The sequence below is a fragment of the Sapajus apella genome, unplaced genomic scaffold (genome assembly GCF_009761245.1).
Source record: "Sapajus apella isolate SASKATOON/1434 unplaced genomic scaffold, GSC_monkey_1.0 scaffold2, whole genome shotgun sequence".
NCBI lineage: Eukaryota > Metazoa > Chordata > Mammalia > Primates > Cebidae > Sapajus > Sapajus apella.
This window is the reverse complement of record NW_022436942.1, coordinates 7,274,659-7,338,187: the sequence shown is the minus strand read 5'-3', so window position 1 is coordinate 7,338,187 and position 63,529 is coordinate 7,274,659. Positions and strand designations below refer to the sequence as shown.

General features: G+C 37.1%; 1 protein-coding gene and 1 long non-coding RNA gene across 3 annotated transcripts; both read right to left on the bottom strand.

Annotated features, from left to right (window-relative positions):
* Positions 1–13,441: 13,441 nt before the first annotated feature.
* On the bottom strand, positions 13,442–27,882 carry LOC116556660. The gene is made up of 3 exons (XR_004271114.1): positions 27,868–27,882; positions 16,479–16,484; positions 13,442–13,684 (listed from the first exon to the last, which is right to left on the bottom strand). It is a non-coding gene; the product is annotated as an uncharacterized LOC116556660 (long non-coding RNA).
* A 16,494-nt stretch (positions 27,883–44,376) lies between these two features.
* On the bottom strand, positions 44,377–54,897 carry KCNJ8 (potassium inwardly rectifying channel subfamily J member 8). Of its 2 annotated transcripts, XM_032287634.1 has the most exons (4): positions 54,879–54,897; positions 53,936–54,073; positions 52,641–53,082; positions 44,377–46,043 (listed from the first exon to the last, which is right to left on the bottom strand). In XM_032287634.1, the coding sequence occupies exons 3-4, from the start codon at positions 53,012–53,014 to the stop codon at positions 45,143–45,145; spliced, it is 1,275 nt and encodes a 424-aa protein (XP_032143525.1). In that variant the 5' UTR covers positions 53,015–53,082; positions 53,936–54,073; positions 54,879–54,897; the 3' UTR covers positions 44,377–45,142. The 2 variants fall into 2 exon arrangements, with proteins under 2 accessions (XP_032143525.1, XP_032143516.1); XM_032287625.1 differs by lacking the exon at positions 54,879–54,897 and having other exon boundaries at positions 53,936–54,206.
* Between the last annotated feature and the right edge of the window lie 8,632 nt (positions 54,898–63,529).

The window sequence follows — 63,529 nt, the reverse complement described above, 5'->3', positions numbered from 1 at the left end:
GACCTCGTGATCCACCCGCCTCGGCCTCCCAAAGTGCTGGGATTACAGGCTTGAGCCACCGCGCCCGGCATAATTTTTAATTTTTAAGATGTATTTTCTTATATACTAGTTTTTCTATGTGTTTTCTTATCATATACTAGCTTTCTATATGTGGGTATTCTTGGGGTCTTGGTTTTACTCCTTTGGTCTATTCATTCATGTTCAAGTTTCACAGTTTTGATTATTGCGCCTTTATAGAAAATTTTAACAACTAGTAAGACAAATTCCTCATGTTACTATTTTGTTTTTTACAAAAATCTATTTGTCTTGCTCATTTTATCTTACAGAAGTTTAGCATTATTTGCCAAGTTAAATATATCTGCTTGGGATTTTGCATAGAATTGCACTAAATCTTAATATTCTCTGAGATGCAACAACAAAAATCTTGATCGTATTCAGTATATTCTTCTCAATTGGACTAACATTCCTCCCATGCTGGAAGATAAATAACTTCCAGACTCTGAACTAGTCTAATGGTGCAAAAGGTAGGATATTCAGCTGATGGTAACTTACTTCTACAAAGAACATTTTAAGAAGAGATTTCCAAAATAGCTCTCACAGTTTCTATTTTATTTATCTATTACCTTTCTTTAAAATACTGACATGCATTTTTTTGTCATTAGTAAACCTCAAGCAAATATTTTAATTCTGATGGCCCTTTAAAAGCCATGTTTATTAAAACATTAAATATCTTAAATTCCATATTTGAGTAAAATTTAAAAATTTATCACTGGAAAATTGTTCTAAAATCTCTTTGGAAGACGATTACATAAACAACAAAAAATAGTTTTCACTCATCTAAACCTCCTTATCTGTCTATTGTTTTTGGGTCCCGTTCAGTTTTTTTGTTGTCTGAAATGCATGTCCTTGTTTCTGGTGGGAATTCTTGCTAAGTGATATGTGTCTTTCTCTTCCTTTGGGATTTGAACTATCCCAGAACCATCTTTTCTCTTTTTTTTTTCCCATAAATTCTGCCTCTCAGATGACAGTGTCTGTGTTTGGCTTCACAAACATCTGAGTGAAAGTCGTTTATTTTCATTTAGAAATGCATATTGTAAATTGAGCGCACTTTTGTTTTTAGAAAAGTACAAGGTGATAATTCAAGGTCTATACAGACAGAGGATTTTTACTCTCAGCATAAATAAAAGAAGTGTAGCTTTATTTTCCAAGACTATCTGTGGGAAACAGCATCTTTAGATGATAAATAAATTCAATTAATTTGATTAACTCTATTTATTAGTTTGGCTTTCTGTCAGCAGTTTTGAAGAGCAGATTATCTGTTGTTAAGAATGATGATCATTTTCTTAATTCTTATTTTATGCTCTTATCCAAATAATGATCTAGTAATGAATCACAAACGTTTAAATGAATGTGGCTGCAAATGCTAGGAAAGTGTTGAGTGCAGAAACACTTTGCGTTTGGGGAACTCACTGCAGTCTTTGAACATTTCCTGCAATTTCTGTGATGCTAGAAAAAGGAGAGGCCTTGCTGCAGTCCCATAACGACTTCTTTCAGGAACACTAGGGTGCTTTTAAGATGCAATTTGGGCACACCACAGAAGAGATCAAAAAACTTCAGGAAGGCAATAGTTTTATTTAATTTCAATATAAATGGTAAAATTGAAAATTTTTATATGGCTGGAAAAAATACATAAGTAAATTATAGATACTGATACTTTAGCACGAACATATCCTCAAAACACTCGGAGTAGATATAGACAATCACCAGTAAGATGGGCTGCTGAGAGTCATAACGTTTTTCATCTATTTTTGAGTTAACAAATTTAGAGTTTCATGGCAGTGAGATTCTGATGGTATTTGGGGCAGTCTTCCACTGGAAACAACTATACAAGGATTCATGTGGGTTCAAGGCATGATGTATATTCGAGAGCCCGAGCACATGTGTATCTTCCACGCTGTGTGAAATGACCATTTTCCTTGTGCAGAAGTAAAACAACTTCCCTCAGAAAAATGAATTGTGCTCTTCAATATTTACTTTAATTTTACTTTATTTTAAAACATTAAGCATAGATTTGATTATTGCATGGCTTGAATATGGTTTATCCCAACAAAAATTCATTGAAATGTGGTCCCATTTGGTGATGTTGGGCCTGATAAGAGGTGTTTGGGTCATGCGGGTGGATCTCTCACAAATGTCTTGGTGTCGCTCTCCTGCCTCTCCTGGTAGTGAGTTCTCACTGTTTTGAGAATGGAAGAGTTCCCTTCAAAGTGGGTTGTTATAAAGTGAGCTTCCTCCTTCTGTTTGATTCCTCTTTGCGCATGTCTGCTTCCCCTTTGACTTTCTCTGCCATGTTTTGACCTAGCTCCTGGCTTTCACCAGAAGCTGAACAGACAATGCTGGTTCCGTGCTTCTCACACTCACCAGCGTGCAGAACCATGAGTTAAGTAGACCTCTTTGCTTTGTAAATTATCCAGCAGCCTCAGATACTCTGTTATAGCAACACAAAATGGACTAATACAGTTATCCAATTTGATTCAGTTTCAATTCCATTTTTAATTTTTAATAAAATGCAATTCAAAGGTACCAGACAATAATGATAATGTGCCTAACCTTAAAACATGCACAAGATTGACTTTATTTTTTCATAAAGAGAACCTGAAAAGGTCTACTAGCTGGATGTTTCTTTCTTCAACTAAAAATACACAATGACTTCTTGAACAATAAAAAATGTTATCATTTGGTACTGCTCAACCAATGCAGAATGTCACAGAAAAAAGTAACATGCTTATTATGTCTAAGAACCCTTCCACTGTTTCTAACTGTAAAGCAGTTAGAAGACTAAAAGAGAAAAATAAGACTGAAAGAGAAATAGATTTATGCAACTTTAATATTTATTAAAAATGTTAATTCACTATATAGTATGCCTGTTAATTGACCATCTACTATCAGTAAAAATCTTTTCCATCAAGTGTTTACATTCTACAGACTAGGTTCAGGAAAGAAACAGGGGCTATATAATGCAAGTTGTAACAAACTATAACTCACAGACCAAATTTGGCCCATGCCCATTTGCGTACATATAGTTTATTAGTACACAGCCTTGCCAGTTTTTTTTTTGTATATTATCTTGGATTGTTTTTGCACTATAATGAAAGAGTTTCATAGTTGTTACAGAGTAGGTTCAACAATAAATAGAATATTCAGGGAAATAATATAACTGTAAGAGTTATCTATTACGAGAAACGTTTCAGTAAAGACAATCAGGGAAATGAGGCAGTAGCTAGAGAAAGATATGGCATCAAAGGGCTTTTTTCTTTAAATTACAGTATGTTTGTATGCTAATGAAAAAGGGCCCTATTACAGTATGTTTGTATGCTAATGAAAAAGATGTCTAGAGAAAGAGCGAGATATTACCTTAAGTAAGTGAGAGGGGTAGAATCAGTGTATAGTGGAAGCAGTGGTGTTAAATAAGAACACAGAGGATTTATCCACAGAGCATGAGGGAAAATGGAGTATATAAAGTCAGATAAAGATGGCATGATAAGTTTGTGGTAGACCCATACAAATGTTGTCTACAAACTGATTCATATTTTTCAGTAGAATACTATTCTAAGTCATCAACTCAGAGTGAAGAATCACCACTCTGAAAATGGGTGAGTGAATGAATTAGGGAAATGAGTCCAATTGCCTAGCAGCACTAAGGGCCCACTTGAGGTTAATGGTTATAAAAATGAGCCCAGTGAGCATGGTTGAGTGCATTTCTTTTTTCAGCTCTGTGCTCCTCCTTTGTGCATGTGAGAACTACATAGAGAATGCCACCTAGCTAGGTTCAGAGTTTTTCCAGAGGACTATGATGGAGGGGACAATGGCCTAAGAGGTTGAGAGTGTCTATAAGGGAGTGTTTATACTGATGAATTCTATAATCTAATCTGGATAAGAAGTAGGTAAGAATATGACTTGGGTAAGACACAGTAAAGAGGTGATAATAGGAGGAGGTCCAAGTCAAGTAACTGTTAGAGTAAGGGACAAGAGCAAATGATCAAGAAAGACACTATGTGGTGGCTGGAGAGAGGCCTGATTGCACTTGAGGCTGGGAATGGTGCAGTTGTTGGTAACATAGAGACAGATGTGTTTTGGGAGTTTACTTTGGGAGAGTGAAGGATAACCACAGTTCTGAAGAGGAGTCAAGAATCTGAAAGGATAAAATGTTGAAAGCATTATATACCTGGATGTGGAAATCACCAAGAATTATGGCAGTAATTGCTCTGGAGTTACCATTACAAACACCTTCAAAAAATGGGAGGAACGTTTTGGAGGCCCTCAGATGTCTGGAATAAGCAGGGATAGTGAGAAATATAGTCTGATAGCAGAAGCTGGGGAGTTCTGGAGATTCAGTCCACGAGAAGTCTAAACAATTGCTAGGACAGTGATTCCCAAATTTTACTGTACATTAGAATAATCTGGGGAGTTTTAAAACACCTGGAATCCCAGTTCACAGCCCATACCAACTAAATCAGAATGTCTGGGGGTAGAAACAGTATTTGAATAGTGTAAGATCCCTAGATGATTTCAATATCAGCAAAGTTTGGGAACCACTGCCCCAGCATCTGCCTTATACATTTTGGCGAACCATTTGGTGAGAATTAAAGTAGGACAAATTAATCTTGGCTGAAGGAGAGATTTATTCTGAAACCAGCTCTCTGTAAATGGGGAGCAGGAAATGAAAACAACATCAAGAACAATAACAAAAACAGCTGTTGGAAATCAACCGGAAATGGTGAAGTTATTATGATAAGAAAGTTGACAATTTGAGAATTTGTGGGGGTGCTTTAGTTTAGATGATAACTTTAATAGGCATGTGGCCTTGCTCCAGGTCCTTAGCTTTATCTTTAGTCTCTTTATTTTAAAAAAGGGATAAATATATATACCTTTCATCTATTGACAGAATGTGAATGTTCACAGAGTACCGTTAGTAAATATAAATTCTTCCATTGAAAACATTTTTGTACCTTCCCCACAAATGTTTATATAATGTTCCTTTGTTACATAATTTTTATATATTTGTATATAATTTTTATGTTATATCTAATTTATATAAATAAAAATGATCATAAGACAACAAGTGATGTGCCTGGTGAGTAACAGTTTGTCAGGCTGAAGTCAGGTTTGTTCACTGCTCTTCTTTTAAAACCATTGTATGATAAAACGTGACCATATCAAGCTCCTCGTCTTCTCTTGCCTTGTGAGAGGATTATAAATAATATCTTGGAGAAGGGAGAGGGTCGTTGCTCACCTTCTAGTTTCATTCTGGGAAGGCTGTACTGTTCCATTGTTAAAATCACAGTGTGGAGTGAGTCAGACACAGTACTAAATTTTAATTGTATTGATTTTCATTTAACCTTTCTGGATCTCTTGTTGGAGCTGTTGACATAATATATGTGCCAGTTGCATAAATTAGTAAGTGGCTCATAGTGTGTGTGTGCGTGTGTGTGTGTGTGTGTGTTCAAAGAATTGCTGCTGTCACTATTTATTTATAGTCATTTTAATTGAAGCCATTACAAGTTAGTAATACTATTAGGAGAATAAAGGTAGTGTGTGAAAAAATAAACATTTCTAATATTTAAAAAATTTGGTATTTGATGATTTTTGAAAGTTTTTCTTACATTTTGTTTGCTCAGGACATAAAGATTTCAAGGGCACATATTTAATTTTCTCTGATAAAGTGTCTGGCAGGAAGTTGAAAAAAGTGGAAACGATGAATTTCTTCGTAAGTGCTCAAAGTTAAGACACGAATATCACTATGACAGAGACCTGTCTATGAAAATGGCATTTTAAAATGAGATAATGACCTATCGTCCCTTCTTACAATTTGCTGAATGTGAATTTGGTGAACAGTAATCGCAGAGATCCAGTTATGCTGGATTCCAAAAGCAGCCTTCTATAGTGATGAGCCAATGGCAACATACCGCAGTGCTCACAGGAAATCCACTGCTTTACGGGTGAAACAAGCCCTCCCAAAGTATCTTTAATAGCATGGTATTATTTCACACAAAGCTGTTAAACTGTCTACATGAGAAAGAGGCCTTCACTCTAAAGGTCTACTTGGTTCCTTTCACTTTTATTTTTTTCTGGCTATTAGGTAATAAGCATATATAAATCCCGTTTGAAAATTTCAAGTCTTATAAAGGTCTAGAAAATTTCAGGTCAGTTAACCCAGCTAAGCAGACTCTTGGCATGATTTTCTAATATTTAACACATTTCCCTGGGTTATAAATTAAACAGCCCTTTACAGGAATTTATACAGCTTATTTTGGGGGTGGTCTTTGTCAAATTCAGCCTGAGAAGTGATATCTTCTTAGCGAAAAGGATGATTTAATGCCTTCTTTTATTTTTTTCCTTAAATGACCAAAGCCTTATATTTTACAAAATTACTTATTATATATCAATACTAGCATATTCTTTGTGGGTTAATGCATTGTCACCGTCGGAAAAGGATAATGCTTGCTTGTGAAGGTCTTGTTCTGCTGAGTGTATAAAAGACCAAGAGCAGGAAGGGCTATTTTCCTTTAAACCTAATGAATAGTAGGAGTTTCTAACATGGCTTTGAAAGAAGACAAACTCAGCAAGATGGTCTTCACTTTGATTACAGTGTATAAACCTTTTAAAAGTCTTATGTTAAAGAATCATGAAGGAAAGAAAAGTTTAAACTAAATATTTGCTTTTTTAAAGAACAAAGAATTACATATATTTATTTTTTGTAGTATTCCAAGTCCTATTATTTTTAACTTAGGTATTAATGGTGTGATATTTGGCAAGTTACCTTAACTATTTGAGACGATAATCTTTTTTGGAGTTAACTAGGAAGACTGAATGAAATAATGTGGATAAAATGCCTAGAACTTAATAGTCACTCAGAAAGTATTTATTCCTCATCACTAAACATAGGCCTTGTAGGGATTCACCATGACTAAAAACTTAGGTCTTCTTCACTGTAATGGGTTTTCCCTCTATATTCCTGATTATCTAATGGTGGGAACTTCTTCTAATCTTTTCTGTGTGCTGCATAATAGATTAAACATAAAAAAATTAAACATGTAAAAATACTTAATGTTAACCCTATGCCACTAGGATACACACTGGGCTTCACCCTGGCTTTTTTTTTTTTTTTTTTTTTTGAGACAGAGTTTCCCCCTATTGCCCAGGCTGGAGTGCAGTGGCACAATCTTGGCTCACTGCAACCTCCACCTCCTGGGTTCAAGCAATTATTCTGCCTCAGCCTCCCAAGTAGCTGGGACTACAGGCACATGTCACCAGGCCTGGCTAGTTTTTTTTGTATTTTTAGTAGAGACAGGATTTCACTATATTAGCCAGGCTGGTCTCAAGCTCCTGACCTCATGATCCACCCGCCTCAGCTTCCCAAAGTGCTGGGATTATAGGCGTGAGCCATGGCACCCAGCCTGACCCTGGCTTCTAATCAGAACCATTGGAAGGGATTTTTAAAAAAATATAGACTTCAAAGTATATTTTTAAAGGTCCAAAAGTGGTTTTGTTGCTGAAAGAAATGGTTTTAAACGTAAACAACCTAACAGATCAAAAAGCATAAGTAATAAATCAAGGCTATTATACCCACAGAAAAAAATTTATTATGCTTGCAAAAACCAAATGGAGGCCAGGTGCGGTGGCTCATGCTTGTAATCCTAGCACTTTGGGAGGTGAGATGTGTGGATCACCTGAGGTCAGGAGTTCAAGAACAGCCTGACTGATGTGGCGAAATTGCATCTCAATTAAAAATACAAAAATTAGCCAGACATGATGGCATGCACCTGCAGTCCCAGTTACAAGGGAGGCTGAGACCAGAGAATCATTTGAAATTATCCTAATCTAAATGTGTCATTTAGACATGCAACAACAGGAGTCAATGATCATAAATATATATGCACCCAATATAGGAGCACCCAGATACGTAAGACAAGTTCTTAATGCATTCCAGCCTGGGCAATAGAGCAGCCTTTTGTAGTGATGAGCCAATGGCAACATACCGCAGTGCTCACAGGAAATCCACTGCTTTACGGGTGAAACAAGCCCTCCCAAAGTATCTTTAATGGCATGGTCTTATTTCACACAAAGCTGTTAAACTGGAGGTTGCAGTGAGCCAAGATCGTGCCACTCCACTCCAGCCTGGATGACAAAGCAAGACTCCATCTCAAGAAATTCACCAAATGAAATGTTTTAGATGTACATTTGTGCCTTCTCTGAAATCCTTTGCATGCATGAAGTTATTTGCAGGAATCCTGGCTTTAGCAGACCATTTTACACACAGACACAGATTGACTCAGAGTCCTTCTACACTGCCTACACAGTAGAGTAGGGAGGGGTTGAGTTTTAAAATCCCCAAATGTAAGATATTAGACTTGCTGAATATTAAAAATAGCATATTTGTGTAAAAACCACATGTATTGAAAATAACTCAGTTGTTGATGAATATTTAAAAATATGTGAAGTTTTACTTATACTTTTAAAATCTGACAGTTATAAGAGTTAGTGCTCTTACAGTAAACAAATGACACATTTAGATTAGGATAATTTCAAGATGGTTAATAATGGATCTATTTACATGGGTATGGGCGAGGTGTGGAGGAACCACAAAGGATGGTGTGGTCATGTGGTTAGTGTCAGCAGAGCTGTTACCATCCTTTCTCCCAAAAGAACGAGGGGAAGAAGTAGTTACTAGAGTAGAGATGAAGAGCTGCCTGTACACAGCCATCTTGAAAGAATTAGTGACCTTAGGCCAAGGGACACAGACAATTCAAGGTGACCACAAAGAGAGGGACTGTCTCCCTCCAGTCTCCTATAATAGCTCTCCATTGCCCAAACCTAAGAAGTCAGAGAACAAGGAGGTGGACTAGGGCCAAGAAGGGGGAGCAGAGAGAAGATATCCAGTGGAATAGTGGAGGTGCAGAAGCAGAGGTCTTGAAAAGATTAATATCTCTTGATAACACTGTTGATTTATTCATCAAACATATACTGAGTATCTATTATTTGTCAGGCTCTATTACTTGTCATTGAGAAGACAAAGATTAATAGCATCAAGTCCCTGGAATAAAGGAGCTCACAGATTATGTAATGAGAGTCACAAGCACGTGCAAGAGGAAAAATTTTATGTAAGTGGAAGGTTAAACTTCCAAACAAATGACAAAAGTTTTGAAGAAGGATTTTAGCAACTGCTTTCAAAAGAGTATTTTCCTGCAGAGATTCCCTAAAGATAACAGGAAATCCACTTCCAGGAAGAACGTCGCATCTGACGGGTATACAGGGAGAAAATACAATATCAGGATGTTACATCAAGACCTGAGAGCAAGGAGTGAAATTGACAAAGGTTCAGTTAAGGAAATTTCTACACACAAAAAAATTCAATCACATGTATTTCTTTAAAAAGCTCTTTATCACAAATTTGTCATGTCTTTTACAGATTTATAAAAATTTTGTAAAGATTATGTTGGGAATTAATCATAAAAAAGTGTTCTTCATCAAGCAGCCATCTTGCTTCTCCTTCCTTTCCCCTTATTGTCTTCTTTTCTTCTTTCTCCTTCCAGATTTTCCTCAGAAACTTCCACTATTTCCTTCTATCATTGTTAATCTAGTAAAAACACTTTAGCAAATACGTTTGCTTCAGAAAGTTTAATGGTTCTCAAATGTTAGCATTATCACAGTCACCTAGAGGAATTGTCAAAACAGATTTCTGGGGGCTGAGAATTTGTATTCTTAAGTTTTCAGATAACACTGATGCTGCAAGTCTGGGGGCCACACTTTGAGTACCATGGTTGTAAATTACAGCACAACACATCTCTGATGACTACTTATTTTAAAATGATTTCATTCCTTTGTTGATGTCAGGAAAGCAGGTACAGATGAATGGTTTCAGAAACCCCCAGTAACTTTGAGAAAGAATGTTTCTTTTCATGAGACTGAATTTAATCCTCTACCCTGGCCATTTTGAAAATGTTTCATCAGGACATAGCCCTTTTTTGATTAGGACTTACATTAAACCAAATAATAACATATTCATTGATTTAATTAGTTAAATGAGAATCAAGAGAAGAGAGTGATAACCTAGAGATTATTACATGATTTTTTTTTTTTTTTTTTAAATGAAAGAAAGAAAGAGAAAAGAGAAAGAGGGAGAGAGAACAGGAGTCTTGCTCTATTGCCCAGGCTGGAATGCAATTTAAAAATAGGTATTAAAAACCTCTTTTATGCCGATAATTGTACTTAACGGTGGAGACAGGAAGGAATAAGGGAAGAAAATAACAAACAGCCAACCAATATTCCATTTAAATCTGTGAAATGTTATGCAAATGTTGAAGAGTGATTTACTTCCATTTATGTGGTCACTTTCAAAATATGTGTAATGTGATACTGAAAAAAAATGTATGTTCTGTGGACCTGGGGTGAAGAATTCTATAAATATTCACTGAGTTTACTTGTTCCAGGTCTGAGTTCAAATCATAAATGTCCCTGTTAATTTTCTATCTCGTTGATCCGTTGAATATTAACAATGTGGTGTCAAAGTCTCCCACTATTATCGTGCGGGAGTCCAAGACTCGTTATAAGTCATTAAGAACTTGTCTTATGTATCTGGGTACTCCTATATTGGGTGCATATATGTTTATGATCATTGACTCCTGTTGTTGCATTGATCCTTTTACCATTATGTAATGTCCTTCTTTGTTTCTTTTAGTCTTTGTTACTATTAAAGTCTATTTTGTCAGAGACAAAAGTTACAACTCTTTTTTTTTTGTTGTTTGTTTTTTTGCTCTCCATTTGGTCAGTGAGTCTTCATCGAACCTTTTGTTTTGAGTCTTTGTGTGTCCTTGCTTATGAGATGGATCTGGATGCAGCATGCCGATGGGTTTTGACTTTTTATTCAATTTGGGTGTCTGTGTCTTTGACTGGGGAATTTAATCCATTTAAATTTAGGACTAATATTGATATTTGTGAGTTTAGTATTGTCATTTAATGCTAGCTGGTTATTTTGCCCATTAGTTGATATAGATTCTTCATTATGGAGATACCCTTTACCTTTTGGTAAGTTTTTGGGATGACTGATACTGGTTGTTCCTTTCTGCGTGTAGTGCTTCTTTCAGAAGCTCATGTAAAGCAGGCCTGGTGGTGATGAAATCTCTGAGTGCTTGCTTGTTTGAGAAAAATTTTATATTTCCTTCATTTATGAAGCTTAGTTTGGCTGGATATGAGATTCTGTGTTGAAAATTCTTTTCTTTGAGGATATTGAATATTGACCCCCACTGTCTTCTAGTTTGTAGGGTTTCTGCTGAGAGATCTGCTGTGAGTCTGATAGGCTTCCCTTTATGGGTAACCTGATCTTTCTCTCTAGCTGCCCTTAGAATTTTCTCCTTTATTTCAACCCTGGTGAATCTTACGATTATGTGTCTTGGGGTTGATCTTCTTGAGGAATATCTTTGAGGTGTTCTGTGTATTACCTGGAGTTGAGTATTGTCCTGCCTTACTAGGTTAGGAAAGTTTTTCTGAATAGTATCCTGAAGGATATTTTCTAGCTTCGATTCATTCTCTTCATCTATCAAACGTAAATTAGGTCTTTTCACATAGTCCCATATATCTTGGAGACATTGCTCATTCCTTTCTACTTTTTCTTCTCTAATCCTGTCTTCTCGTTTCATTTCATTAAGTTGGTCTTTGACCTCTGATATCCTTTCTTCTGCTTGATCAATTCGAGTGTTAAAACCTGTGCATACTTCGCAGGGTTCTCATATTGTATTCTTCAGTTCCATTAATTCACTTATATTCCTCTCTACATTGTCTATTCTCATTAGGATTTCGTCAAATCTTTTTTCAAGGTTCTTAGTTTCTTTACATTGGGCTAGAACATGTTCTTTTAACTTACAGAAGTTTCTTATTATCCACCTTCTGAAGTCTAATTCTGTTATTGGAACACACTCGTTCTCCATCAGGCCTTGTTCGCTTGTTGATGAGGAACTGTCATCCCCTGTAGAGGGAGAGGCATTCTGATTTTGAGTATTCTCAGTCTTTTTACGCTGGTTTCTTCCCGTCATTGTAAATTTATCCACCTGTTGTCTTTGTAATTACCAACTTTCAAATTAGGTCTCTGAGTGGACGTCCAGCTTGTTGATTCCCAGCACCAAAATCTGAGCAACCCACTGCCCGGCTAAAACAGCGGCGTTAAGATTCTTGGTGCTTTTCTGCCCGGGAATCTCAGTCTGGCTTCCCTCTTGAGTCCCTCTTTCAATCAGCTGAATAGGCGTCTCTGCCTTCCCGGAACTCCAAACGTCGACCAAAGCGGGACCGAGTCCCATTTGCTCTGCACCGAGAACCGCCACGCTGGCCACAAGAGTCGTGCTGGTGACCCGTGGGGCTCCTCTGCTGGGAATCTCCTGGTCCGTGAGCAACAAAAATTCGTCTGAAAGTGGTGTCCTCTCGTTCTCTGTGCTTTCACTGGGAGCTACAATCCTGAGCTGCTGGTAATCAACCGTCTTGGATCTCTCTCCTCTATTACATAATTTTTAAATATTAGTCTGCCACTTGATAGTACTAATATTTGATATAACTCTTATGTGTATTTTACCATTTAGAAAAATATCTTGAAAGCAGGTGTTTAAAAGCAAGCTAGTAAAAGCCACCAAAAAGGCCTCTCAGTGTTCAGGTTACTCTTGGATTTATTGTATATTATTTCACAAGGACTTAAAAATTCCTAGCATATGCCGCATACTTTCTTGTCCTGGAAAGCATAAAAAATTTAGTGTAAGAAAGAAACATATATATAAAAGAAAGGGAACAAAGGGTAGAAGGGGAAAACATTGCACTTTTTGTGAAGTATGGAAATAGCTGGCAGCAGAGTACCAAGCTCAATATTTTTTATTTTGTGCAATATTTGAGTCTTTGGTTGATGGCAAGTGTTTGGGACGTAAGGGTGGAACAGATGGAGGAGCATGGACCCCAAGATAAGGTGAGTTCTAAGAGCCTGTGTCAGGTACCACTAAGACTATCTGGAAGTAACAGAGTATCCAGTCAACAATAGCTTAAATAAGTAAAGACTTCCGGCAAACCCCATTTTATTGCATTGTGCTTTATTGAGCTTCATAGATATTGTTTTTGTTTTTGTTTTCAAATTGGAGTTTGTGACAACCCTGCATCAAGCAAGTTGATTGGTGCCATATTCCCCAAAAGCAGGTGCTCACTTTATCTCTGTGCCATATTTTGGCAATTCTCACAATATTTCAAACTTGTTCATTATTAGTATATTTGTTATGGTGGTCTGCGATCAGTTATATTTTATGTCACTATTCTAATTGCCTTGCAGTGTCACAAACTTCACCCATATAAGACAGTGACTCTTGTTAGGGGCTAGCGCAGCTGGTACTTTAATTTCAAGTCAATGCTTATTGGTTATTCTGAAAATTCCATAAGAATTATGCTAAATGGACTCCACTTGTGCTCTATAAAAAGAACAACAAAACCTGAATGACAGCCCATCTATTTATAGCATGGTTTACTGAATATTTCAAGCCCACTATTGAGACATACTGCTCTGAGAAAAATATTGTTGCGGATCACCCAAAAGCTCTGATGAAGATGTACAAAGAGAAGAATGCTGTTTTAATTCCTGCTAACACAACATCCATTCTGACGTCTATGGATCCAGGAATCATTCTGGCTTTCTGGCTTCTGGTTGTATTACTTAAGAAATGCACTTTGTTAGGTTATCACTGCCATAAATAGTGACTTCTTGGATGGAGCTGGGCAAAGTAAAGGAAAAAAATCTTCTGAAAAATATCTGCCATTCTAGATGCCATTAAGAACATTCATGCTTCATGGGAACAAGTTAAAGTTTCAACATTAATATGAATTTGGAAGAAGTTGATTCCAACCCTAATGGATGACTTGGAGAGGTTCAAGACTTCAGTGGAGGAAGTCACTATAGGTGACTTAGGTGGAAATAGCAAAAGAACTAGAAATAGCAGTGGAGCCTGAAGATGTGATAAATTGGTACAATCTCATGACAAAATTTGAACAGACGAGGAGTTGTTTCATATGGATGAGCAAAGAAAGTGGTTTCTTGAGATTACATCAACTCTTGATAAAAACAATGTGAACATTGTTGAAATGACAACAAAGGATTTAGAAAATTGAGTAAACTGAGTTGAAAAGCAGCGGTGGGGTTTGAGAGGATTGATTCTAATTTTGAAAGCAGTTCTAGGCTGATTTCAGTGATTCATGTCTAATCCAAGCACTTTGGGAGGCTGGGGCAGGATGATCGCTTAAGGCCAGCGTTGGAGATTAACCTGGGCAACATAGTGAGATCCTGCTGCTATTAAAAAATATAAACAAATAAATACATAAGACAGGCATGATGGTATGTGCCTGTAGTAACTCCTAGCTACTTGAGAGATTGAGGCAAAAGGAGATCCAGGTTACAGAGAGCTATGATTGCACCACTGTGCTCCAGCCTGGGCAATAGAGCAAGACTCTGTCACTGAAAAAAGAAAAAGGAAGTTCTATTATGGGTAAATGGCATCAAACAGCATCCCATGCTATATAGAAATCTTTCATGAAAGTAAGAGTCAATCAATATGGCAAACTTCATTGCTGTCTTATTTTGTGAAATTGCCACAGCCGCCCTAATCTTCAGCAACCACCACCCTGATCAGTCAGCAGCCATCAACATCAAGGTAAGACCCTCAAGCCAAAAGATTATGACTTGCTGGAGGCTTAGATGACATAAGTAATAAAGTAATTTAAAACTAAAGTATATGCACTATTTAGACATAATGCTATGGCACACTTAGTAGACTATGGTATAGTGTAAACATAACTTTTATATGTACTAGGAAACCAAAAAAAATGTGTGACTATATTGCAGTATTCAGTCCATTGCAGTGGTCTGGAAGGGAACGTGTGCTATCTTCAAGGTATGCCTATACTTTCTTTTCGTAATAAGTGGTCTGGGGGTAGGTGGTCTGCTGTGGATTTAGCAGTTCAAATTCACTGCCAAGATCTCTGTTATTTTCCTCATGGCTTTAAGGCGGCTCCTGCAGTTCTGTCAGCTTCTTGTCGACATTTGAGAAAGGAATAAAGGAGGGAATATTCTGGTCCAACTTGTCCCCATTTATTAGGAAAACACAACCTTTCCCAGATTCTCTTTCAGTCACTTATTTAAATATTATTAGTCGTGTGTCACATAGCCAGTTCTAGCTGGAAGGGATGATAAGAAAAGTATTTAGCTAGGTACATTCCCATCTCAAACAAAATCAGGCTTTTTTTTTTTTTCTTTTCTTTTTTTTTTCCCCAAGAGGGAAGGGAAACATGTAAGAGTGTCTGTCTCAGGGGGCCCTTGGGAAGCTGTTTTATATTGTCAGGCTGACACTGCCAGCCTCTGTTTGATCCTGCTCTCCTGTTAGGGTTAATACTTGGGAATGTGGATAATATAACAAAAATCTCAAATTCTAGTGTTCTGCAGTTCCACAGTTTAATCCTGCTTTGGGAACTTAACAGGCTATGTGACCCTGAACAAATTATTTGACCTATCTGAGCTTTAATTTTCATAAAACAGGGATAACAAGATTGCCTTCTTTTCCAGGTTATTGGTGGTTTTAAAAGAGGCACTGTATGTGCCACTTTTCCTTCAGGGCCCAACATAGAGTGAACGTTCAATAAATTAGAGACTTAGAGTTTTTGTTGCTGAGGTCTGTCCCAGGGAAGTGAAGAAATGGATATTTACAGAATGGCTGCAGGAAAGGATCACGGTGAGATGCAGGAATAAATGACTGGCTAACCCACAGCTAATTATAGTCTCTCAAGTTATCGTAGTTGTATATATTAGCAAATTCTTTCCAGTCTAGTTTTAACCTGGGCACTGTTCACCCTACTCAATTTTAAATACTTCAGTGTTTATGTGAGCCAATGTAAATGAACCATAACTCATGAAATGTACGTAGAGAAGATGTACTTTTGTAACGTGCACCATAAACTGTTGGGACTTTCTCTGAATTGCATTCTCTTTCTTGTAAAATAGAGAAGGTGTGTTTCTACATAATTATAAACAATTTTCTTCTTATTCTAATTCAATAAACTTAATTGACTGCTTTATGACTTTTGCTTGGTAATATGAAAAGTAAGTGCTGTATTTGTCCTTATAGTTGTCCAGTGTAGAATAACTGATTTATGCCAATTACTATTATAAAAGGGCAGTGTCATTACTGTGGACTCTGTAGGGCTGGTCATGTAGAGACGTGAGTTGTGTTACCTGCACCTGAGGCCGAAACGAAGTTCCTGGCAGGAGGGCACTGCATGAAAGCCCATGGGCTGGGTGAGACCTCAGGAGCTGCCTCTTAGAGTTGGTGGGAGTGGGGAGTTCATTGCTGAGCCAAGGATTTAGTAACTGAAGAGAACAAAGTCAATGTTATGTTGAGTGGGCAGGACAGGACCAAAGGCTCAGATGTCCCGTCCTAAGTAAATGCCACAGTGGCTTTGGGTGGTCATGGTGGCATCTGGTATTGCAGAACCAGATCACCTCTCTGGCAGATGCATCTGCTCCTCTGTTGTTTGTTGAGTGTCCCATCACCAAAAGAAGAAAATAATGACTCTCCTCTTGTCATTCACCAAAACTCATCTTGCTTAGCCCAACACAGTTTCCCTTTTCATTGAAGAAATATTGGAGATACTTGCTCTATGCCAGGTACTGTTCTCAGCAATTTGAATTTGCTCTTTCCTCTTCTTGGCATGTTTGTTCCATGGACATATGCATGGATTGCTAGTTTAAGATTTTGCTTCCTCAAGTGTTTGATTTCAATGTCATATTCACAGTGATGTCTTTTCTGGTCTAGATCTTTAAAATTGCAAACTTCATTTCTCCAGCTCATTCCTTCTTTCTTCTCTACTTTGTATTCCATACCTCACACTGTCTCTGAATATGGTAGGAGACTTACTGACTTGTGTGTTTATTTTCTGTGTTCTCTGCATAGAAGGTAAGCATAATAAAAGTCTTTGTTTGTCTTATTTGTTTTGTTTTGCCTACTCTGTATCTTTTGTATCCAAAGTGCTTATGAGTCCCTGGCACACAATAAGTTTTCAAGAACTATTTGTGGAATGAAATAAATAGAGTCTAGACAAATCCCTTTGTAATCTACATTAACTCCAGTATTAAACAGCCTGTGCAGGGATTATTCTGTGTATCTGAATGATGTACACTCTACTTTTGACCTTAGTCTTGATACTAGGGCCATTGGTAAGTATACCTAGCTAAGCAGCACCTTTTATAGAATCTGATCTTATTAGAATCTTATTCTAACTATATGTAGGTATCTGTATTACATTCTCTGGACACACATGGATCTTCTTGGTTGGACATCCTACCATTATCTAGGTAAAGGAGACTTCAAGCTCATGGATTTCAACAGCTCACTTTCAAAGCACTAACCTTAAACCTGCATGATTTCCTAACCTTAAACCTTTAACTCCTGTTAAACAGCTATGGACTTTGTATAGAGTGGTTCTTAAATGAAAGAATTGCATCTCTTGGAGACTTCTCCGCTAATTCTTAATGTTTTATTTCTCCAAAAACATAAACAAAACAAATACTTTCCTTTCCTTAGGGTTTTACTGTAGATAATTCTAAAATATGTTTCTGTTAGCTCTGCTTTTTCTTATCTTTTTCTAGCATGATAAACTCATACATACAGAAACATGATTATTATGCCATTTAAATAATAGATACTTGCTCACTGTTTTTTATTTTGAGACGGAGTTTCGCTCTTGTTACCCAGGCTGGAGTCCAATGGCACGATCTCGGCTCACCGCAACCTCCGCCTCCTGGGTTCAGGCAATTCTCCTGCCTCAGCCTCCTGAGTAGCTGGGATTACAGGCACACGCCACCATGCCCAGCTGAATTTTTTTTTTATTTTTAGTAGAGACGGGGTTTCACCATGTTGACCAGGATGGTCTCGATCTCTTGACCTCGTGATCCACCCGCCTCGGCCTCCCAAAGTGCTGGGATTACAGGCGTGAGCCACCGCGCCCGGCCCTGCTCACTGTTATTTTTACCAACGTTACCTGTTTTATAGATTTTCCATATTTAATTCTTATAAAGCTCTGTGTACTATCCTTGTTTTTGGTAAAGGAACAAAGGTCCAGAGATGTTATGCTAGTCAAAGCCTAAAACCCACCACCTAAAACCACCTAATTTCCACAGCAGGGTTACACAGAATATTTATGAATTAAACACTAGCATGGGTTTCTAATCTTGAAGCTGGCTATTGTTTAAGACTTTTAGCATTCTTTGGAAGTGTGACAACAATAAAAATATATGAGGTTTCTTGAGCATGGGTGACATTTATATCCATATGATTGCATATAAAAATGTACCCTTAGAGAAAAAACAGAAAATTAATCTTACTGGCTGACTCTTTTTATTTATTAAAAGACCAGTGATCCTGAAGGCAAGAAAGAACAAAAAATGGATGATAGTAAACGTATGCATACAAAGAAGGTATGAACATTAAGCATAATTTGCTTTTTATAACATCATTGTGCAATAAAATGTTTTATAAACGATGCTCCTGCAAAAAAATACTCATTCCCATGAATGCTAAATGCACAAATCTGCATTTTAAAATTCAGTCAGATAGCTAATTCTGGAGCTAGATTAATAACATGCATTGACAATCTTTATGATGATTATTTCTGGCATCTCTTAATTTTTCATTGCTAAGAAAGCAAATCAACACCCAAATTCATGCCTGTGAAATTCACACAATTTTCTTAGCTGTTACGATTTATGATTTGGTTGTCTGTGTGTCTGGCTTAAATTGTGAGTTCAATGGCTACAGTCCTATTTGCTTGATGTGTTGCCTAATGCTAAGCATACTGTTGGCTCTCAGCAAATAATAAATTATTTCAGGCATAACCCCTAACGTTCTTGTCTAGACAGTCTTCCATGTGGTGCAATTGTTCTTGTTTCCATATTTTCATCAATAATGGCAGAATGAATTTTGAGGTTTATATGCAGATTTTTAAAAGATCGCACCTTCTGAAAACCAGTATGAACTATTTTGGGAGCCATATTTTATAAGAAAATGTTTTTGAAAATGCTCTAATTAGTTTGGAAGGTTTCAAGAGCCCTTTTCATACCAACTAGATTTTATCAAATAGAGATTTTATGGTGTAGAGATCTGAAGATAAGCATTTGCTATTTCTTTCCTTTTCGGCTCTGCTTAATGACTACTGCCTGGACTACCCCTACATAATGAACTCTCCATTTTGTAAAGAATAATTCAGTTTTCATTAAAGGTCACAAAAATCAGTTTTGTGTAATGTTAGAATTCAGAATTATGGATTCATATTTCCTAAGGTGGGAAGCTCTGCCACTAGTAACTTATTTATTCTTCCTATATGCTGAAGTATATTTAAGAAGGGCTGTAAGGTGTAACAATATTGTTCATTAAAAGGCAGATCTGAGACTGCCAAATAAGACCTGGTAAATTTAAGAGGAACAGAATTGTGCATGCTATATAAAGTGTGTTGTCGTCTGCTTAAAGATGATCCAAAACAGCAAAAATACTGCTTATTAGAACTCAATCGATGCCCTCAGTCATCTTTTGTGTGCCTACCACTGTTTTTCTTTCATACCTCCTTGTCTTTTAAAAATGGACAATATGGCTTTGAAAATGGAAATACATTGAAAATGTTTGAGACTAATGCTGCGAAATACATTCTGATGAATTCAGCTCTTGGGAAGACCTTGCTAGCATTCCCCGGTAGCTCTTATTGCTTATATAAGTAATGTTCAATAAAATACTGCCTGAATCCCCAATATATAAAATAGATAAAATGACGTTGGTCTACTGGAAGAGAAAACTGGTCTGGAGCCTCATCTATTTGTCTCTGTTTGGATTCTGCAGGAGTGCTTGAAAATCCATAGGGTTCTTTTGAAAACAATCAGCCTACTGAATAAAATCTTGATTCTTTTATTGTCTAGTCCTTACTGATCTAAATAATATTCTACTTTCCTTTTTTATTCATCTTTGGCAACATGAATATTGTAATTTCTGATTTCCACTTTTTTGTGTGTTGTAAGTCAATTGCACAAGTTTTTCTTGTAGACTAGAATGCCTGCCCTTTTTGATGCTTGCCTCTCTCCTAGCTCTTTAATGCACCTCTCTTAAATTTTCCCCAATTTTTCTGACAATTCTTTGAAGCAACTCATCTAGTTTCAAAATATCTTATATAAACCTTGTGCATCTCAGCAGTTATGGCACAATTCTGTAATTGTGGATTGCATACATTTTCATCTCTGATGTATCACCTCCTTCAAGTTAGATTGTATCTTTTTATCTTTCTACCTCTGTGCTTGTCTTTCTGTAGGTGATCACTAAATAAATATTTAGGAAAGAAATTAACTCAAAATTTATTGACACAAATTTAAATCTATTTTTAATTTTCTATGGTTATAATTGTGTATCTATAATTGTGTTTCATTCTTGGAAACTTGGCTTTTGCTGAAAACATTGTAATGAAATCTAACATGAAAAGAAAATCATCTATTGTACTGAGTGGAAGCTTCTATGATAGTGGAGTATGGGTAGACTATTTTTTATTGGTCGAGGAATCCCTAATTCCAACTATTTACATGTAAAATTTTGAAAGTAAATGTGTGTGTGGGGGAGTGGGTAAACCATTTTGGTGCTTCCTTGCTCATTTGGCTCTGGAAACTTGTTCCTTTAATTCACTTAGTAAAATTTTCTCCTGATTTAACATGAGACACTTGATCTGAAATTCTGCAGAGGACAAAAAAGATAAACAACCCAGAAAGGTCATATGAGGATAGTAAATTTGGCTGACTATTCTATCCTATTCTGGAGTTCAATCAATATCTGTAGGTGAAAATAACTCTCATTAGGCTCTTGAAATGTTTATGAACTAGTTTCAAGATTTCTGCTTTCCTAACTTTCTGGCACTATAACTTTCTATAATTATTTAATTGTGGTTTTTAAAAAATCAGATATGGGTTTTTTTGGACTTATTTAGGCATCATATAAACACTGGAATTTTCGTGATCTTTATCTTCACTGTATATAAACAAATATTGATCCCATACCACAGTCATTTAGGGACTATTGAATTTTGGTTGTAAGTTTAATCTGCTGATTTTCTTCCATGTTCCTTCCTTGATGCCAGAAAAACCCTACTTGGCTCCAGTAATTCCAAAGTATTCCAACAGCTTCGTAAGATTGATAAATATCACACACAAAGACTATAAAGGCTAAGAGGGTTAACAATTAGTAAATTATAACTAATATATTGCAATGAGTGTTTATTATATGAGTTAAACCCATTAATTTTGTGGAGTATTTTTTCCTAACATTTTCAAGACTCATTATTGTGTAAAGACTTTTACAGGATGTTTAACTCTTAGTCAATTAATGAATTTATAATTGTAATAAAACAAAACACTTGAAATCACAATTCATCTTTATATAGTGTCCAACTATGTTACCACATATGATCTTACAGTAATCCTGGTGGTGTGACTCATCTCTGTTCTATAGATAACATTTCTAAAAGTACGCTTAAATTTTCAAAATTTATCCTTAGGAAGCTGAAATTGATTAATTAACTCTCTGGGTTTTGTAAGAGATTTTAGAATCTCTGGTTTTATTCACTTTGAGATATTCTTAGTCATTATCTCTTTAAATATTGCTTTTGACCATTTTCTCTCTTCCCTCTCTCTCTAAGACTCCAAGTCTTGTTACTTATAAGATTCTTATTCTAACCTCTGTGTCTTTTACCTTCTCTTCTAGGCTCCCCCATTTGTTTGTGATTTCGTTATGGATTTTTTTTCTTCTAATCTCTTTTTCATTTCAGTATTTCCCTCCTCACCACTCTTTACCTGCTGCTATACCCTTTCATCGTGTTATCCACTGAGTTCTAATCTGTGATTATATATTTCCATTTCCAATTTGTTGCTTAAATTTTTATTTTTGTCATTTTCTTAAACATAATGAGCATTGTTATTTTAAAGTGCCTCTCTACTAACTCCACTGTGTGAAGCTTTTGTGTGTCCATCTCTAGTGTCTGTTGTTCCTGCTGATTTGTTTATGGCATTTTATCTACTGATGGGTCTGATTACTCAACTATATGTCAGACCTTGCATTACAAACTGCATATTTTTTTCCCAAAATTCATGTGTTGAAACTGTAATCCATAATGGATGATATTAAAATGTGGGCCTTTGGGAGGTAATTACATCCTAAGAATGGAGCCCAAACTTACTGATACTTGTTATTTTCTATTGTTCTGATGTAGCCGCCCTAATGTGTATGAGTTAGTATCTCGTGATTTTGTTTTGCATATCCCTAGTGATTAGCGATGTTGACCATCTTCTCAAATGCTTGTTGACCATTTGTATATCCTCTTTGGAATTAAATAGATATTTGAATGTCTGATCCTTTGCTAATTTTAATAATTGGGTTATTTGATATTGTTGTTGGGGTGTTGTAAGAGTTTTTATGTATTCTGGATATCAATTCCTTATCAGATATATGATTTGAAAATGTAATCTCCCACTCTGTTGGTTGCTCTTTTTTTTTTTTTTTTTTTTTGAGACAGAGTCTTGCTCTGTAGCCAGGCTGGAGTGCAGTGTCCCGATCTTGGCTCACTGCAACCTCCGCCTCCCGGGTTCAAGCAATTCTCCTGCTTCAACCTCCTGAGTAGCTGGGACTACAGGCGCGCGCCACCAAGCCCAGCTAATTTTTGAATTTTTTTTAGTAGAGATGGGGTTTCACCATGTTGGCCAGGATGGTCTTGATTTCTTGACCTCGTGATCTGCCCTTGGCCTCCCAAATTGCCGGGATTACAGGCATGAGCCACCGCGCCCCTCTGTGCTTGCTCTTTCACTCTGTTGATTGTCCTTTGTTGTACAAAAGGTTTGAAGTTTGAGGTAGTCCCATTTGTCTATTTTTGCTTTTGTTGCCTGTTCTTTAGGTTTTATATCTAAGAAAACATTGCAGAGTCCAATGTCATAAAGATTTTCCCATATATTTTCTTCTAGGAGCTTTAGAGTTTGGGAGTTTTACATTTTTAATTTTTTATTCAGTTTGGGTTAATTATTGTACATAGTAGAAGACACAGTGCACCATTCTTTTGCATGTGAATGTCTAGTTTTCCTAGCACTATTTGTAAAATGGTAGTGTTTTTCCTCATTGAGTGGTTTTGACACCCTTGTTGAACATTGTTTGATGATCTAAATGAGAGTTTATTTCTGGGTCCTCTATTCTATTCCACTGGTTTATATTTGTTATGTCAACATCACACTTTGATTACTGTAGCTTTATAATATGTTTTGAAATTGGTAAGTGTGAGTTCTACAACTTTGTTCTTTTTCAAAATTGTTCTAGTTATTTGCTGTCCTTTGAAATTTTAGTATGAATTTTTCTAATTCTATAATAAATTCTAGTATAAATATTTCTATTTCTGCAATAAAATGTCCTGGGATTTTATTAATAATAGGGATCCCATTGAACCTGTACATCACTTTTGGTAGTATGGACATTTTAAAATATTGCCTTCCAATCCATAAACACCAAATATTGTTCAATTTATTTGTGTCATCTTTAACTTTTTTCAGCAACGTTTTCTAGTTCTCAGCAATGTTTTCTAGTTTTTTACAGGTCTTTCTTCTCTTGGTTAGGTTTATTCCAAAGTATTTTCTTCTTTTTGATGCTATTACAAGTGGAATTGTTTTCTTAATTTTGTTTTTGGTTTACTCATTGTTAATATACAGAAATACAACTCATTTTGTGTGTTAATTTTATACCAAGCAAATGTGCTCAATTCATTTATTAGTTTTAATAGTTTTTATTTTTGCATAATTTTTAGGTTTTCTACATATAAGATAAAGCCATCTGTAAATGTAAATAATTTTATTTCTTCCTTTCCAATTTGGATGCCTTTTTTTTTTCTTGCCTAATTGATCTGACTAGGACTTTCAATACTATATTAAATAGAAGTGGCAAGTGCTGGGATCCTTACCTTGCTTTCAATCTTAAAGAAAAAGTTTTCGGTTTTCCACTACTGAATATGATGTTAGTTGTGGGCTTTTCATATAAGGCCTCTATTATGTTGAGGTAGTTTCCTTCTATTTCTTGTTTGTTGAATACTTTTATTATTAAATGGTATTAAATGCTGTCAAATGACTTTTCCACATCAGTGATCATGTGGCTTTTGGTCTTCATTCTGTTAATGCAGTATATTAATTTGATTGATTTTTACATGTCAAAACATTCTTGCATTCTACAAATAAATTCCACTTGGTCATTCTTGCATTCCACAAATAAATTTTAATGTGCTATTAAATTCAGCTTTCTAGTATTTTGTTGAGGATGTTCTCATTAATATTAATCAGAGATATTGGTTTATACTTTCCCTGTGGTTTTTTTGTCTGGCTTTGGTATCAGGGTAATGCTGATTTTATAGAATGAATATGAATATGTTCCCTTCTCTAATTTTTTTTTTTTTTTTTTTTTTTTTTTTTTTTTTTGGGACGGAGTTTCGCTCTTGTTACCCAGGCTGGAGTGCAATGGCGCGATCTCGGCTCACCGCAACCTCCGCCTCCTGGGTTCAGGCAATTCTCCTGCCTCAGCCTCCTGAGTAGCTGGGATTACAGGCACGCGCCACCATGCCCAGCTAATTTTTTGTATTTTTAGTAGAGACGGGGTTTCACCATGTTGACCAGGATGGTCTCGATCTCTTGACCTCGTGATCCACCCGCCTCGGCCTCCCAAAGTGCTGGGATTACAGGCTTGAGCCACCGCGCCCGGCCCCCCTTCTCTAATTTTTAAAAAGAGTTTCAGGAAGATTTTTGTTAGTTCTTTTAGTATTTCATAGAATTTTCCTGTAAAAACATCTGATCATATACTTTTCTTTGTTGGGAGGTTTTTGGTTTTTAATTCAATCTCTTTTCTAATTATTGGTCTGTTCAGGTATTCTTTTACTTCATGATTCAGTCATGATAAGTTGTGTGTTTCTAGGAATTTATCCATTTCTCCTAAGTTATCTGAATTGTTGACATAAAATTGCTCATAATATTCTCTTTCATTCTTCTTATTTCTGTGACTTGGTTGTCATGTGTGCTCTTTCATTTCTGATTTATTTGAATCTTCTCTTTTTTTTTCTTAGCTAATCTAGCTAAGGATTTGTCAATTCTCCTGATCTCTTCCAAGAACCAATTCTTGGCTTAGTTGATTTCTTTCTATTGTTTTTCTAATTCCTATTTCATTTATCTCTGCTCTAAGTTTTATTAGAACTTGGGGTTTAGTTTGTTCTTGTTTTTCTAGTTTCGTAAGTTAGATTGTTGATTAAAAATCTTTCTTCTTTTTTAGTGTACAAATTTACGTCTATAAATTTTTCTTTTAGCACTGCTTTCATTGCATCGCATAAGATTTGCTATGTTGTGTTTTCATTTTAATTTGTCTCAAGGTATTTTGTAATTTTCCTTGTGACTTCTTCTGTGACCTATTGTTACTTAAGAATTTGTTGTTTAATTTACATATATTTGTACATTTTTTCATTTTGCTATTGATTTCTAGTTTTATTCCATTGTGAATGGAAAAGACGCTTTGTATAACTTTAATCTTCTTGAATTTGTTAGACTTGTTTTATTGCCTAACTTGTTGTATCCTGAAAAATGTTCCATGTACACTTGAGAAAAATGTATATTCTGCTATTGTTGGGAGAAGTGCTCTGTATATGTTTGTTAGATCCAATTAGTCTACAGTAGTTTCTGAGTCCTCTATTTTCTTATTGATCTTCAGTCTGGTTGTTCTATCTATTATTGAAAATGAGGTACTTAAAGTCTCCTACAATTACTGTGTTGATATTTGTTTCCTCAATTCTGTCAAAATTTTCTTCACTTATTTAGGATCTCTGAGGCTTGGTGCACAAATATTTATAAATATTATACCCTCTTCATAAATTAAGCCTTTTATTAATATATAATGCCACTTTTTTGTGGAACATTTTTTGACTTAAAGCTTATTTTGTCTGATATTAGCATAGCAACCTCTGCTTTCTTTTGATTACCATTTGCATGCAACATCTTTTTCCATTTTTTCAGCTTCAGCCTGTGTGTATTTGTACATCTAAAGTGAATCTCTTACAGAGAACATGCAGTTGGATCATGATTTTAAAAAACCCATTCAGCCAATCTATGTCTTCTGATTGTAGAGTTTAATTCATTTACATTTAAAGTACTTACTGACAAGGAAAGACTTGATATTGTCATTTTGTTAATTGTTTTCTGTATTTTATACCAAGCTTATCCAACTTGCAGCCTGAAGACTGCATGCAGCCCAGGATGACTTTGGATGTGGCCCAAGACAAATTCGTAATCTTGTAAAAAGCATTATGTGACTTTTTCTGTGATTTTTTTAAGCTCAGCCAATATCTTCTCTATCAAGCTATTCCTTCCACCCATTTGGGAAAACATTATTTTCATTAAAGTGATAGCTGCAAAATACGTTTTTAACCAATTTCTTAAATGCCAACATATTTCTTTTTTTTTTTTTTTTTTTTTTGTTTAGGAGTGGAGGTTTAATAGGTAGGAGAGAAGAGAAAGAAAAACAGGTTCCTCTACAAAGAAAGGGGTCGCCGAAAGGAAAGGACTGGCTGTGGATGTGCTGGATTTTGTAGTCCAGTTTGAGGAGGCAGTGTCTGATTACATAGGGTTCACAGATTGGTTACATCAGATTTGATGTTTACATATTGCACGAGGAAGGCTTCGCACCCCACCCCAAACACCTTATGCAAATGGACTTTCCAGTTGATGGGGCAGCATCTTGTCTGCTCCTTACAGTACACGTGGCTGGCAGAGAAGGGAAGATGGATCTGCCTTTTTTTAAACGTCTAGTCCTTAGTTCCTATCAGTATTCACCTGTGCAAGCTCCCAGCTTGCAGGCTGCTCTTTGTTAGAAAATGATTTGGGGCTGCTTTTCATTAAAAAGGAAAGCCTTACCAAAGACTCCTGTGCCCATGCCAACATATTTCTTAATTGGGATTTTAGGATCCAAGCATTGAATTTTATGATCCAAGCATTGAGAACAAGCAAGTCAGCTGTCTTCTACTATTACTTTATAAGAAGATGCAATCATGGCCTAAACAAGAGATTCCTGGTTCTTAGATTCTTGCCAAAGCTTATTTGGTTTCTCAGCTACTAGTTGGCGAATTGTAGGGCACTAAATAGTTTCTACAGACCCTGAAAAAAATTGGGTAGCTCTCTAAGGAAGCTATTTTCTAGTATGCTGTTTTTATTAATACCTTACCACTAATAAACACTGAGTGCTGTGAGTACAGAACATGAGATACGACAACCTTCACTTTTGAAAATTTGACCTGCCAAGTTAAGGAGGCACTGCAGTTTTTCTGTGGGTAAGCAAACTTGTCTTTTTTGGTTATGAGAAGATGGGACTTGCACTTTTCTCTTCCCCCATTGAATTATTATTTCAGTCAAAATGCCTCAAGTAAATTTTCCAAAAGAATGGAGCACTAGCAAATTATTTTTCCATTTAGATCTGTGGGTTTTGTTTGTTTCATTCTTTTTTTAGACATTGTGTCTGAGACATCTGAAGAATTAATAGTGAGGTTAGTCTATGAATCTGAGCATAGGGTTTATGGGGTTGTCTCTCATTCTTCATTTCTCTTTTTTAAACTTCTGCCCTATAACTAACAATAGCAGAAGCAGCAGTGCTGGTCTGATGTCCCTGACAGATTCTGTTCTGCACAGATTACCATTTTCTAGCCTAGGCTGTTTCACCTGACAAACACATCGAGTCATTTTGAGATCTTTACTAAGCAGCCTATTCTATTAATGCTTCCAGACAAGCTGTTGCTATCTTAATGTATCTTCAGAAAGCATCCTGGTCAAAGCAATTTTTACATGACCTTAGATGGAGGACAAGACTGTATTTGCAGAGACTAGCCGTGGAAGGCTGGCTCCTAGAAATTAAGTGACTATTTGTAATGTGTCAGCTGGACGGCATGCCATGTGTGCCCCAACCTAATTTTATCTGTCTTGTTTTCTCATTTACTTTTATCCTTTTTAAATTTTCTTACCGTATCTTCTTTTTCCTCTCCTTTGCTCTCCAGATACAAGGATTTCCAAGGATAGTAAGATCATGGCTTACAGCCATGTTCATATCACCCTTGTCCTAAGATTTTTAAATGGGTAAAACCAGCTGCACCAAAACTGTCCATGTGGCATCTCCCTCCCAGCCACAAAACTCTTCTGCAGTTTTCTTTCTTTAGCTAAGGAAAACAATCATCAAATTAACAAATTCAGTGAATTGTGTTAATGATTGAGATATCATAAGGTACTATCACCTTGGGGAATATTTACAAATTAGAAGTGTGTACGGGAGAGGCCTGATTCCTGTAACCAATGTCTATATTGCAAATGCCTTCCTAATTCTTTCTGTGTTGCGGAGGAGATAAAGAAGTCGCATTATTCTAAAGTGACCCCAGGCTCCATATTTACATATCAACCCCAACCTGCTTTCTGCTCCTTCTAGATGCCCATGTTATTTGCAGTAGGCCTACTTGTCAAGTTGCTTCATACTCACCCAGCATCCATAGAATCATCTGGGCTTCCTTTGACTGTATGGGGATTTGTTATTTCTATCACCTTTGGGGCACCAAAAGTAAAAGAGAACTAAGTAACCTAGATAGCACTGAAAATTCTCAGCTGTGATTTTGGATGGTGGGGATGAGGGTGTTAGAGGATGAGGAGAAGTGTTAAAATTTCCCAGTCCTCCTACTTTTATTTTAAAAAGTCGAAAGCTTTGTTGGTGAAGTGAATGAGACGATGATGCTAGCTGAGTATAGGCTGCAGCTTTCTTCATTCCAGACACATTCTGGAATAAGATTCCACAGCATAAGAAGCTTCCCTTGGGCCTGAGATGAAAACAAGGTCATTTTCCCAGGGGAGTAACCCATGGAGCAAGCGTTTAAAATAAACAAACTGCTTGGCTCTAGCTTGAAACAAACAGTAGTTATCAAGATTTACTGCAACTGACTTTGGACCTCATCCAAATGTTGAATTAATGCAAGCTTCTTTTTAACTAAAATGGATATTCATTTCTGGTAGATGCAATAGGAAGAACTCCTTCTCATTTAAACCTGTGAAATGCTATGCAATTACTGAGGAGTGATTTACTTCCAATTATGTAGTCACTTTTAGAGTAGGTGTGATGTGGTACTGATAAGAATGTATGTTTTGTAGATTTGGGGTGGAGAGTTCTATAAATGTTTATTAAGTTTACTTGTTCCGGGTCTGAGTTCAAGTCCTGGATGCTTGTTTGTTATTTTCCTCTGTTATTCCTTCATGTTTCCATTATTAAGCACAATTATTGTCATAAAAGAGGTTTTCAATGCCCATTTTTAGACTGCATTCTAGCCTGGGCAATAAAGCAAGACTCCCGTTCTCTCTCCCTCTTTCTCTTTCTCTCTTTCATTCTTTTTCTTTTCGTTCTCTCTTTCTTTCTTTTTTTTTCTTTTTTTCTCTCTTTTTTTTTCCCAAAAAAATAAGAAAAACTCCTTTTCTCAGTTTCTGGTAGACTCAGTTGCACTCTCACCCCCAACATGGGTCACTATCCCACGTAACAAGAGAAGCAGTACTTTCTGTAAGCATTGTTTAAGAGGTCTGATTTCAATTCTCATGAAACAAAGAAGCAGAATTCATTTATAATGTGCAAGCTTGGGACACATTTCCAAGCAAGTTTTTTTTTTTTTTTTTTTAAATATAGCCACTCTCAGTTAAAATCCCGCCATATGTATGTTATCTGATTTTAATTGTATAATACCTATAATATATGCAACTCTGGTAAATATGGTATACTTTTAATTTTTTTCCAAACAACAATGTTAGAAAAACATCTGAAGGATGTTTTTTAACTTGCAGAACTTATAGGTCCTCTCAGATGAAGGGGGTGGGCTACTTTTTGACAAGGCTTTACTTGGGTTCCGTAGTAAATTGTACATTTAATTTTAGTTTTAATTGTAACATTACAAGGATCTATAGTTTTTCATCTCTGCAAGATGAGAAATGACTCAGCATTTCTAAGGAGCCTTGGCTTTTCTATGCATGCTCTACTAATGGGCATTTAAATATAGGAATGTACAAGTGAAGATGTGATTGGGGCTTGAGGCCCAGATTTCACAGTCATTGAATAATTGAAGCTTTGGATGTGAATGAAATTGTCTTCCTTTGGGAGAATGAAAAGACAAAAAATAGACAGGGAATAACTAAGAGTGCAAAACCTAAATCTCACTAGGACAATGGACAAAGTGATCTCTTTTTAAAAAATGTCAACTAAATATAAGATATGACAGGATGTAGATGAGATGAGACTATGGGACCAGTACTGAGATTGGTTACAAGGGTCCAGGATTACAGGTTAATGGTGTAGGGGAGGCTCTAATAGCCTAAAACCTAGGGTTCTTCTTAGACTTGCACATATGAGAGGATGCTTAGGGAGACTTTTCTCAGAATTAGCAATAGGGCTCAACTTCTGGGGTCAAAGAGTATTACATACCACCATATCCAGTCGAGCAAGGGAAAACTTATATTCTCTTTACCCTGAACCCCCTAGCATTTACAATAGATGACAAAACCTCTGACCATCAGTCACAGTCTCAAACTTTCCTTCACTTTCTGTGCTTGTACAAGAAGACCGTGGGACAAGATATAGTGGTTAAAGTCAAGTATCATCAGATTCGTGGGAAGTTCTGTAGTTTTTTCCTCCTATTCCCTATGAGGCTAGTCTAACTGAATCATTCATGAAGCTTAGGGGTGCCTGTAAAATATGAAGACTGCCCTCACTTGCTCTGAAGGATGTTTCCTAACTTGCAGAACTTATAGTTCCTCTCAGATGAAGGGGGTGGGCTACTTTTTGACAAGGCTTTACTTGGGTTCTCTAGAATCTGCAAGAAGTGCATGAATATCAACTCTAGTGTTGGGCTGTCATTTGGAGAAGGTAGGAGACTTGCTGGAATTGATTGTGACAGCAGAGAGAAGAAACAGTTGTATAGTGCCCCAGGGAAAATGGGAATGACCCCTCACCCCATACAGGTTCTCTGTGGCCATTGCAGGATGCAGAACAGGACTTCAATTCTTTTGAAGCTCCACATGAGGAACGACATGAAGGAAGACAGAGACCAGGGTAGGCAGATAGGAGTGGCCCAGGCTTACCCACAGGAGACTCTTGCAGGTTGGGGTCTAAGATGGCCTCTAATGACCTCAGCTTCCTGTGTTACTCTCTTTTATCCAATAGAATATAGTAAAGATGATGGAATGTCACCTCCAGTATTTCATTATCAATATCATAATTTGCATCTTGCTAGCCAACTCTCTCCATTGCTTTCTTGGCTTGCGTGCTTTAATAAAGCAAGCAGCCCTGTTGGGAGGCCCTTGCAGCAAGGAGTTGCAGGTGAAACTGTAGTCCTCAGTCCAATAGGTGTCAAGAACCTGACTTTTGCCCACAACCACATGAACTCAGAAGTAAATCCTTTCCTAGTCAAGAGTTTAAATGAGACTTGCTTAAGCCTCCTGAGAGACCCTGGCTGATACCTTGTTTGAGACTGGTAAGACAGCCTGCATCAGAGGATCCAGTTGTACCATGCCTAAATTTCTGAATCTCAGAAACTGCAAATAAATGTTTCCTGTTTTAAACCATTACATTGTGGTAATTTGTTATATAGCATAACTAGTAGAGACAGTGAAGGCATGGCCATTGGCAAAAAATAAATGGAGATTAGGAATCCCCTTACTGACAGGGTGCTTAGTAATGTAATTATGATGCTAACATCATCCCAAGAAAAATATACACGCATCTTGTGGGTAGAGAGCATGACATTGGCACAAGCCGCTGAAAACAGATGGAAACATATTGGGTACCAGTCACATAATATATTTTCTACCAGCTCTTTTATTCCCTCTTCTCTTCCTAACACCCAGGGTGTCAAAAAGGAAGAGGGAAGAGATGTTCTGGCAATAGGCTGTTCCTCCAAGGTGAAAGAAGGGGAAAGAGATAAAAAGAACAGACTACTCCCACCCCACCCATTCACTTCAAATCTTTTGGGCCACAGCCTTTCCAGTGATAGGGGAGTAAAACTTTTCCATCTGATACATTATTGGGATTTTTAAGTAGACAAAGTTTTTGGAAGTCCAGAGATTTTCTACCCAATCTGCAGAAGAAATTTGACATAGTATATACACAGGAAATGCTTGCAGAAAAATCAATCTGTTGATTGTGACAGCAGAGAGAAGAAACAGTTGTATTGTGCCCTTGGGACGATGGGAATGACCCCTCGCCCCATATAGGTTCTTTGTGGCCATTGCACACAGTCCATCAAATTTAAACTCCTCAATTAATAAGTTTGTTTTATGCATACAATCCACGAAATTTAAACTCTTCATTTAACAAGTCACATATGAATGCAGCCAAAAGGGAGTTGAAGGCTCTGAAAACTGGAAGATGTTTTGGGAAGAGGCTGTAGGCCCTGAGCTGTGACAAAATGCTTCAACATCTAAGAGGCATCAAGACTACCTTTGTCCTCCAACACACATCCAATGAATTTAACATGGAAATTCTCAAAGGTTTGACAGCAGTTTGACCATACCTGCACATACACTACGATGAAGCCTGTTTAGAACATCTCTTGAATTATATATACCTGAGTCTAGTCAGTGTTTTGAATCACCTTAAAACATAATTTGAAACTGAACACAATGACTTAGTGTTCTCTGTCACTTAATACTACTGATCACTCTCATCCTTTGGGAAGTTCTTTTAGGGCTTCAGTGATCTACTTTCCAGTGTGTTCTGCCCTTTCTGACCATCTCACAGGCCATCTCTTTCTGTGGTTTCCTCTGAGTTGTCTGTCTAGATGCCGCTCCACACACATATGTTGATTCCTCTAGCTCAGTACCTACTGTAAACATTCTGCTGGCGAGCATGCTTAACTAGCAAAAACCAGATTTTCTATATTTTCTAGTAGCCACCTTCTCATACATAATCTTTTGATGGCAAAACCCAGCGTTGAATTATAGTTACTTTATCTCATCCCTTAAATTGTCCCTGGCCTTCTTAATAAATCAGCCTCCAAATATCAGGTTTCCTCTAGCACAATACCCTGTGCATCTGTCTCTTTTACACTCTCTTTATTCCAGGCCCTCATTACCTGTTGCCTGGGCTACTGCAATGAACTCCGAGCTGATCTTCATAACTTTTTTCTCACTCATTCAACATAGTAGTAAGGAAAGCTGCATAAAAGTGAAACTACGATCATGTTTTCTCTTTAAAAAGCTCCAAGGTGTTCTCTTTCCTTCTTAGTTAAATTCAGATTCCTCATTTTGATATTCACTAATCTGCCTTCTGAATCCATTGATCTCCCTTCTCCTGTCATTTATTATACAGACTAAATCTTACCCCTCTTGCTGTTCTCTAGAAAATTCCTTTCTTTTCCACTTTGCCATTGGCTGCCAGAATAAGCTTTAAAATACGTATCTCATATATGTTACATATGTAGATATATGTATGAATATATGTAGATATAATATATACATACATTATATATGCATTATATATACATATATTATATATGTATTATATAATATATATGTATTATGTAATTATATATATTAAATATATAGTGCATTATATATATGTATTATGTAATATATAATACAGATACAATGCATATATGTATATATAATGCATATATAATGTATGTATATATTATATATACATATATGTAATACATAAATTACATATAATACATATATGTATATATAATGCATATATAATGTATGTATATATTATATCTACACATGTCTATATCATAAATATTGTACCTGTATCATATATATCTCATATATTAAATTAAAAATTACAATATAATTTTAATTATACATATATATAATTAAAAATTAAATGATGGCAATCCCTGCTGCGGCCTTTCAATGTCTCCCTATTGCATCTAGAGTAAGTGGGGGCCCTTTGTGCTGTGACTCTCCATGTGCTCTACACTCAGGCAGCTGGCCTTTGTCCTGTTCCATCACCAACACCTGCCTCAGCATGTGCATGCCTCATTGCTTTCCCCTGGCAACCTCTTGTCCTAGGGGCTTCAACTCAAATTATACTTATTCAGAGAGCCTTTCCCACCTCATCCCACCTAAGGAATTGCTCATTAACACCTTCCTGCCCAGTCTCTCACACCACCCTGTTCATTGACTTCATCAGTTATTTCTACCTGAAATTATCTTGTGATTAAAAAAAATGTTTAGCTGTTTGTTGCTTATCCTCTTTTATGAGGCCAGGGACATTTTACATCTTGTTTACTTTTGTGTTTCCAATATTTAACAGTGCCATTCCTCGCTTGATAAATATATGAATTAATGAATCAATGCCATTTATTCTGCTTTGGTACCCTCCTTGCCCATCTCTGCCTGTTGAAATAGTGTCCATCATTCAAGACCCATCTCAAAGTCTTTCCATTCTTTGGTCTTAATCTCTAAAGCTATTCTTGCACTAAATATGTTCACATAGCTTTTTGTTTTCACAACAGCTGATCTGGCCCTTGTCAGGTTCTGCTTTGTTACTTTTAACCTTCTATTACTGCTTAGACTACAATTTTCTCTAGCAATAGTTTTTTTTTTTTTTACATTCATCTTTGTATTTCATTACTGTGATAAGAAAAGTGTAGTTGAGTCAACAGCTGATAAATTGAATTAAAAGGCAAGAAATATGATAAGAACTCATGCTAAGATTTTACAAATAAATTCACAATTCTGTTGGATTTAGGGTTTAAAGGTTGTCTTTACGGAGCTAATTATTGATATAAGAATTTATTTATGATAACGATACCAATTAGTAGTTGTAAAAGGTAGATAATATAAATCACATAATTCTAAGAAAAAAATCAATGACAAAGATTTTTCTTTTTCTTTTTTGAGTAAAAAAGTAAGTGGTTCCATTTAAATGGGCATCTAATAGGTCTAAGGGTACTATACTTTGAATTTGACTTGAATTTTAAAATTAGAAGTAAATAAATAGGCTTGGCTACTTTACCTAAAATTGACAAAAGACCAAAACTATATTTAAGTTTAATTTGCTAGAATCCCTATAGTACACATTTCAAGAGGTGTCTCTCTTTTGTTGTTGATATGATTCAACTTAATTCTGTGATTTTCCAATGCCTGTTTTATGTTTGTTTTAATTTTACCTTTCTTGCCTTTAACTGGATTTATTTTTAGCAAGTCAAAACCTCTTGTTTAGCCACTCCATATAGTCTCCTTGTGTCTGAACATTCTATATCCTGTTTCTAGTCTAACTGCCTTGTTGTTATCTTAAAACTTTATAAAATATATATAAGCTCTTCTTTTCTATTAGTATTTCTAATTATCACTAAAGGTAGGTATTAATCTGGCTCTGGCAGTAATAAATTTTGGAGCATACCGATGACATTAAGAAGTTGTAGATGGTTTTGGTATGTTATAAAATATTTACAAATTGAAGTGTGTGACATCTGGAATTCATTCAAAATACACAGAGAAGGAGATAGAGAAGCATGTGAAGGGAAAAGAGAAAAAAGGATTGGCCCTAAAGTGATCATTATTGACGGGGGTGTTTAATATGTACAGTTCATTATGCTAATCTCTCCACTTTTGTATATGTTTGAATTTTTCTATAACAAAAGGCTGAAAAAAGAAAAGAATTACATTTTTCCCCCAATAAAATACATTGGTTTAAAGAGTAATTTACAAAAGGAAATCTAGGGTGGACTAATTTTATTTTGAATAACCACACAGGAAATCTTTTATTCAAATGTCAAAAATTTCATTTAAATTTGATAAGTTCTCCGTTGTTTCTTATATTTACCATATTTGCTATTCCAGCATTCTAGATTAAGCTTTCTATATGTTTCTCTGTACCTTGCCTACATTACAACACACATTTCTGTAGCTACTGCAATGTTCTGAAAAACCTAGTTCCATTCTTGTAATTAGTTCACCTTCTCTCCCAAAGCCAGGGTAATACTATTCGGCTACAAAGACAAAAGCCATGCTAGAAATTGTTTCTGCTTTCAAGTAGTTCTACCTAAAATGGAAGTATTGTAAGTTGAATTCTGTATCTGGATGATTAAAAAGAAAAATGTTTACGGTGCATGTCAAGTTAAGCCCTTTAGAGAACCCCAAAATTGTGATCTGTCAAAAAAGTAAATTCATATAATTAAAAATGTAAATTACACAAATGTTAAGAAACTTCAAACGGCGTTGAATAAAACTTTAATTCAAATGTTCAACTGCAACCTTCTTTTTCTATCACTTGTGGTAAACCAAGTTATCTGAGGACCCAGAGTATCATTGGCATCCCTGGAAGTCTCAGGCACCAGAGCCACAGTTACTTACAATGCCAATCCTTGTCTGCAGATCAGCACAGAACTGCTAAAGCTCTGCAATGTCCATAAATTGCTGTCTGCTCTGGCTTCTGTTTCCAGCCGCTACCATCTCTGAACTTTAGATAGTTCCTGATTTTTGTTGCAAAGCTCCTTGTTTAGCCCCTCTACACCTCCTCCTGAGTGAATCTGGGTAATAGGTCTTAGCCAGCAACTCCATTCTATGTTCTTTATCTTTTCCAGGAATTTCTCAAAATTTCTTTCCCACTGATAAGTCTTTCTTGTTTACCCAGGCTGCAGTAGATTAAGTGTGATTTAACATTTTTTTGTTTGGTTATTTCAAAGATAAGGGGATCAACTAAAGGCGTAGCTTACCATTTTGGGCTAAAAATCCTTCTCAGGCTCACTCTCAGTTTTCTAATGATTCTCTGGTTCTAAATTGCCTAACTTCTGAATGTACCTTTATAGCCTCTGCTATTAAGCAGCGGAATATCAGAGAATCAGAGAAGAAGGGTTTGATAGCCCCTCTTTTTATCTCCTTTCCTGACTTAAAATGCTGAGCTCTAAGATATTCATGTTGTTTGCGAAATTAGACAGGACTTGAGGAGGGAGTGGTACCCTATGAGCTGAAGGCTGGTAGTTAACATTTTTGGTAGAAGATGGGGCCTATTCTTTATTGTTTTCCCATGTAGTCACGGTAGTTATTTTAGGAACCTTTGGAATAAATTTGCTGGTTCTTTCCTTTTCATTGGTCCCTTATTACCCTCTCTGTTAGAGAATCTGTTTCCTGCCCTTTAATTGACACTACCATACTACTGCTGCTGCTGCTAAAAGAATAATAACGATAGTAATCATAATTATCATAGTTAATATTGAGCATTTACTATGTTCCAGACACTGTGCTGAACACAAATTCTCATCAATACCTCAAAATAACTGTATATATATATACACACAGTATAATACAGAGAAGCCAGGGCTGCCTGACACCAAAGTCCCTGCATGTAACCATTATCATGTAACATGCCCTTGCAGGCATTTTTTGGTAAATGTCTTAGTCTGTAGGTACCTTGTGGTGACTTAATTTATAATTTGTATCCCCAGGCTTTATCACAATGCCTGGCACAGAGCAGTTGCTTCATAAATAATCGTTAAATGAGTGATCGTATTCACACTCCAGCATGGAGCTATACATCTAACAGACCATGACACTCAAGGAAATAAATCTATTTTAAAATGATGTACACATTTTATAGGGTCTTTAGTCAGTTAATCTAAAAATTTTCAGTGCATTTACAACACAATTAAGAAAGTAAATTTTTATCAATGTTGATTAGTTTTAAGTGATTCTTTCTTGTTATTATTGTTTTGAGACAGGGTCTTGCTGTGTCTCCCAGGATGGAGCGCAGTGTCACGATCTTGGCTCATTGCAACCTCAGCCTCCCAAATTCAAGCAGTCCTTCCACCTAACCCACCCAACTAGCCTGGGACTACAGGTGTGAGCCATTATGTCTGGCTCATTTTTGTATTTTTAGCAGAGACAGGGTTTCGTCATGTTGCCCAGGCTGGTCTCAAACTCCTAGACTCAAGCAATTTGCTCACCTTGGCCTTCCAAAATGCTGGGATTACAGGTGCAAGCCTCTGAGCCTAGCCAGAAATTCACTTTTTACTTTTCATTCTTTTCTTCTCTTTAAAGTATTTTGATGGTTAAATTATTTTGAATTTTATTAAAGGGAACCATGCATATAAAAAAGTGCGCAAATTATAATGTACAGTTCATGAATTTTCCCCAGGTGAATACACTTATGTAATTAGCACACAGTTCAAAAAAACAGAACATTCACAGAGACCCAGAAGCTTCCTCACGCTGCCTTCCAGCTCCTATCCCTTTGCCTCTGATGATAAACGACGTCCTGACTTACAAACACCAAAGAGTCATGTTGGCTGTTTTTAATTTTATATAAATGGAACCATAAAGATATGGTTTTGATTTGCTCAAAACTGTGTCTGTGAGATATATGGATGTTACTGTGAGTCGTTATAAATTATTCTTTCTCTTTGTTCTGTAGTAGTCCATTGTGTAGACATATCATTATCTACATATCCATTTTACTGTAGATGGACATTTGGGTTGCTTCCAGTTTGGGCCTATAATAACAGTGATACTATAAAAATTTTTATATAAGTCTTTGGAGTTTGGACCTAAAGTGGAACTGCTAAGTCATAGCATTTGTTGTATTTTGTTCTATAAGACCCTGCCAAACAGTTTTTCTGAGTGGTTATGACAATATACTCTCCCTCTTGTGGTAGTTCAAGTTCCAGTTGCTCCTCAACCTTTTCAACACTTGCCTTTATCTTTTTCTGTTTAACCATTCTGCTGGTGTGTAATGGCATTACATTGTGCTTTTCATTTGCATTGAGATTACTGGTGAGCTTGAGTACGTTTGGATATGTGTGTTGGCTTTTTGGGTTCTCTTTTCTGTGATGTACTTTTTTCATGTTGCTTGTCAATTATTTCTATTTGGGTTCCCACATTTTTCTTACTAATTTCTAAGAGCTTTTTAATACATTCTAAAGATGAATTTTTATAGAATATGAAATGGAAAGCATTGTGTGCCATTCTGTGGGTTACCTTTGCATTTGATAATTAAGCATTTCTATTAATCAGGATAGAGGCCAAACTGTAGTATAGTAAGAAAACATGCAAACAACCAGTCAAAAACTAAGCCAAACAAACCTATCAAAATAAAGTAGATGTTTATTCCCAGTTGTGTAACTGGCTAAAATTAGGAAGCCAGGCTTGCATGGCACTGTTGCACAAAGTGATTTGCTGTGCCAGGTTACTTCCATCTTTTTACTCCACAGGTCCTGTCTTCATCAGCCTGGTCAAAGCTGGATTTCCAACATACATGTGCTCAGTCCATGGGAGGTGCAAAAGGTAGAGACACACAAACTCAGAGTTTTTTAAATCAAGAATTGAAAGTGGTCCATGAGCTTCTGTTCACAGTACATTGAGTTCGGCACATGACCATAACTAACTGGCACAGATGCTGGGAATGTATAATCTCTAGCTGGATGTTCATGCGCCCAGCTAAAACTCTGTTTCTATGAAGGAAAAAGAAGAATGGATTTTGGGGTGGTAACTATCAGGCTGCTATCACCATCTATTTTAGGCAAGCACCATGATACATAATTTTGAGGGAAGAACTTACAATCTAGTGGAACGAGATGTCTAGGGTATTCAAAATCTATGTAATACCAGTTATTATGAAATAACCAATAAATACAGGTAAACGTGGGGATAAAAAAGGAGTGATTTAGGTGGCGGATCTGAGAAGGCTTTGTAAATGCAATAGTTTGTGGTAGATAGAGAAAGCACAGAATTTCAGTCTCAGCAACCTGCAGAATGTAAGTGAAGCATTCAATAAACCTGAAGCTTCATGAGGTGTTGTGGGTGCGGTTAGAAAATGAGGCAGGAAAGGTGTATTGGAATCAAACCACAAAGATCCTTTTAACTATTATGTGTAAAGAATGTGAATTTTCTTCAACAACCAATGTCAAATAAGAGAAGCCTTTTGAAGTACTGAATATCTTAACTTCAATTTTATAGGTAACTGTTTTAGCCTCCACTTTTTCAATACACACTGAAGTAATCCAGTAGTATGTGGAAATCCAGATTTAATATTCTTGTTACTTCAAATAATTAAGATAAACTCAGTGTAAGGTAACAGTTTCATTCCAACTACCCCAGGGAGCATTGGAGTGGAGGAAGGAGTGCCATATGGGACAGCCAAGAAAATCTTCATGAGAACAGGAACACCTCTTGAAAAGAGTATTCATGAAGACGTAAATAATGTAAAATGAAAGTGGGCTCCGATGTAATATTTTGATCTGAAGTTAAAGACTGATTAAGATTTTCATGAACTTAAACTTGAATCTGTGTGATTATCAAGGGGCATAATTAAGAGTCACATCCTTTCTAGGTCTGTGGGGAAATTCCCATCACCATTGATGAGAATTGTGCATAAAGATCATGGGAAGAGCATGGCCCTTGGGTTTCCTCTTAAACAGCCTGTAGGATTTGTTATGGTTATTTAATGCACTGGTCCTTGGAGACACTAACTACAATTCTGCCTCTACCTTCCATGCTGAAAATAACAAAAGTTGGGAGTGGAAGCCCCAGGAGATGGAGATATCTTTTTATTCTTTCTTCTTTATCTACAATTGAATTATTATCAAAGGGAAAACTTCTGGCTCCAGGAATGCCAAGTCACTAAACGACAATAACAACAACAAAATGAATCCAAGTATTAGAGGGGAGAAAATGCTGCCCTATGTTCATTAAGCGATTAACTTTTCTTCGAGTTAGACTTTCTTTGGGAGCTAAGGTCATTTCCTTAAGCTGCTGGGAAACTGTCAGTTCTGAGACACACTTATGTGTCAGAACATTTTGGCCAGGGATATTTAGAAATGTCTGTGGGCAAGGGCAACAATAATTTGCTTTAGAGAGAGTCTTGAGCTAGGATGCAAACAATAAGGAATTGTAGAATAAAACCATGGTATGGTGATAAAGCAGGGAAAAGTGATAGTTCTAAGGACAGTGTTCTATTTTCTCATCCAGTATCAGCAAAGCTGTATGTGCAAAATTCTGGGTCTTCCACTGTCTTTCCATGCCTGCTCAGTAACTAGCAGTATGTTTTGATTTTGGTTTTGAGATGAAAGTATCTCTTCTACAATTCTGGCATGCATTCTAGTTTTTCTTACCTGATACTTTCCATCTCTGATTACTTACCAGCAGAATCAGCATGTACCCCAGCTATCAATTTCTGCTCCTCCTTAAAGAAAATAGAGACACCTTGTTATTTTTGCCAGATGGTAAATGTCAGGCATGGCAGACATTCAATATGTTACTAAATGAATAAATAACAGACATGTACAACGAGAAATCTCTGTATGCAAAATGTTTCATTTTTACACATTGTGGTATTTTACACATGACAATATTTGAAGACAGGCAAGTATCTGTTAAATGTGTCAAAGGATCAGGAAAAGCAACTGGGAGTGGGCAGATAGAAGGGTTTCTGCTGCAGAGGTTTTAAGAGATCAGATCCATGTGTCCAAGTTCTTTTATCTCTGTGCTAGAGAAGAAGAGTAATGCATTCAATCATCTGTTTTCTAAGAAGCCAATTTGTCTGAAAGCAATCCCTTTTTTTTTTTTTTTTGCCTTTTGTCTTTTGCCTTTTTTGAAATAAACAAAATCCTTTATTTCAAGTGTTTGTCTTGGGCCAAGGAATTATACTCTTTTAAGCCCTTTATATACATTAACTCACTTAATCCTCACAACAAATTTATGAGATAGATACTATAATCATTCTGATTTTATATATGGGGAAATGGAGGCACAAAGAAGTTAATTGTTTCAAGGCCTTACAGATGCTAAATGTTAACATTGAAATTGCAACCTAGGGAGTCTGGCTTCTGGATCTGTTTTCATAATTACTACACTATACCTCCTCATGAGGAGACACTCGAGCAGAGACAAATAATGACATGGGAGACTCATGAGATTTTCTGAGGAAAAACACTCCAGGTAGAAGCAAATCATAATGCAAGAGCCATGTGCCTCTTTCTCAAAGAGCAGAAAGGCCAGTATGGGAGTTGCTGAGGGGAAGAGTGCTAAGAATGAGATGTAGTGGCTTGTGGGCCTTGGTAAGGATTTTGGTTTGCATTTTAAGAAAAATAAAAAGGTCTGGGCACGGTGGCTCACAACTGTAATACTAGCACTTTGGAAGGCCGAGGTGGGCAGACTGCCTTAGCTCGGGAGTTTGAGACCAGCCTGGCCAACACAGTAAGACCCTGGCTCTACTAAAAATACAAAAGATTAGCCAGGCGTGGTGGTGCACACCTGTAATCTCAGGTACTCGGGAGGCTGAGGCATGAGAATCCCTTGACCTGGGAGGCAGAGGTTCCAGTGAGCTGAGATTGTGCCCTCTAGCCTGGGTGACAGAGTGAGACTCTGTCTCCAAAAATAAAATAAAAAAAAGAAAAAGGCAGAAGAGGATTTTAAGAAGAGGTGTCGCGTAGTTTGATTAGTGATTTAAAGAAATATTGTGGCTGCTGTATGAATTGTGGAAGTGGAAGAAAGTGTGGATGCAGAGAATCAAAATACTGAATATAAAATATTTAAACTCGATATATGTCAAAATCATAAACACATATATATGTACAGTCAGTCTTCTAAAATGATCTAGTTCTCAAAATTGCTTACCCAGTGAAATACATTTTAGCAAAAATAGGTTACAAAATCATTTTAATACTCTCTAAAACATTTTCAGATTTCTAGAAATTGTTGATAGGATTTTTGTTTGGTGTGGCTGTCTCTAGTTAAGTAATGTCCCTGTTTGAGCCACAACTTGACACAGGGAGCCCCTCATACCCTTTCACTGATCGGCCCATTATATTGACGAGGTCATTAGGTCTTTGACACCCAGCATTTGGTTGCAGCTGGAAGGTGTCTGGGGGAACTCCCCATACTCCATAGCTAGCTTTGCCCCTGGTGCCAGGGAATTCTCTAGCCCCTGGACTCAGAAATTTTGCATTTCAGCTCCATTATGTCCCGACATCACCTGCTGCACAGCCTGTGTCATCTCCACAAACGATGGGCTGCTACTAAGCAGCAGAAAGCCACTATCCATGTTCTTATTGCTGGATGATATGGCAGCTGCCTCTGGGTCTGCTCAGCTGCCCTGGGCTGGGAAGGTGGGAACCTGCATCTGGTCCAGAACTGCTTTGAGGTCGGGTATCCACCTCTGTAGTTGCTGTTGGGCTAAGTTTTATTAAGATAGTCTTTAGCAATCTAGACAGAAATGTTTTAATATTCAAACAATTGGTGCAGATGCATGCATATATATAGGGTCACAAGTATCCTTGTTTGGTTTATGAAGGAAGTGGTGGAATAGAGAGAATTGGTCATATTCTGGATATATTTTGAAGGCAGAGCCAAGATATCATTGCTAATGGATGGCATATAAGATATGAAAGAGGTGGCAAGAATGTTTTCCAGGTCATGACTTGATGCTTGAGTGATTGGAAGAAAGACTGGGAAGAGGACAGGTTTTGTGAGTGAGAATGAAGCATCTAGTTTTAGACATAGTAAGTTTGAAATGCTTATTCAATATCCAAGTGGAGGCTCAGGTGCTTGTTTGATCTGTGAGTCTGGAGTTCAGAGAAACAGTTAGAACCTTTCAGGAATGATTTACTTAATAATCTGATAAACAATTTCCGTTCACTTGGTTAGAATGAGTTTTTAGAACATTTCATAATTACCTATTTCAATGTTAATAAATAAAATAAAATACAAAGCCCCAAATCTGTGAGAAAGGCTACTTAATAGCTCAGCTTTCTGATGCTTAGCTATATAAAATGCAAGATTGAAACCATATATAGCTTATTAACCTAGTACTTCTCTCTTCCCTCTCATCCCTTCCTTGAAGAAGCAGGCACTAAAGATGCTTAAGTGAAGCTTTGATAGAAATTCTCACTTTAGCAAATGAGATAATGCTAAATTTATATATGCCAACCCTAAATTCAGATATTGCTGGGAAGGAAGTGTAGTTTTAAGACGGGAGACTGAAGATTCAAAAAAAAAAAAAAAAGCTTATAGGATTTTCATGGTATGCCAGGCTCAGATGGAAAAACCAAGAGGACATTTAAAAACCTGTAATAAAATGAAAACAAAGCAAAAAGCTAGTTCTCTTGGAGCTAACAGATTGGAGAGAGAGGAATCTCAGAGTCAGTGTTATCACTTTGACATCTCTTTTACTTGCTTGAGTTTTAACTTGGGATGATTTTGTGAAAGAGGAATCACAAAACTAGAGTGAGTACAAATAAAATGTTTTAATAAAATATTCAATACAGTATTTCCCTGTGGAGATTCTATAAGAAGAAGTGAGAAGCTGAAGGAAGTGACTGTCACTGTTGGGAACCCAGTCTTAATGAGACAAGACTTAGCTTTCCTCCAGACTCCTTGTTCTGCTCTGCCCAACAGGCTGCAATGAGATGGATGAGGAAACCTTCAGGAGTCCCTGACAGACCAAGTGAATGAACTGAATCCACTTACAAACAGATTGACTTAAGCAGTATTTTCCTTAGGCTTCCTACCAAAGGCAGTAGCAGGGAGACAGGAGAAAGTTGATGTACAAAAGGCATTAACATGATTTTGTTTTTTCCCCTCCTATTCTATTTGCATTTGCAGAGTGATCAATAGACACACAGAGATCTGTGGTTTCACCAACCAACCATTTCAAACAGACTCATTCCTTAACCAAATTTTGTGCTCAAGTCTTGTTACTATTAGTGTAATTCTTGTGTTTCAAATAGAGAGAAACGAGAGCATACCCATCCCTACACATAACTTAAGCATATCGCTGCGAATTGTATCATACAAAACAAGCGTAAGCCATGAATCCTCCACCTTGTGTGTTATTTTTTATTACTACAGAAAGTGCTGTTGCTTGACTGTGAATATCATTTAGTGTAATAAAATGTAGACGGACACATTATTGTATTCCGGCTCTGGTTCAGTCTGACAGTGCCCGGCATAAACCACTGAAACTTGATAAAAGACTGTCTTGGGGTTATCTTGCTGTCAGGATTCTGACGTGTTTTGATTTCCTTCTGGAGTCATAAATTGCACCTTTGGTACAATGAGGGAAGAGTTGTTCCTTCGGATAGAATTGTTCCTCCTCATGGAATTGTTTCTTCTCATGGAATTGCGCTTCCTCAGAGAATTTTGATGGGACAGTTCACTCTTTTGGAGGGTCTGAATAAGGATGGAAGGCTTCTCATCCAGCTCTCGGGCACTGCACCGTGGAGCAGCTACTTTAACAGTGTTGCCAAATTTGGAGTAATCCACAGAATACACTCCTTCTTCCTCAGTCACAATGGACACAAAGCGGTGGCCCCACTGGATCTCCTCAGCGATGTAGGAGGTTCGTGCTTGTGTGGTGATGCCAGTAGTTTCAACCACTCCTTCCAGGATAACTATGACCTCCAAGTCTTGGTTGGCCAGGTCAGTTGCTGAGATGTCATACAGGGGGCTGCGCTTGTCAATCACGTGGCAGATGATCAAAGGGGCCACCAGGAAAATGTTATTGCTCTCGATTGGGTTATCAACAGGAATGTCCAGCTGGTGAATAGGCACCACCTCCCCTTCAGGTGTAGTTGTTTTCTTGACCACCTGGATGCGCACGGAGGCACTAATGATCATGCTTTTCCTCAGGTCACCCACTCGGAACATGAAGCACAGCTTGCCATTTCGGACAGCAATCACAGCATGGCGGCTGAAAATCAAAGTTTCTGCTCTTCTGTGAGCCTGAGCTGTTTTCATGAAAATACAGCCTAACATGACTGCATTGATGATCAAACCCACAATATTCTGGAGAATCAAAACCGTGATGGCCAAAGGGCACTCCTCTGTCATCATCCTCCCTCCAAACCCAATGGTCACTTGAACTTCAATGGAGAAGAGAAAAGCAGAGGTGAAAGACCTGTGAGGAATGATATCAGAAAACGCCACCATCAGGTCACATTTTGGATAACGAAATAATATGCCAAGCTGAACTTTTCATTTTCTTCTGCTAAAGACTATTAAATGCTTGCAGAAAGGCTAGGCAACTTAACTTGTAAAATGCCTAATTCTAAACTGCGTTTAGAACAGTCTCTCTCTCTCTTGCATGCATCTACCTCCACAATGCTGGAGATTAACATCCTATTAATTAAGTTCCTTTAAGCTAAGGCCTAATTCTGTTAATATTAACATTCCTTTAATGTTTCTTAGGTCACATAGTGATGAGCCTAATTGTGTAAAAGATTAATATATTTTTATATCTAGGCATAGTTTACATTGCAAAATATTTCACTTTCACAAAGGCACAGTTAACTCTGTAAAACTTTCTACCAGGTAGATGTTTATTATTTATTGCATATCTATGTTTAGGAGACCTGAGTCATATGGAAGGTACTGAGTACAGAGTATTTATCATTTATAATCTTTAAACTTGTTATTTATAATCTTTAAAGTCATATTCATTAGCTAATACTTATTTTGTACCTCATATAGAAATAGCACAGTGCTAAAAAAAAGGTATAAAACACATTATTACAAACAACTAGTTTTTTTTTTTTTTTTTTTTTTTGAGACGGAGTTTCACTCATGTTACCCAGGCTGGAGTGCAACGGCGCGATCTTGGCTCACCGCAACCTCCGCCTCCTGGGTTCAGGCAATTCTCCTGCCTCAGCCTCCTAAACAACTAGTATTTTTAATAGAAGGGAATGCTTTTCCACTTGGAAAGAAAAGTGTCTTATTGATGGTCTAATTTTGTTCTTTTAAGTCAGGGGTCCCCAACTCCCCTGGGCCAGGGAGCAGTACTGGTCCATGGCTTGTCAGGAATGGGGTCACACAGCAGGAGGTGAGTAGTGGGTAAGCCAGCATTACTGCCTGATCTCTGCCTCCAGTCAAATCAGTGGAGACACTGGATTCTCATAGGATAGCGAACTCTATTGTGAACCTCGCATGTGGGAGATCTAGGTCACCTCCTCCTTATGAGAATCTAATACCTAATGATCTAAGGTGGAACAGTTTTATCCCCACACCATCCTCATCCCCCACCCCCAACAGTGGAACCACTCCCTGGTTCCAAAAAGTTTGGGGAGTGCTACTCTAATGGTTCTAGAGAATACTGAAGTGACTGAAGGAAGAACTAGAGGCAGAAACTAGTGAGTGACTGTGTCAAGATCACACACAGATATCCCTTATTTTATTCTACTCTGCTGTGATGTACTTTGGAGATACTGCCTTTTGACAAATTGAAGGTCTGTGGGAACCTTCATCCAGCAAGTCTGTTGGCACCATTTTTTTTCCAAAGCACGTGCTCACTTTGTGTCTCTGAGTCACATTTTTGGTAATTCTCACAAGATTTCAAACTTTTTATTATTACATCAGTTATCATGATGTGTGAGTAGTGATATTTGATGTCACTATTGTAATCATTTAGGGCGGCAGTCCCCAGCCTTTTTGGTAACAGGGACTGGTTTTGTAGAAGACAATACTAGGTGTGTAGGAGGGAAAGTGGTTTCGAGATGAAACTGTCACACCTCAGATCATCAGGAATTAGATTCTCACAAGAAGCCCGCAGCCTCGATCCCTCACCTGCACAGCTCACAATAGGGTTCACACTTCTATGAGAACCCTATTGTTCTTATAGAAGAACAGGGGACCCCTAGTTTGGGGCACCATGAGCCATGCCCATATAAGATGGCAAACAATCAGTAAATGTGTGTGTTCTGACTCCTTCACTGACCAGCTGTTCCCTTGTTTCTCCCCCTTTCCTCAGGCTTTCCTATTCCCTGAGACACAGCACTATTGAAATTAGGCCCATGAGTAGCCCTACAAATAACACTAACTGTTCAAGCAAAGGAAATAGTTGCTGTCTCTCACTCTAAATCAAAAGCAAAAATGATTAAGCTCGGTGCCAAGACAGACCAAAGGTTAGGCCTGTTGTGCCAAACGGCCAAGTGTAAACAATGGAAAGAAAACGTTTTTGAAAAAAATTCAAAGTGCTACTCCAGCCAAGACACAAATGGTAAGAAAGCAAAATGGCGTCATTGCTGAGATGCAGAAAGTTTGACTGGTCTGGATAAAAGACCAAATGGGGCACAACATTCCCTTAAGCCAAAGCCTAAACTAGAGCAAGGCCCTAACTCTCTTCAATTCTATGAAGGATGAGAAGTGAGGAAGCTGCAAAAGAAAAGTTTAAAGCTAGAAGAGATTGGTTCAGGAGGCTTAGGAAAAGAAGCCACCTTCAAAACAGAAAAGTGCAAAGTGAAGTGCCAAATGCTGATGGAGAAGCTGTAGCAAGTTATCCAAAAGATCTAGCTAAGAAAATCAGTAAAGGTGGCAGCACTAAACACAGATTTCCAGTGTTCAAAGTCAAACAGTCTTCTACTGGAAGATGTTATCTAGGACTTTCATAGCTAGACAGAAGTCAGTGCCTGGATGCAAAGCTTCAAAGGAAAGACTAACTCTTGTTAGGAACTAATGCAGCTGGTGACATCAAGTTGACGCCAACGGTCATTGGGCACTCTGAAAATCCTACAGCATTATGCTAAATTGACTCTGCCTGTGCTCTGTAAGTAGAGAGAAAAAGGCTAGATGACAGTATATCTGTTTGCAGCATGATTAAATAGTTGAAGCCCACTGCTGAGACTTACTGCTCAGACAAAAAGATTCCTTCAAAATATTACTGCCCGTTGATGACACACCTAGTCACTCAAGTGCTCTGATGGAGATGTAGAAGGAGATGAATGCTGTTTTTATGCCTGCTAACACAACATCCATTATACAGCCATGAGCCAAAGAGAGTAATTTAGACTTTCAAGGTCTATTACTTGAGAAATTTACATTTCATAAGGCGATTGCTGCCATAATAGTGATTCCTCTGATGAAGCTGGGCAAAGTAAACTGAAACCCATCTGGAAAGGATTCACCATTCTAGATGCCCTTAAGAACATTTGTGATTCATGGAAGGAGATCAAAATATTCATATTAACAGGAGTTGGGAAGTTGATTGTATCCTTCATGAATGAGTTTGAGGGTTTCAATACTTCAGTAAAGGGAATCACTGCAGATGTGGTAGAAACAGCAAGAGAACTAGAATTAGAAGGGGAGCCTGAAGATGTAACTGAATTGCTGCAATCTCATGATAAAACTTGGATGGATGAGGAGTTGCTTCTTCTGGACAAGCAAAGAAAGTGATTTCTTGAGATGGAATCTACTCTTGGTGAAGATGCTGTGAACACGAAAGGACAACAAAGAATTCGGAAGGTTACATAAACTTAGCTGATAAAGCTGTGGCAGGGTTTGAGAGAACTGAGGTCAGTTTTGAAAGTTCTACTGTGGGTAAAATGCTTCAAACAGCATCAACATTACAGAAGCGTCTTTTGTGAAAAGAAGAGTCAATTAATGCAGCAAACTTCATTGTCATATTTTAAGAGGTTGCCACAGCCACCCCAGCCTTCAGCAACCAGCAGCCATCAATATTGAGGCTAGCTCCTCCACCAGTAAAAAAAAAAGCCACATCTTGCAGAAGGCCCAGATGATCATTAGCACTTTTTAGCATTAAAATATTTTTTGAATATATATACATTTTTCAGCCATAATGGTATTATATACTTACTAGATGACTAGATTACAATATAATGTAAATGTTTTATATGCACTGGGAAACAAAAAAGTTTGTGTAATTGGCTTTATTGTGTATATTTGCTTTATTGCAATGGTTTGGAACCAAAACTATAATATCTCTAAGGTGTACCTTAATTAATATTATGCTAACTTGAATTTTCCCACTTTGGCCTAATCCTGTGAAAGAAGCAAAAGGAAGGAACCAAGAAGTTGTAGGATTTTCTTGGGAAGCATTTTCAAATTGCACATCTACTCCATACCTTAGTGAACAGACATTGATTTGGTAGGGTGAGGTTGGATCTGGGTAAGATGCTTTGAAAAGCTCTCAGGTGATTCTGATTTACCCCCATTTGGGAAGCACCACATTTGTTACTAACAATGTATAACACTTAAATTCACAACTATACTGCTGTGGCTTCTTCATGGAAACAATATCAGTCCTATCTTTGTCCCCAATCCCAATTTCAAACTTCTCTAACTTTGTAGAAGGCAAGCCACACATTAGCCATCTCTCAAAGTATTACCTATTTATTAATGCCACAGATGGCAGGTGAGAAAAGTGTTTAAACATTTGAATACTTGGTATATACATTGCACTTTGTTAGGAAACCAGGAGGGATAACCAAGAATACAAGGATTCTTCTTTTAATTAGCTTTTAAGTGGAGTGTGAAAGTTGCCTTTCTCTTTCGTTACTAAAAGGATTCATGGAAAACTACAGTAATTGCCTATTGCACCAGCTACCCACAAAAAGATCTATGGTACAGCCCCAAAACATGGCAAAGATAAAAATGGACCCCAGAGAAGGGGTATGGATACAACACTAATTTCTGATAATGTATCCATACTTCAGAGAGCAGTCTAATGATAAATATCCCAAACGGTTTGTTTTAGTGGTTTAAGAGACTACTCATGCCATATTTTGTGTATTGTTGAATTCTAAATATTACATATGGTATAAGACCCAGCTTTTTACTGACACCTGCTATGCTAAACAATCTCAAGAGATAAAAGTGTTTAGCTGCTCCTTTGTTCTGTTACAGAAAGAGCTAGGCTGGATAATATTGAGAAAGAGGAAATACATTGGTTATTTTTTGACTAATATTAAATGAAGGTGTCAAAGAGAGTCCTTAAAAAATACATGAAGGAGAAAATGAGTCACCCTAAAGGAAGAATGGTCAAACATTATTTGGAAATACTGGTGAATATTCAATGAAAAATGTAGTTTCCAATTTTAATGATATGGTTGGACATTGAATTTACAAAGGGAAAAACTACAAAGAATTAGAATTATTATTAGTCACCTTTTAAATTCTCATTGGGAGAGAATGAAGATTTATTTATTTTTAAAGTTTGTGGTTATCATTTCTTTTGTCTTTTTATCAGTATTACATAATTTAGATTAAAAATTTATTTTGATATGAAAATGATTCACCACTAACAGTGCCAGGAAGTTTCTTAAAGAGATGTATTATAAAGGTATTTGATCTTAGAATATCTACCGAGCATTTTAACAGATATTTTAAGTATTGTGTTTTCTTTATATCTGGTATACTGATGATCACCTATGTTTTCCACCTGCATTTTCTGAGACAAGTTTGTGACAAGTTTGAAAAAAGAAAGTAATATCTAATTAATGTTAAAAGCAATAGATCAGTTTAATACAGTTTTTGCTCCTCAAAATTTGAGCTGAAATCTGTGAGTGTGTTATCTCAGTGCACTAATGCTGCCTTCCTCCTTGAAAGGCTGGCATTGCAGTTACTTAGCAAATGGAAGAGTTCACTGTCTGGGGTTCACTTTCTGCAGTGATATGCTAGCTTAATAAGGTGTCAGGGTCACTAGAGGTCCCATTCTTTACAGTTTCCTGGTATTATGATGTTTTTTCAAATTTCTTTGGTTTGTGAATTATAAGAATTTAAAATTTCTTTTAAAAATGTTTTGGAAAATTTTCCAGTAGTATTACTACTGTTTTGCTTCACAGTGACCGTCCTGGTAATTGATATAATTTATCTCTTTCCATCTCCGAATAACAAAAAAGAAAAGATTAAGAAATAAATCACCTCAACTAAATGTTCTTAGCCCATGTGAAAGTAAGAGAGAATCACTGAAATCAAATTCAATTTACCTGTCATCAGGATACTTAAGATGAGAAAGAAGCCAAAGTGAGGTAATCTAAGAACTGTCTCATTCCTATTCGATTAAAACTTTGAAAGAAGAGTACAAAGTTAAATTGCTTCTATATAACCCCTTCCATGAAAATTTTGAAAGAATTTTCATTAAAAATTAGCAATTTCCAGTTCTCAATCTTAGCATAATTTTAATTTCTGTATCCAGTGCAAACAATCAGTTGTGTTATAATCTTGATAAAGAAGGGATGATATTTGTTATTGCATTTTTTTAGTAGATTTTTAATCTAGGACATTCTCCCCCTAGGGCCTTCCCATTTTTTTCTCATTATTTCTGAAAACATCATGGGTTAGAAGAGTCACTATGAAATATGTTTCTAGCACAATATTATTTGTTGATACGATAAATTTACTTGTGGACCCTGAAACTATGGACAGCAGCTGTTCATACTGAACTAAATGTGTGCGTTTTTGGAGTAAAGCACTCTGTGTAATCCTTTGAATTACAATTTTTTTAGATAACTGGTATAATATTTTCAAGGCTAGTCCAAAGGACTGAAGCACAGATTTTCAGAGACCCTTCGTCCAAAAAGCTGCATTAAAAAAAAATTTTACTGTGTTAGGTTTTGTTCTTTATTGCGCTTTTTTTTTAATTTCTGAAGTTTCTAAAGCTAACCCTTTATTTCACTTTCAATTAATTAACAGAATAAGAGAAAGGGCATTTTGACATTTTTTCTCGACTGTTTTCGACCCCTGCCTCATCCCACAACATTCTTACCTGACATTAGTCACACACACAGTGGACTCCAAACCACTTTTCTCCATTCCACTTTTCTCCATGTAAGCATAGATGTCCCCATGGGCAAAGGCCACCAGCCACCACATGATAGCAAAGAGCAGCCAGCTGCAGAGGAAGGACATGGTAAAGATGACCAGCGTGTGGCGCCATTTCAGGTCCACCAAGGTGGTGAAGATGTCCTGCAGGAAGCGTCCTTGCTCACGGATATTCTTGTGAGCCAGGTTGCAGGCCCCGCTCTTAGCGATGAAGCGGGCTTTCGGAAGGCGGTCTCGGATGCGCGGTTTGCGCAGGTTCTCCGCAGCGATGCGCGCCAGCACATACTCCTCCGGGATGATACTCTTTCTGGCCAACATCGTCCTGTCACCATAGCCAGCTTAGCCCCCTGCCTCTCACCTGGCTCCGTCCCTGGACACCCGTCCTCCTGCACGAGGGAAACATTAATTAAAAACTTTAAAACCCGCCCTATCCTCACCTCTTGGGTCTTTGTATTCAAGGACATGTCTGTACTTGCAAGCGGTAACATGCAAATCCAAAAATGTGATTTTTATTAAACCAAACATGAATCTAGCTTGCGCTTGAGTTCGGGCATCTCAGAAAAATTACTCCGTTTTAATAAAGAGAACTGTTTCCAATTTTTCTTATCATTCTGAGTACATATGGGCATAGCCTTAGTTAAAACCAGGAGCCTTGAGGTAAACAGCAGGCTCAAAGCTAATTATCTGCGATTAACCGCTCCTGTAAATTAGTGCAAGGCTACAGCACGTGGCGTCGATCACGAATATAGAGAGAAATTGGGTGCACGATTTACTTATTAAAGTACTTAGATGATGTAGCAATATTAAAAGTAAAGAGGAAATTCTTCCTCCGTTATTTTTAGAAGTAAGCAAAGGCCGTGACTCCTTGCTCAGTGTAAATAAGATGTGTAATCTGACAAAAATTATAAGTAGTGTGCTATAGAATTTATAAATTATAAGAATTATTTTAAATGAGAAGGAAGTATGAGTTGCATCTAAAAAAAGAGTTTAAAAGTTTCCTATGGAAATCATAATATTATAAATTGAAAACATTATTATTATATTTTACAATGAAGGAATCAAACATACAAGGTGCTGGAGAAAAAAAAAAAGGACAAGAGCCTGCGGGTTGCAGTAGGGAGTAAGCCCCGAAAAGTCCATCCAACGCTGCAAGCCTGTGCCGTGTTTTGCATTTTAAATCATTTGCCGGGACGCGGACTGGCTCTCCCTCCCCTCCCCCGGAGTAGCTTTGAAACTTACAGACTCCGGGCAGCTGGCGCTGCGGCTGGACCTCCTTGCAAACGCCGGCGGGACGCGGGCAGGTCCCTCGCTCTCCCATCCTGGCGCGCGGGACCAGGGGCCGCCCAGGCCGGAGGGACAGATTGGGGGCTGCGTGTCCTAAGGAGAAGAGTTAAAATAATAAAAGGTGCAACTGAATCTAAAGGCAGGGAGGGCAAAAGGAAGGGGGATGGGTGTAGATCTTCCCCTCCCCCTGCTCAGCTCAACTCCCTTAGCCACTTCTGTGGGCGGAGGAGGGACTGGGGGTGGGGGTGGGGGTGGGGGTGGGAGTGGGGCGGGGGGGCGATGCTCCGCAAATCAGCCTCCCAGTTAGGGCTTTGACGCATGCCGGACCTCGGAGGCCGCCGTCGTCGCGGAGTAGGGGACGGGCGGGGAGGGGGCGAGCGTGAGTCCCCGGGAGGTAGGGAGCAGGCCAGAGGGAGGGACGGCCCGGGGGAGGGCGGGACCTGCAGAGCCAGCTCCTTTCCAGTAGCCGCGACCCCCTGCCGCCAGCGTGACACACAAGCCTTTAAAAGGCTCTCTGCTCAGGAGAGAGAACTTTCCGAGTCCAAGTTCACTGACGTAAGGAGATTTTTAAATTTTAATTTTACTTTTATTTTGTAACCTGGGTAGATAACTGGGCTACTTCGGACTGAATACAAGCAGAGAGGTCAGAAAATATTCTTCCGAGGCGTTCAAGCTGTGGGCACACACAATTATTTACATTAAATTTCCACCTGCTAGGAGAGATACAGGTGGAAGATGTTCTGAAACTCACTATAGTAAACTATTTCTTCACCAGCCAAAGCCAGTTCTCAGGGAATGAAACACGCACACACACCTCAAAACAGCGACTTCCCCAACCCCTTAAGGAAAAGAAAGAAAAAGAAACCACTGCCAGTGGCTCCCAACGAAGAAATTTTACCCCAAACAGGGACCGCTGTTAACGCATCAGCGCTGATAAGGTCAGGTCATTCGGTCTTCAGCAATTGGTTGCTTTCTGAAATGTTGCAGCTTCTTCCTCTGTCTAGATGGTCTGAATGATAAAACAGAGCATTTGCGCACAAGAAAGATTATACAGTAAACATCTATAGCTTTTTGAAAAAGAGCCAGCGAAGACAAATGTGCTTTTTCCCACAGGTCAAGCCTCCTGATTTTGGCACTTGCGTTAATGGAAACTTTAATTCTTGGAAGTTTCATGTATTTTCCAAGACTCGGGCCGAAAGTGTACGGGGCATAAACAGTGTATTCATTTAATTATCCAAAGACCTAAAATTAGTCTTTAATGAAGGCAAATTAAGAACATTTTTTCCCCTTGTGGTTAGATCTGCTTAACCCCTGTAAGCCTGGGATCCTAGTTTGTTAGAGGTAGTCCTCCTCTATACTGTCATTAATTTTTGCAGTAATTTATGTCGTATAATAGTTTTACAAGTGTATGAAGGATCAATGTGTGTAGTCAATTCCCATCATTGTTCTGTTTTACCTTTGACTTCGGTGTATCATTAATATTCATTGTTTTAGCCTGGGGGAACATTCACTGAACACCTTTGTAACCTTTGCTTTTAGGTTTATGTATCAAGAGATATATCAATATGTGTCATAGTTGTTGCTCTTCAGAGGCAGACAGTTGCAGTAAGAGACAAGACATTGATAATAAACTCGAATACAAGCAAGGACGTGATTAGAGTAGGAAAGGAAATAAATGCCATGGAAATTCAGTTGAGAGGTATTGAAGAATAGGAGACTAAGGAAAAATCCATGGATTGTTTGGCGTCTGATGTCGGCTTTGAAAGTCTAGATATATTTGGGGTAGACAGCTCACATCAGTATTGATGAAGCCAAGTTGGCTACACAGCAGGACTGGACACTTGAGTCCGGTGCTCCCTTGGCAGGTGCTTGTTACCACCACTCTCAATACTTAATGAGATTTTCATGTACTTGTCACTCCCATTCCCACAACTCCTGTACCCACTCCCTTAAACTGGGGACTCCTAGAGGGCAAGGCTGTGACTTGCTCATCTTTGTAGCAAGGCCCTAGCACCATTTAAATTACAAATGGACTAAAAAAATTTTTTAAAATCAATGAATGAAAAATACAAAGGTTGGAAAAGCATATTGGGGCCTTAAAAATACATAGGCACCTTAAATACTGAACAAAATAATCTGAGCAGTTCTCAGTAGGTAGCAATAAGCCATGAAAAGATTTTGATCAGAAAACTACACAATAAGAGCCTGTTTTAAGAGGATTGATACTGAAGCAGAGAATACAATGGTTTTAAGGGTTGCATTTCTTGAGTATAGTCCCTCTGGGCTCCAAAATTCTGTAACTGGCAGAATTAATTAGAGAAGGAATGTGTCTTGGGCTGATAGGTAATGTCAGTGGGCAATATACAAATACATACAAAAGGAGTGTTATACAGAGTCAGTATTGGGAAAGGGAGAAGTCAGAGGTGACTATGATATTTATAGTAGTAACAGAAAAATAGTAAGAAATTTGGAATGAGAAGAGCTGAACTGCTGTGGAGAACTTATGAAAAGATTTGCAACAAATAAATCCATATCTGAATCCTCTGAAAATTCTGTTCTTTTGGCATAATACATATTTCAGACTCATTTTTTTCCAGTGAGATATATTCTTCCAAATATGCAATTTTAAATCAAGCTTTGACTTGCTTTGATAACAGAATGTCATATTTTTATTAGTAACTGAACTTGATTAATTCAAAATAAGGGCACATAATAAAGATCAAATTTTAAGGAATTAATAAGTAAATGTTTGATAATAGTAGGCCGAAAAACAAATAGTAGTCATTTTTTAAATGGTAAGGAATGTGTACCATAAGACTATTCCAGATATATGTTTTTCTATTCCCTTCCTCACACTTTTTCCTTAAACAGTGCATATCTTTGTCCTTCAACTAGTTTTTCTGCACTGAGCGGAAGCTGCATGAGAGCATGTTATTTATTATCACCACATACCCAGGGTCTCAAATTGTTCCTAGCTCCCAAGAATAGGCACTAAATAAATACTTGGCAAATGAAGGGAAGTAGGAATAGTGTTCAAAACGTGGTATTTCGCTCTTGCATTTTCTCTCATCTCTCTACCCGTCAAGGTTTTGCAACGATTTCTCAGAACCCACATAGGAAATGTGAAGTTCTGGAATTTAAGTCTGTTTCTCTACCTGTCTGCCAAGATTTTCTTATTCTCACTTTTCTCTTTACCATTTTGCTGTACCTTTAAATCAGGCTTGTCCAGCCTGTGACCCACAAGATGCTCGCAGTCCAGGCGAGCTTTGAATGTGGCCCAACACAAATTCGTAAACATAAAATTGTGAGATTTCTTTGTGATTTTTAGCTTATAAGCTATCGTTATTGTTCTTGTACATTATGTGTGACCCAAGATAATTCTTCTTCTTCTAATGTGGCTGAGGGAAGCCAAAAGATTGGACACTCCTGCAAAATTATCCATTTCTCCCTTCTTTAACAACTTCCTTAACTGCTTTAAGGCAGCAATACTTACACTTGTTAGGCATTTGCTAGCTAAGTTTCTCTTTACAACTTGATTTTAAGCTTATTGGACGTATACCTCTGTCCCACCAAAATCTTTCTGGACACATAGTAGCTGCTCAATAAATACTTATTATTTACTGACCTCTAGCCCTTCCTCATATTATGGTCCAAATAATGAACATTTAAATTTGCCTATGGTGAGAAATTGGCAAAAAAAAAAAATCAATTTTTCCAGAGCACATTTACTACTTAGGGCTTATTTTATTCATCTGCTTATTCAATCATTGTTGTCCACTAAGTTATTTGTATTAAACGTTCAATAATTTTTTTAATTGTTCTTTCAGGAGTGAAGACGAATTTGTGCACCATCAGAGGAGACCAGTAAGTTCTGAACACAGCTAATTTATTTACTATTATAATTTTCTTGAATATGCAGGAATTCTGTTAGAATGTACTCATGTTGCAGAAATTTATGCAATTGGGAAGCAATTCAAAGATACTGGTTCACTTGTAAGTCAGCATCTGTCAGGCTCCTTTTAGACCCTATGAGTATTTTCTTTGGGTTTCTGACATCCTTATTCTCTTGAGAAACAAAGCTTGCCAAGTGCCTTCAGACAAGTACAGAAAATATTAGGTTGATGCTTTTCCTATTTGTCTGCTGGTTTGATTACCAAATGCAAATCAGCGAAGTTTCTGAAACTACCCTTGAGAACAAGGGTGAAATTCTTGCATTTGTTGACTTGGCCTTTGACGTGACTTGTAGACTTCAAACTCTTGGATTTCCTGAGCCATATTAGACTTAAAAATTTGGAGGATCTTCAAAATGACAATGGAAACGAATCATGTTAGCAGACCAAATAGCAGTTGGTCCATTTGCTTAGTATGCTGCTTTATTAGTGTCCTCATATAAACCACTTTGGAACATACTGCCTTGGAATCAGCTTAATAAAATTGTTACGTAAACTAGTAATCAAAACAGCATGTTATAAACTTACTTTTTTGTAGTTATGGAATGGGAATGACAGTATAACTCTTCTTAGTTATTTGTTCCAGCGAATTCAGAGAACATTTCTTTTTGAGATATGTGTCTATTTATGTGCAGAAAAGCATTACTCTGCTTTAAATAAGATCACTCCTTATTTGCAGGCTCAGCTCCTCAAACTCTAGGAAGCTCACAGGTGTGAATCAGTAGCGTAGGAAAAGAGGTATTTATAGCGATAACTACCCTCTGATTTGCATCTAGGTGAGCAAAATGGAGTCCCTGCTCCAAGGCATTCTTGTGAGAAAGCAAACAAGTAATACATTACATAATTATCAATAGTGGTAAAATATGTGAAGAAAATAAATCAAGATAAGGATCAAAATTAACTAGGACCAGAGATGACAGTTTTAAATAGAGTTCAAGAAAGACCTCTTTACAACAGTGACATTCGAATAAAGAACCAACTGTATAATCAACTGGGGAATGAGTTCTATAGAGAGCCCAAGAGCAAGTGTAAAAGCTTTGAGGCAGTACATAGTTTGATGTGCCTGAAGAACAGTAAGAAAATCAGTATACTTAGTAAGAGGAAAGGCAGAAGAAGAGGCAGGAAAAGTGGGAAGTGCCTTCACTGATCTCTCACTTTACCCAATGAATAAGGATTGAGAGTCTGCCAGGTACTAGGTTATGAAAATTATTGACCCTAATCCTTGAGACGGCTGCATGAGAATTAGGTTGTTTTCCTCATTTGCACACAAATTGATTAGAATTTAGCAAAATGACTTTCCAAAATCACTTACCTCGTAGGTAGAAAGGTATGACAAACTCAGAACATCTGAGTCCAAATCCTATGCTTTTCTCACTAGACAATATTGAAGACATGATTGTCCAGCCATGACCCAGCTACATGAGAAATGCCTGGTAATATGATTTCATGCCCCTCCAGACTACTACTGAGCAAGGATAGAATAAGAGAGAATCTTTGCCCCAGAAATTAAAATGTCTTTAATGAAAAGGTATAAACACTTCTAATAAAATAAAGCACATTTAAAAGTTATCCTGGAGATTCTCTTGCCCAGCCAGGTGTTAGAACCTCATAGAATTGTTTTTAAGGCAGGATGAGATAATATAAAATGCTTTAGGATAGTTCCTGGCCTGTGATAAGTACTTAATAAATGTCAACTCTTATTACTATCTTAGGGCCGGTTTTGGTTTGGTGATGGTCCAAAAGGTCTCAGAGCAGGCTGTGGGGGTAGAAAGGAAAAGCTCTAGCCCACAGATTTCTTTTATCATTTTATAGACCTGGATATTTTTGAGATCTTACCAACCCTCAGAGTGCTATTACAGTATAACTAAACAATGCTTGTACTACCATCTCTTCAACTCTTTAATGTAATTAAGACACTGGGGACTAAAAAGGAGCCAACCAAGATACTGGTAATAAAATAAGGACTCAGAAATCAACACAACTGTTTTACTGTAATAGTGTCGCCAAGAGAAAAGTAGTTCTTTCCATCAAAGAAAGACTACCCATACTGATTATGTTGTACTGGTAGGCTACAAAATGCTAGTTGTAAATAAAGCTAGTAGGGCCTCTCCCAAGAGAAGAGAAATAGTGGCTGTCACTGTTGAGTTTTTCAGAGCCTGAAATTATGCTTTCCGTTCTTGTGCCAAAGAAAGGCAAGTTCACATGAGCCTGGGATCTGTCCTGCCATAGGAACTCTTCACAGGATTTCTGAAACTCTTAGGGAAAAAGCAATTCCCAAGGATGGTCTGATCCATTGCTATGCTTTCACGTCATTAAGTTTTGCAAAATTGGTGACTCATGCGATGCTTGGAAAGAGAAACCTGACGTTTTCCAGAACTCCCTGCAGAGCAGCTCCTTATTGCCACCTTTCAAAACTGTCAGCTATAGAAGGATTATAGAGGTTGAAAGTTTTGAAGTGATATTTAGACTTGTTGGGCCCAATGAAGACAGGATTTTCTTTTTCTGCTGTTAAATGATCTTTCCTTTTCTTTCTTTTTTCTTTTTATTTTTTTTTAAAGTAAAAATGTTCTGTGCCAGAAAAGCTTTCACCAGGTCACTTTTTCCAAACAGGTTCATATTGGAATTCTGGAATTATATATTTGAGAGTTATTTCTAATTTAAAATGTCAAATTACCTCATTTTTTGTTAGAATCGATGGGATAATAAAATGATTCCCCTCTCTGTAAACCTACAGAAATGTATTATGCATTTGAAAGTCAATCTTTCTTTAAAAAACTGAGAAATTGTGGGAGATACATGAGATATAGTATAACCTTTTATTTAAGTTCACGAAGGTTTAGAGTCAGAAAGATGAGATCCAGTGCCAGCTCTGCCATTCACTTGGTTGATGGCTTTGAATAACATACTTAATGCCTCTGAGCCTCAATATCCTCTTCTGCAAAATGGACTAACATCTACCTTTCAGAGTTGTATAGATTAAATGAGTTGTGTATGTAAAGGATTTAGCATGCACAGGCCCAGGACACCCAAAACAATATTTTAAAAAATAATTATAACTTTGATATAGCATCCTTAATATTTAGGATATAGTTTATTATTTATTGTTTTTTCTTAGCCTGAATTTGTTAGTATTGTTAGATTATTGGTAAATAAAAATGACGATAACAGGCACGCTTTCTCTTCTTAGTGATTTTAATAAAATGCTTCCAGAATAACTTGTCACTTTAAGGTGGTATGCTTTTTTCTACCTGTTTTTTAAATCAGTGATAGATAAAGAATTATACAAAATGCCTGTTTAGCATGTACCAAGTTTATCTATTTTTTTCTTCTTGACTAGTTAATATGGTGAATTAAGTCACTATATTTAAAAAGTTGAGCTATTTTTACATTCTGAGATTAATCTCCAATTGGTCACAGTGAACTGTTATTTTAATATAATTCTGGATTATGTTGCTAAACAATTTGCTTAGGACTTTTGCATAAATATTTGTGAATGAGATTGGTCTGTATTAATTTTTTTCTGTGTTATCAGTCTGGTTTTGGATAAATGTTATGAATCTTGTAAAAATAATTGATGTGTATTCTTTCTCCATTGGTTGGAATAGTTTATATAATAGAGTAGAGATCAGCTACTTCTTGAAAGCTTGAAATAATTTTGATATCATCGGAGTCTGAATTTCTTAGGAATAATTTTGGGCTCTTTGAACCGTCCTCATTCTTTCTCTTCTCTGAGATTGCTAGTTCAGACCTTCTCATTTTATCCTCCATATCTTCTGGTTGTTCTTCCATGGTTTTTATCTACTTGTTCTGCACTGCATTCTAGATCTGTTTCCAGTGGAAATAATTCTCTCGTTATCTAAACTTAATTACTGTTTGATATAGCCACTGAAGTTTAATAATAATTTTAGAGGTTTTTTTCCTAGTTCTTTTTTTTTTTTTTTGGAATCACCCTTTAAAAACCTTTATATACAACTACACAACTACCACATGGATCAGATATAAAGATATAAAGCGTATCTATCACCCTAGAAGATTTCCTTCTGCCCTTTTTAGACTATAGCTGTTCCCTAGCAGAGCTGACTTTTTTACGGCATTTAATCAGCAGGTTGTTTTGCTTGTTATTGAGCTTTGTATACATGGAATCAGACAGTAGGTATTCTTTAGTACCTGCCTCTTTCATTCAACAGTGTGTCTGTGAGATTTGGCCAGGTTGTTTTATATTCCAGTAACAGTATTTCATTTTGTGAATATAACACCATTTATTTATCCATTTTCCAGTTGACAGGCATATGGGTTATCTATGTTTGTTTGACTATTATGAATTTGACCATTATAAGTAAAGGTGCTATGGAACATTTCTGTACAAGATCTATTGTGGGCATAAGCATTCATTTCACTTGGATACATGCTGTAGCATGGAATTGTTGGGTCCTGGTATAGGTACATATTTAGCCTAAGTAGAAACTGCCAGTATTCCATACTGGCTGTGCCATGCACATTCCCTTCTGCGGTTGTGTGAGAGTTACAACTTCACCATGCTTAGTATTGTTTAGCACCTACCTTGTCATTTTAGCCATTTTGGGGGACAGTTTTAAAAATTTGCATTCACAATGAGGAATGATGTTGAACACGTTTTCACATGCTTACTGGCAAACATACATACTTTAAAACTTCTTAGAGATTGTTTTATAATGATTTCTAGTTATTGGGCTAATATTCCTATTGGTTGTGTCTCTGGATTTCAATCTTGGTGTTCATTTTCTCATGTGATTTTAATTTTGAATGTTGGTTTTTTTCCTCCCAAGGGGATCTACATTGTACCCTAACAGACTGATTTTGCATTTTCCCTTTCCAGAAGCTCAAGGTTATCAATATTCTGGAGCTATTTTTATTCAGTTTTTCATCTTGAATATACAATCTCACCATTGCAAAAGGTGGAATGTCAATTTGTTTTTAGAGGAAATAAAACATTTATTCTGTGATTTTTAAAATCCCATGTATTCCCTACTGAGATATGGTCAACATAGTGTGCTCTCAGTACTAACATTTTGTATTGGAGTATGCTTTTCAACTCATAAAGTTACTTTCCCATCATTTTATTTAAAATTAATAAAAACTCAGTCCAGCAGAGTAGTTATTGTCATGTCTTTTAGTTTTCTTTTTGCAAATGAGGAAATGGGGACCCACACTTTAAATGATAAATTCAAGGCCATATATCCAATTAATAGAATCAAGACTAGAGCTCAGGTCTTCTAGTCCAGTTCTTTTTTCAGTAGTATTCTACATAGATACGCATAATTATACTTTATTATATGTCACATACTGCATTAGTCAGGGTTCTGTAGAGGGACAGAACTAATAGGTTAGGTGTATATATAAAGGGGAGTTTGTTAAGGAGTATTGACTCACACGATTGGAAGGTGAGGTTCCACAATGGGCTGTCTGCAAGCTGAGGAGCAAGGAAGCCAGTCCGAGTCCCAAAGCTGAAGAAACTGGAGTCCGATGTTTGAGGGCAGGAAGCATTCAGCATGGGAGAGAGATGTAGGCTGGGAGATCAAGCCAGTTCTTCTGCCTGCTTTTATTCTGGCCACACTGGGAG

What these genes read in the sequence shown, in the direction of transcription:
- KCNJ8 (XM_032287634.1), bottom strand. Translation starts at nt 53,014, where the DNA reads ATGTTGGCCAGAAAGAGTATCATCCCGGAGGAGTATGTGCTGGCGCGC. An exon ending in GTGTGTGTGACTAATGTCAG is followed by an intron (nt 46,044 to 52,640) that starts GTAAGAATGTTG and finishes CATTCCTCACAG; the next exon opens with GTCTTTCACCTCTGCTTTTC.